The sequence below is a fragment of the Cryptotermes secundus genome, unplaced genomic scaffold (assembly GCF_002891405.2).
Source record: "Cryptotermes secundus unplaced genomic scaffold, Csec_1.0 scaffold1759, whole genome shotgun sequence".
Classification (NCBI taxonomy): domain Eukaryota; kingdom Metazoa; phylum Arthropoda; class Insecta; order Blattodea; family Kalotermitidae; genus Cryptotermes; species Cryptotermes secundus.
The window spans coordinates 81,847-153,935 of record NW_019720605.1 but is presented as its reverse complement, the minus strand read 5'-3'; the positions used below and the strand labels follow the sequence as shown (position 1 = coordinate 153,935).

Sequence of the window (72,089 nt, the reverse complement as noted above, 5' to 3'; positions counted from 1 at the left end):
AGGGTGTTCTCATCAAATATAGTCACTCCTGGAGTCTCCTTCGCGGCGGCTCTCCGAGGCAACACGTTGCAGGAGCAGCGGTCTCAGACTCTACATACACCAGTGGCAGTCCCACCAGCAGTCAAGAAACCGACCGTCCCGGTTCCTGTACTGGAACAACACACAGGTCAGTCAGTTCAGGCTTCTAATGTAAACAGTCAATCTCTCGACAATATGTTGAGAGTGGTGACTGTAGTACAGCAGATTATGACAGAGGTCAGTGGTGCAGTGTCCGAAGAGGAAAAAATAATGGCCATTACCAAAATTGTTCTGAGTCTTATGAAACAGAATGGCCACTAGAGTTCATAGGCCCCTCAAAGTCATAGCATTTAATGCGAACGGCATTGGGAGGCAGCGCTATGAGCTCAGTAAACAGCTGCAAGACCTACACGTAGATGTGGCCCTGTTTTCAGAGACACATCTGAAACCTCATGAGAGGTTCTTTATTCCAAATTACCACTTTTATAGAATCGACCGCCAGTCGGGAAGAAAGGGCGGAACTGCCGTTGCAGTAAGAAAAGGCATTCCCCACAACCATGTAGACCTACCACCCCTTGTTTCAGTAGAAGCGACAGGGGTCTGCATACCAATTGGTAATAGCGAAGTGCTGCTTGCAGCTGTTTACAAATCTCCAAGCAAAGCCTGGAGTGATGCTGACATCACTGAGCTCTTAAGCTTCAGACGTAAGTCTCTTTTGGCAGGTGATTTGAATGCTAAGAACCCATTTTGGAATAGCAGAGTTTCAAACCCCTCAGGCTTGGAACTCGTTGATTTATTTGATAGGAGTGATTTTGAAATTTCAGCACCACAGAGCCCCACTCATTATTCCCCTGCGGGAAATGGTGACGTGTTAGACATTGTGGTTCACCGAAATATCAGAGTGTCAGATGTCATCGTCTCTGATATTTTGGACTCAGATCACCTACCAATAGTATTCCACATACTGGATCATGTTAAAATTAGGAATCTTTCGGAACCCATTGAAAAATTTACAGATTGGGAGCGGTTTCAAAGCCTCGCTTCTGAATTAATATCACCTAAACTAGAAATTAATTCGGGGGTAGAAGCCGATAAAGCGGCACGCGACTTTGCAGCCTCTATTGCTTCGGCATATAGGCTGTCGACAAGTAAAGTTACCCTTTCGGACATAAACAACGATCTTCCTGGTCTAGATCGTTTGATAAAATATAAACAGAGGCTACGAAAATTGTGGCAAGAAACCAGGGATCCAGCGTGTAAAACGGCAGTCAATTGGGTCACCAAATCAATCAGGCAAATGACCCGTAAAAAGGCACTTGAACGGTGGGAAACAAAAATAAGTAACACCGAAGTCACACCTCAGTGTATATGGCCCATTGCGAAATCTCTCCTTCAGAGAGACGGACCAAGGGCACCAACTGCTATTCATGGTTCTTCTGGCCTAAAATTTTATCCTTCTGAAAAAGCCAATGAAATTGCCGACTGTTTGGAAACTCAGTTCACGCCACATGACCTGTGCGATAAAAACCATGAAGAGCGGGTGGAGGCTAGAGTTCAAGCTCTGCTGGAAGCCGTAGATGAAACCCCCCCTCTAAGGATCAGACCATGTGACGTTCATAAATTAATAAAATCTCTGAAATTAAAAAAGGCCTGTGGAATTGACGGCATTCCAAACGAATGCCTCAGGCACCTTCCAAGGAGACCATTGGTTCACCTAACTCACTTATTCAATCACTGTTTTCGGCTCTCTCACTTTCCAAATACTTGGAAGGAAGCAAAAATAATAACTTTACCTAAACCGGGTAAAGACCCGAAATTTCCTCAAAATTTACGTCCGATCAGCCTCCTGTCCACGACAGGAAAACTATTCGAAAAAGTAATTTTGAAATTCCTCCGTAAACATATTGAAGAAAGAGACCTGCTCAACGCAAGTCAGTTTGGTTTTCGTGCACGTCACAGCACGACATTGCAATGTATGAGGCTGGCGGACCACGTGACCCTTAATTTCAACAATAAAATGTCTACGGCTGCAGTGTTCTTGGACATCGAAAAAGCCTTTGATACCACGTGGCACTCAGGCTTGCTGTTTAAATTATCAAAATTGGAATTCCCCAACTCTTTGACCAAGCTTATTGGGTCCTTTCTCTCTAAACGTAAATTCAGGGTCTCTGTTGAAGGCGAAATGTCAACGCCAAGGGAAATGCAAGCAGGGGTGCCACAAGGTTCTGTTCTTTCCCCTACTCTCTTCAATTTGTATATAAATGATGCCCCCCATACACAAGGCGTTCACCTGGCCCTCTTTGCAGACGACACCTGTCTGTATGCGACAGATCGCAAAGAGGGTTTTATTGTTAGAAAACTCCAGCGCGGTCTCAGCTCAATGGAGACCTGGTGTGAGCGCTGGAATATAAAAATTAATGAAGATAAGACTCGGGGGGTCTACTTCTCTCGTGGTCGTCGACCGCCTGAGTCTTGTCTTACTCTAAATGGAAGAAACATTCCATTTGTAAATAGTGCAAAATATCTAGGTGTAATCTTCGATAAGAAAGTGACTTGGAGATTACACATAGAAATGATCGAAGCCAAGGCCTTCAGAACATTCATTAGAGTGTATTCCCTATTCAAAAGTGAGCGATTGAGCGCTAACATTAAACTGACCCTCCACAAAGCTCTTATTAGATCCGTAATGACTTATGCTAGTCCCGCCTGGGAGTTTGCGGCAGACACTCATCTAGTGAAATTGCAGCGCCTGCAAAACAAGGTTCTCCGCACGATTGGCAATTTTCCAAGGCGCACACCGGTCCGCGATTTGCACATGGCATTCAAAATCCCGTACGTATATGATTACATAACAAAATTATGCAGGCAACAAGCAGAAGTCATACAAAATCATGATAATGAGAATGTTCGCAACATCGGACAAGGCGAAGCCCGACACAGAAAGTATAAGAGGCTTAAACTTGGCGGCGGTCAGGCATACGACCGTTCAAGTGACTAGACTGCCGTGGTAGCTAATACTACTAAGATATATATATATATAAAGGGCATAATCTACTGTATCTGGACTGACAGAGGCTGTGTATACATTGTACATAGAAGTAAGGATTAAGTGTGTATTTGTAAATGTATGTAAATACAGACAATAGACTTAATACAGACTGACTGACAGATGACAGACCCGACCTCTCGTCAGAGAGGGCGCTACACATGGACAGGACGGTAACTTTCATTAAAAAGAAATATCTGGTCATGAGCCCCAGCTGGGGCTCGACACCAAGACAGACAGACTGACCGACCGTCAGTTGTAACATGACCCTCGCCCCCTCGCCCCTCGCTGGCTTTGGAAGTTCCTGATCTTCTTGATGGGGTCTGTGACCACGAAACTAGGCACACAACCTTGAGTGAGAGCATCGGCAGCTTGTCTGCATCAAGTGCCAATACTGTAACCTTCTGAATGACTGATATTTATGAGACTTGGTATGGACATGTCAAATTCCAACCCATCTTCGAAAATCGAAATTAAAAAATTACGATCTTCTATGTCTAAGAACAAAGCCTTAAATGCATATAGGGCACATTAAGGTCATTCCATATGAAGTCGTCCAGGTAGGCCGCTCGACCATTTAAATATGTTTTTAAAGTTTTTAACTTTAAAAAATATTTCTTAAAAAAATTTAATCCGCTCGGTTCTCCCGGTACAGCCGATTTTATAATGCGAAAAAAAAGCGTTTTCTGCTGAAATGGAAATTTGCGTTATCTTCTGTATCTCTATAACTATTGAAGCTAGAGACTCCGATAAAAAAAAGAACAATTTGCTCCTCATGATATGGACTACAATTTATGTTATCACAAGTTTATATTCAACTCACTTCCTCTATGTCTAATTAAGTTTGAAACTTACCTATCGATTTTGAAAAAAAAAGCTAGAGTTTACTTTCAAAAACCAGTGGGAGGGGGAAAGTATCAGATCTGTGGTTTTTACCCTTTGTTGTTGTCTACATTGGGAATATGATCACGTAGTTTTGAACCCCGTATCTATTTTCCAAAATTTTCCACTCGATGTTACAGAAATATGATACAATAATGATTTATCTGCCTCAGGACAGATACCGCTGGAAGACTCCAGTGAATACTTCAATCAACATACGGAGTCACTAAGGAAAGTGACTCGTTTGACTAGCTTAGTGACTAACTGGTACATAACAAAGAGTCAGAATTTGTTCCTTGAAAGAGAGAGACTGCAGTCAATATGTGATTCTTTTAGAATAGTCACAAAGTGACCTCGAATTCCTGAAATAGATCATTACCTTCAATATTTGGTTTTCATTTAACTGGCAAAACGCACCAATTATTCAAGCAGACAGCCACGCCGTGTCATTTCTTCAGGGGGCAGAAGCCCACGGTGTAGCTTCCACTATTAGAAATGTATAAAAAGTTGTATTTATCGCGGTCAGCTGTGACCGGTTGCCGTAACAAGCATCCTGCTTCCAGTGAAATGGAGGGCAAAACCGATTTATGCCTGTTGTTCCTTAACTGCAGCTACAGGAGTGAGCCAACGCAAGATGCTCGTGTAACAGTACAGTTGCATGGCAAATATAAAAATACGTTACATTCGTGACGTTGACCTGCTGTTTATACCAGAACCTGTGTGTTTATTCAAATACCACTTTGGCCTCCTTTCCTTTCAGAACGTAAATAAACTGCAAAGCCTGGCAGTCAGAAATACACAAAACTTAACGTTAGGCTGTGATCGGCTTATTGGTACGGTAGCCCACGTCAGCAAGGAACACTTTTCTGTCCACACGATTGCAGCTCTATCTACTGGACCTAACTGAGTAGGTTTTACCTGAGGACGGGGACAGGAGCCAGTCTCCGAAACGCTGTGTTTTGAAAAAGGAAATAGAACTTTTTTTTTTAAATAGACAAGACGATGGATAATGCCCCAAAACATAGCACTTGTATTGAGTGAGGCATTCAAAAGTTATTGAGGGGGCACACAGACAGGCAGGCATGATGCAGATCGCCTGACCCTACTTTAGGAAATTAAGCTAATGATCATAGCAAAAGTAAAAGCAACACAGCGCGCCACAACCACATGCACGACAACATCAAAGAACCCTCTTCTCGAGAAGGACAAAGGGGCACGCGTTCCGCCCCCTTCAAGAGAAGTAATAAGAGGGGCGACACGAACCCGCTTAATTTACGAATTCCAATAGAGTCTTAACAAACCAACCACAAACATTTTAATGTATTGGAACAGCCGCTGTAGTTGTAAAGACTTTAGATTTTAAACCAAATTGCATATTATTAATATTGTATGAACGAATTTTCACTTTTAGAACATGTATTGTAATAGTAGCTTCTAACTGTATTGATGTAAAGGTGTCCCACTGATGATGGTCTCTGAACACCGAAACATGTAAGGGCATAAATAATTGAAATAAGAAAAATCTTCACCTGTCACACTGAACGGAACTGTTCAGCTTTTCATGAGCTCATACCAAATTAATGAACAGTAATTGTTACGCTACTGAACATCGGCACTCGCATTGTTTTGGCAAGTACTTTGTAAGCACAAAAATGTTGGTAGTTAAAAAAGTAAAACTGTTTTTGTAACAGGTCTCGGAGACCCATAGGATTGTGAGACATTGAGGCTCCCACACTTTATAGACAATTGGCTCACAGGTGGCTGTGAGGTTTTCAGGCTTAAGCGTCGGCCGACATTTACCCCCCCCCCCCGGAAAATTCACGGTAGTCCTTTATGATGGAGGCTGAGTCGATCCCAGGGCCATACTCGTAGTAGTGAAACTGTTATTTTCAATACATTTTGCGTTGTTGGTAGAAGTTGATATAACGAGTACGTCTAGAAGGCTTCTGTGTCTCACACCTGTGTGGATAAGTTTGTTCGTTTTGAAGCAAAAGACTTGAATATGACAGCCCCGGTCAGCGGTTCTATCTGCATATCTGCACCGCACTGCCCTACTGCAGCGCTGAGCTAATCCGTTCCTGGAAACTCACCTACGCAGGATTCGGAAGCCCGGCGCAGCATGGGCGCCAACTGCACGTAGTTAAAATTGCTATGTTGTCTTCCGGCAGGTTTTAGAAGGTATGCAGGTAATGTTCAATCAAGCCGAAAATTGACTCAATGGAACTATTATTTAACGGCCTCAAACGGCCATTGTCAAGCAAACTATGGCAGTGTGACGGTTTCTGCAGAGACAAAACACCTGATGATGGCCGTTTGAGGTCGAAGCATGTCGTTAGGAGGAGAAATAAAAGCGGAAATAGTTCCATTGAGGGCTGAATTTATCGTGACATGCAAGTATAACAGGTTGCATATATATAATAACGCTTTTGACTCAGTCTGTGTTGTAGTACGAATGTTGCAATAGTAAGAAGAAGAAATGTATTAAAAGCTGAGGAAGGCCACTTCTGTCTCTCATTAGTTGCATATTCTGTACTGTGCCACTCTGGGCAATAATTTCTTTTTTCAATTTTCGTTACACCTGCAAATACGCCTTAGTCCTGTACCATGAACTGCTAACTAGCAAGGCACTAACTAGCATGCTTGTTGCTGGATTGCCGGGGCAACATGGAAGGTATTATGTACCTCGAAACACCAAATTTAGAGGGAACTTCGGGATATTTTATTATTTATCTACTTGCATGTCGAACTTTCGAAATGGTAGTCGGGTTTATCATTTTACATGAATGTGACGCAAAGAACAGGACGAAGACTTTTAAATATTAACAGTTTAAACAATCTGTTCTCTCTTAACACTTTAGTCTAGCGCAAAATGTCAGTACCGGTGTTTAGCTTACAGAACATGACGTAAGTCCAAATTATTACTCAGGGAATCCATCCTTAAAATATCCCAGACATTCTGAATGTTCTTTCTCAAATACATAAAACCCTGAATTAGTTAAAATATAACGTCCGATCACATGCACTCTGGAGTGCTGACCCCTCCTGAACCCTTCACTTCTAGTTGCAACTCGCTCCTCCAACTCAGGGCTCACTGTCACTTTCACTCTGAACTTACAAGTCATTGCGACTGACGCTCAGAGAGTCAGTCAGTCTTGGTGTCGATTTATTACTGTTTGACAGTTACTGTCTTGCTTTTGTGGGGCGCCCTCTCTGACGAGAGGACGGGTCTGTCTTTTGTGTATACTGCTGGTCCTTTCTAACGCAGTCTTTCACGGGTCCCAGTCCCTTGGGACTCGCGACCATATTTTGCTGTCTCAGATTCTGAACTTACCAGAGAGAGGGATGTATTATGAGGTCGAATATGTTACGTTGGCTATTAATTTCTTCTGTGTGTTCTTGTTCTTCTATCAATTTATTTACATTCATGATGCCTCTTTCTTTGGCTTTTTCAGTCATTTCCATGATTACTGTCATCGGCCCGTACTGATGGTGTTTATTTAGTATGTGTTGGGCAAATGCTGATTTGTCCTTGTTTAGTCTTATGTTTCTTATGTGTTCTTTGTATCTTGTTAGATTTCTAGCAGTTTGGCCGATGTATACNCGGAAGCAGCGTCATCAGTAGCGACTTGAAGCACAGAGCAAATGATGCTCGAGATGGTTCAAGTTCGTATAGCAACAGGCGTGACCAGAGTGGTTTGAACGGCTGCTGTACTGCGATGTGGAAAGCAAATGGAAAAACTACCACATTATCACTTTTCTTGGATAGTCTCTTTCCAAAAACAGAGATACTATGTATGCGAGATATTTCCTCTGGAGACAAAACNTTCGAAATGTGGTGTTGGAGAAGGATGGAGAAGATCAGTTGGACCGATTATGTGAGAAATGAAGAAGTGTTAATTAGAGTCAGTGAGCAGAGGAATATCCTACACGAAATAAGAAAACGGAAGGCCAATTGGATTGGTCATATCTTACGCAGTAACTGCCTTCTAAAAGAAACTATTGAAGGAAAGATAGAGGGGCGGATAGAAGTGACCAGAAGACGTAAGAAGATGCTGGATGACCTTGGGGACAGAAGAGGATATTCTCATTTGAAGGAGAAAGCTCTAGATCGCATTAAGTGGAGGAACTGTTTTGGAAGACACTGTGGACCTGTCGTCTGACAGATTACTGATGAATGAATGAATATCTTATTGGTTTACTATTTATTTAACGACGAAAGTCAGTGATTCAGACAATTTGGTATCGAGTGGTAAGGCAATTGGCAAATACTGAATTACGACAATGCGGAAAGAAGCTACAATGCCCTAATATGAGCTGCTACATGCATTTGCCTGAAGGGACTACGGAGAACTAACAGACGCTGTCCCGGAGGTTCGAGGCACGCACTTCCCGAATAAATTTCGGAGGCTTTGCTGCTTACTCAGTAATATCATATGGGTAGGCATGTAGTACGCATGAAAACACAATATATGGATGCAGAGATTTCGTTGGGAAAACTTCTGGGAAAAGTGTACTGGAGAATCTTAGACAAAAATAGTAGAACCATAACAAAACGGATCCCGGACACACGGCTTATGAAGCGATTACTTGTCTTCATATTCCTTGCAGCATTACACGCCCCGACTCACAAACACAGCCGTCATGTCAACACGCGTACGGGATGTAACTTCATACTCTCCCGAGGGGGCTCAAGCGTTGAAAACATGCAGCCTAGAATCTTCTGTGAAAGTTAAAAACGAGACATTGGAAAAACACTAAATAACAATCAACGTTTCTCCCGACAAAAGTTACAACTTCGATACTATTATCAGAGGAATTTCATTTTCCCGTTGTCAGTGGCATTGCTGACGTGTGTTGGTGAAATCATCAGGCAAATTAGACCCACAGTTCACATCGATAATATTGCACCAAGGAAACGCTACTGCGTATCTTCTTTTCGTGTTCCATTAGACCTACATAGAATTCCTTACCCTTGCTGACAAGAAGGTCAAGCCTTCACCTGATTAGAGAGAGACACTAATGTTACGTTATTTATTACGGTGGCTTTTGTCAGATATCCGCACGTCTGTGAGTTCCCGGAGAGTTCTTTCAGTTAGCGCTGGTGCCGTTTCTGCAGCTAAAAAGAAGAAAGCTAACAGGCCGTGGAGGCCCATAGGATTGCGAGACGTTGAGGGTCCCACATTAGCTAGACAATCGGTTCACAGATGGCGGTAAGGTTGTCAGCCTTATGCGTCGGCCGCCCTTTACCCCCATGAGTATTCTAATAATATTCCTGGTACTCATTTCTGTTAGAGGCTGAGTCGACTCCAGGGCCATAGTGCTGCTGAAAGGATTAAGTCAATTGAAGAAATCCAATGACCTTATCGGGACTTGGACCCGCGACTTTCATCTTGATGATACGTATTTAGGTACTCTCTGGTCTCGTGTTTCGATGTGGCAAGCACTGAATCTCGGCTGGCTGTGTCCGTGTAAAACCTGTGAAAGCTAAGAAGGTGTAACTGTCCCTGTGTTTCAGTAACTAAGCACCACTCCATCAAGCATATCGGAAACTGGAAATCTAGTTCAACATTCTTGACTTCGGCACTATATGGAGGCGAGTGGCCAGGTTCACGCCCCGGGCGCTTTACACATCCCACGGTACCCTTCGGATAGGAGAACGGATGGTCCCCAGTGCCTGTTTGGGCGCTGTGGAAGAGAGAAAAGTTCTTGCCAATACAGGGAATCATGTCCAGGCATTAGTTCACATCCATCGCTGTACCGACTGCATCCCGGGTCATGTAAAAATCGAAATCTTGTAAGTAATTAACTAAGTTACTGGAGCCTTTGATCTTTGTCTTCGGTTTTGAATCGGCGCTGGTTACTTACGCCAATAAGCCTAGAGCGAGAATTGTGGATTTTCGGCCTTTGAGATCCCGAAATATACTGAAAGGGCGGAACATTCTTTTCTGTCATCTACTGAAACTACAATAGATTAGCGATGTTATACAAACTTAACTACACAGATCGGTCCTTAGTATCTCAGGCCAGTCCTCTACAATTATTGAATACTAATGGATAGGTTGGAGAGGTATAGCATAGACAATGACGAAATTTCGATATTTCTTCAAAGGAGTCCGTAAAACTTTACGTTCCGAAACCCCAAAAATGATCAGTTTTGCTTGGAGGGTGAAGAAGCGGAAGGGATCTGTATCAATTTATGGGCTTCATAACAGAACTGACCGCATTAATTGAGACCTGTCACGGTTAACCACTCCATACAGAATTTCATTCATTATTCTCCTATAAATTTTAACTCCATGTGAAAACGAAATGACTGGGATGGTCACTCTGTATTTTGGCGCAACAGATCCGTTACTTCAGCAGAAACTGAGAGAACTAGCAGCGCAGTGGCACAGAACTTATCCTATGTATAGACTTCAAGAAAGCCTATGATTCGCTTATGAGAAAGCCATTGTACACTACACGTATTCGCATTGAATTTGGGGTACCCGTGATACTAGTTAGGCTTATTAACATGTGCCCTTATTGATAAACTTTTATCTGATACATTTCCTGTTGAGAACGTTTTGTAAGAACGAGGTGCCTTATCGCAACTGAGTTTCAAGTTCACTTTCGAATACGTCATTAGGAAATTCCAAGGAAATTCGAGTATAGCGCAGAAAACGAAAATACCCTGAAGAGGTACACCGAAGCTATATTAGAGTTTCGTACAGAAACAAGTGCAGAGAAGTTTAAGTGTATGTGTCAATACCCGTATGCAAGACAAAATCCTAACATAAAGAGAGTTAACAAATTCTCCGACATATCTACTTTATTTTGGAGCAAATGAAACAAATCAAAATTGTATTCTTAAGCAGATAAAGAGGATATTACATTTTGCGAATGCCTACTTGTCTTATCCAGAAACGTGAAGTTTCAAATAGATGGAGCCGTACCTTGCCTCATTCTGCATGGGTGTGAAACTTGGTTTATAATAGTAATGGATGACTATAGAGTGAGGGTGACTGAGAACAGGGTGCTGATCAGAACTTTTGGGCATGAGAAGGGGGGAGTAACAGGAAAGCAGAGAAACGTGCGATGCAGAGCTTCACAATTTGAATTCCTTACCAAACATTTTCAGGGCGATGGAATTAATGAGACCGCAATGGTGACACGGTGCAGCAGCTCGCAGAGGGAAGACAAACCCATGCAGAATTTGGGCACAAAAACCTGAAGGAAGGAGAATCTTTGGCAGAATAAGGCGTAAGTGGGGATAACATTAGAAGGGGTCTTAAGGAATTAGGATTAGGGACTTGCATTGAATTCATATGGCTCAGAGTAGGGAATATTAGCAGGGCCTTACCAACACAACGCACTCAAAGCTTCAGGTCCCACAGTGTGTGGACGTTGCAGTGTGTAGCTTAGGAAGGCCGCCAAAATTTGGTAATTTAATAGCATCTTTCTATTTATAGTTTCTTCTGTAGCTCAGAGAACATCGAAACACAAATGAGCTTCGATGACTCGTTAGCAGTCCGTACGTAAGGACACCTCATTTTTCATAAGCAGAGAAACTCACGTTACCATCTGCTGGAATCAAATTTCTGGTAGTCCTTAAATATGTGCCCATTCGAGAAGAATAAATAATTAAAATAAGCTAATTAAAATACATTGGTATATTCCCGTAATTATGCTTTTAATTATTACTATTATTGCTACTATTACAACTGATATTCTTAAATCGTTCTGGAATGTCCCATCTTCCCAAATTCTCCACCCATCAATTTTACAAGTACATTGGAACTTATAATTTACAGGAATAAAATTTGGGGAGGTGGCCCTGCCCTACTTCCTTCAGCAGATTTATTTCAAATTCAGTGGCAAACGTTGGATTGGACTTCAGAACATTTCGCTTTCAACTGTCGCTACTAAAGCGATTTATGCTTCAGTGCTTCTTGGCCTCCAACTGCCAACAGAAACTCTCTTCTGCAGACAAGAGAGGGTCACACAGACCGGTATAGCACAGAAGTTCCAGTCTTATATTCGGGAGGTGATGGATCTCAATCGCTTACCTTGTTTTCCTCAGTCATCTCAGGTAAATTCCGAGATAAACATCGATAACCCCATGGGACCTTCCTTCAAAACACTTTAGAATTCTACAAGTGCTATGTTTTGGACATTATCCATCGTCTTGGCTATTTTTTAAAAAACCGTCCTGTTTCTTTTTCAAAACACGGCGTTTCGGAGACTGGATTCTGCCCCCCGTCCTCAGGATGTGTCCAATAGACAGAGCTCAGTTCACAGAGCGTGCAATGGCAGGATGGCGAGTAATGAACTAGAAAGTATGTGGAAGTAAACAGTCGGCTACTAATTAAGTCATTCAGAAGACATTGGTTACTATGCGCACAACAAACTGTAACGAGAGCGTACGGGTATGTATGGTTTACGGTTGTTCCCTCGCCCTGTTTTAGCCAGCTAGCCTCTGTAATGGAACCACAATCTGTTTCCTGAGAGGCAGCTACTCGATTCGTTGGCATGATTTAAATTACCCTGCATTGGTGTAGGGACTGAGAAAAATTAAGCAAAACGATTCGGGGTTGAGAACTGAACACAGGACTTCGCGAATATGAAGCAGTTAATCGTTCAACCGCGGTATTCGTTCAGGTTCGTATCAGCAGTCACGTGAATCATGAACTGCCACGATACATTGGCGTCACTATGACGAAGTATTGTAGGCTTACACCGAACTATTACAACAAGAAAGCAAGAAGTTTCTGAAATATCTTATGAAATCACTCAACCAGAGCTGGAACACACGTAACCACCACCCCATCCACTAAACACACATCTCTGCAAAAAGAAAAAGGAGTGCCACGACACAAAACACGCCATTTTATGTGTTTTTAGAAGTTTCTAAACCCAATCTTAATAACATTTTACACAATAAATTTTAACAGCCACCAAAAATTGATTTATAGAACATTTTTCAGGTGAAAAATTTACTTTACGGTATAATACAGTATAACACTTTCCGCGAATCATCCATGACGATAGTGCTTTATGGCCGAAAGAGGTCAATGTATTTACAAGAGAGCATGATGCTTAAATACAATATTATGGAGTGCATTTTATTTTGTTTACGAAAAGCACAGAAATAGTTCCAGTTCCCGCAACTCTGCACGAGTCTCAGACATATGTTTGTAATTTTCACACGTTATTGGTGACATACACTGCATGCTGGCTAATCCAGTACTAAGCTGGAAAAAAGAAAAATGTCCAATTGACATTCGAATATTTATTTTTCAGTCATTGGTGACGCTATCAGAAATCAGCTTGTCACAAAATGTCTCTCTCTACTTCCCCCTGCCCACACTGAGCTTCATCTGTGTCCCCACGCGCCGTTGAGACTTCTTTGTTTTGGCCACAAATCCATTCCAGTACTGGCCATGACAATTTGAGAAGCTGAACAGACAAGATAAAATAGCTGTTATACGTTTCGGGTAGAGTTTAAGAATTGCCCCATCAGCGAAACTTCTCGTTCTCAGATTCCTGAAATTTTTAGAAATTCGTCGTTTCGGTCTTGTCTTCGCTCTCTCACTCACTCACTCATGGAGCTGAGCCCTTCTTGAGAAGCTGTCAATTGTGCAGCTACTCAAGAACTTCCCAGAATTTTATGGAACCCGAAGGTTCATCACCGTGTTCACAAGAGCCCTGCACTGGTCCCTATCCTGAGCCAAATCAATCCAATCCATACTATGCCATCCTACTTTAATATTGTCCATTTCCGTCTTTTCTTCAACTGAATTAAATCATTTTCGCAACTTTCTGCTAATTAAGCAGGTCACATTCGCCCTAATGTTCTCACTTTCTTTCCAGACGAAACACTAAACAGATTTCGACAAAATTTAAAATGAAGATCTGTATACTTCTATCAGTTCCTGGAAGAATTATGTTTTAGTTCATAACAGTGAAGTTTCAAAGCATTTCAAACCTAATATCACAAAATTTTTCAGAAATGGCACGCCATGCAAATTATTTGACACACATTTCGTTTGTGTATTTCAATACGCTGGTTACGCAAGGCTGCAAGAAGTGAAGATGTGAGCAGATCGTCTGCTTTGTCAGCAACATACCCCATGCTACCACTGCAGTTTGTGTGCTGTTGACTAGCTCCTTGTTTGAAATCAAGACGTCACATCTGCAAGTAAGATGTGTCTTTAGGAGCGCTTATGTTCCTTTCGAAATGCCCATTAAAGTCACCCTCACTGCTCGTCTGTACCGCAAAATGCATTTTAATGAAGATAACTTGAAATTATTTGACTAATTCCAGCTTTGGCTAAAATCGGACATCTGCAAAGGAAACTTTACTTAAAGCCCAACATATTTAAATAGTTTGAGCTGTACAGAGGAATAAGCAGTACGTTTTACGTCCGGTATATTTTCGTTTCATACGTATTTCAGTTTTGGAAATAATTAAGTAAAATGAGTTGCAAAAGCAAAAGTTATCCTCGTGCTTAATTATTTAAGCACCAGGCCATGAAGACTGACGGGCGAGTGGAGGTATGGTTTGACCATTCTTGACTTCGGCACTAGTTGGAGATGAGTGGTCGGCTTCAAACCCCGCCCACTCAATCCCCGGTATCCATTGGACTGCATCTGGGTGGCTCCAAATCGGTCTGAACGCTGTGGAGAACAGAAAAATATCTTAGCCCTGCTGCGAATCGAAGCCCCATTCTTCGGCGGGGCAGGCCGTCCCGTATACTCATTGACTGTGTTATCTCGGCTGCACAGATACAGCAGCAAACGCTCCAGAACTATGCGTACATTTCGTAAGCAAGACAAACTGAAGTAGTCTTGGCACGGGCATTCTACTGGGATTCGTTTCGATCCTCGTGTAAAACACAGGATTAATGCTGATCGATATGGATTATATTGAACCGCTGAAGTAATGTTGGTGTCCGTACTCCTTGGCACAGTTCACGGACAACTGCATTCACAGATCTGGAGGCCACTGAGGCGAATCTCTGTGTTCATGTTCGGAATTGAGGAAATAGAATGAATGAAGTAACTTCCCAAGAAGAGCCTAGTTCACAGCGAACCGGTTTCACCTGCTCCTTGGGCAAAGCAAAGAAACTTACCCATAGGGAGTCGAATATTGAGTGGCATGTTTGAGGTCCTCACAGCGGAGGTTATGAAAAATTTGCCGTGCAGGCCAATGAAATGAAATGAAATGTGGCACCACAAATGAGGGAGATGACGAATGCATATAGGGTTGGTGGGAAAGCCAGAAGGAACGAGACCACTGGGAAGGCCAAGGCGTAGGTGGGTGGACAATATTAAAATTGATCTTAGAGAGATAGGATGGGATGGTATGGATTGGATTGATCTGACTCAGGATAGGGACCAGTGGAGGGCTCTTGTGAACAGGGTAATGAACCTTCGGGTTCCATAAAATGCTGGAAAATTCTTGAGTAGCTGCAGATTTGGCTTCTCCTCAAGAAGGGCTCATCTCCATAAGTAAGTATTTATTTTATTGCTACTGGGGTGGGACTAAGTCCCTTGTACTGCGGCCACTTCTGGCCTATTGTACCAGCTGCAGATGATAGGTGAGGGTAATTGTGGAGCAAATGGTGATTGGCAGGGGAAACCGAAGTACTCGGAGAAAACCTGCCCCAGCGCCACTTTGTTCACCACAAATCCCACTTGACCAGTCCCGGGATCGCACCCGGGCCGCCGCGGTGGGAAGCCAGCGACTAACCGCTTGAGCTATGGCACGGCCAAGTAAGTAAATAAGCAGTCCAATGAAAATCAATTGAAGCTTTGGTGGATCATTTCGCCTCAATCTTCAGGACTAAAGTGTAACCCAACTTGCTGCGTGCTCCATGCCAGTTTCATCCTTGAGTTACACTTCAGCCCTAAAGATGGAAGCGACAAGTTCCTCCGAAACGTCAGTCGACTTTCACCGCACTGCTCAGAGTTATACCCCAGAAGAAGAAACACTTTGTGGAAGGTCAAGTTTATATTTCACTCCGACCTATGCTTTGTGTGAAGACTTTGCTGATGTCAGAAGCTGTCGCATATTCGAAACACTGTTCCTGTGAACTGCACACAGCATTAGACAGTGCGTCGGACTGATTCCCGTGCAACTGCAATATGTCCAACTGCACCGAACCACGACATCTGCCACTGTTAGTTTCTACTAGAATTTTACACTTGATAAAAGTAGATATCATCATCATCATCATCATCATCATCATTATCGGCAGTTGAGAGGGTTCAGTCAGCATAGTAATTGGATTATGGCTTGGAAGATTAAGGAATCGAGGTTCGATACCCGTCAGTAGCAACATAAATATTTTCCCCTTATTATCCAGACCAGCTCTGGGGCCAAACCTATATCATGCCTAAAGAATGCCTGGAGTAAGGCGGCCGGGGTGTGAAGCTAATGACTCATCTCCATCTACTATCGCGATAGAACGTGTCCCATTATACCCCCCCCACCCCACGTCTTCACGTCTTGACGTTTACGTGCACGGACATGTTGGTTGTTGTTGTTGTTGTTGTTACCTGTCATTCCATTAACTGAGCCTTGTAGTCACATTTCAGTCTACCTATGCGAAGTACTAATTAGCAGAAAACCCTAATTAACAAACACAGAGAACTGCGTATTCTGAATAGAACTTTTAGTGTCCTTCCTGAGGCACTCCAATTGAAAGCGGTTAACAGTCCCACAAAGTAGGCCACGCCAGTGTTTCCAAACATTTATCAATTCAGTCCATCTTCAATATTTCGCCTCATAAGAATGGCCAATAACATTTTATTCACGGGGAAATAAATAACCGAGATAGCTGGAACAGCATCTTCTACACCTACGAACCAATCAGTTGTCGAGGTGAAAAAGCCTTCATGTTAGAGAGCGATCGAACACCTACAGTTCTGGGAACCTAATCGGCTAATTAGACGATGTGCTTAACGAGGGCCAACTACAACAAAATGGAAGGCCAGCATTCTAATCCGGCACATTGTAATTGTGATGACGCGAGCTGAGACACATCCATAAATAGGCTATTCCGTGCGATCCTTTCACAATATGGACGCCAGTAACCTGGATAAGCGAAGTGCGTTCTTCCTTGTTAGACGGACTTTCATTTGGTTAGGGGAAGGGGGCAGACAGCTTGGAGGGGCGCCACGAATGCGCTGACACAAACACAGAGGCACAAAATTATTTCTTTCTTCTGAAAATGAGGCAGCCAGTCAGTCAGTGACCGGTGCGGGCAGTGCAGGGACGCTTAGGAGGACAAGTTCCTGGTAAGTAGAGTCAACCTACGTCATAGTTCTGGAAGCCACTAGAGTACTTCTGAACCGGTTGTTACAGTTTCTTCGTGGTCCATAGACGACCGAATTTTGGTGACACGATTGCCTTCCGTTGAATGAACACGGGACACTGTGTTACGGTCCATCTCAGACGAGAGTGACAATGTCTCAACACAAATAGTACGCCTCCCATTGTTACGGAATAACAGCTATTCATTTTGTGAGAAGGCGAGACACTCTATCTGTAACATCCTTTCTTTCGATGATCTGCGTTCCTGTGTTCCCGTGTGACTGCTAGGCGCGAACATTGTCACTCTGTTGTCGATCTAACTGCCTCAGAGAGAAGAATCAAACGTCTAACTGTATACAAATGTAGCGAAACGTTTACTAAGTGACTGGAGTTCGAGCCCAGGTATTTGCAAATGATATTAGACGTAACGCTTTTTGGTTCGTAATACTGTTTATCATAGGGACGTGAGACGTGTCTCCGTTCCACAAATCCAAAACGAAACTGAAAGTAGGTAAAATTTATTATAACGTCTGAGTACTTTTATAAAAAGAAATCTCTTTTTTATATTGCTAGTGGGTGGGACTAAACCCCTTGTACTGCGGCCACTTCTGGCCTATTGTACCAGCCCCAGATGATAGGTGAGGGTGATTGTGGAGCAATTGGTGGAATGAAGATTGGCAGGGGAAACCGAAGTACTCGGAGAAAACCTGCCCCAGCGCCACTTTGTCCACCACAAATCCCACTTGACCAGACCCGGGATCGAACCCGGGCCGCCGCGGTGGGAAGCCAGCGACTAACCGCTTGAGCTATGGAGCTGCCTGCAATTGTCTTGATGACGCAGCTGCTTCATGTATCCCCGAAAAGAATCATGAAGAACCTTATTTCTGGACTCCCCGTTCACAAGACGTCACCTCCCTTCACTTCTTCTGCTGGTCACAGATCACGGAGTGTATTTGTTAGGAGAAAATGTTGACAAGATGTAAACAGCGGCGAACCATGGATGAAGCTGTTCACATAGGACAATTCAGATGACATGTGGAAGGACGCAAGTTCCGTTGTGAAATGAGCATAGCTGTGTATAGACAATGTGAGATTTAATTTCGGACAGTAAGCGATATAGGTGGCCGGTCACGGTGGCTGAGCTGTCTAAGGCATGCACCGTCTTTGCTCGCTCGAAGTCGGGATCGTAGGTTCCAATCACGGTTAGGGCATGGATGTCTGTGTGCGTTGTTCTGTATTTGTGTTGTTCTGTGTGTAGGTAGCGACATATAAATAAAATAAAATAACATATAGTTAAAATGTATACTGCATTTTATATGCACTTGATGTGTACAGCAGTATTTAGATCTGATCGTTGAGTATGATTCGTCCCTCTTGAGTTCTTCCTAGTATGTTTCTATGTAGCCAGTAGCTCTCGAACGCCTCGACGTCATCTTGCCATGTGCTGTAGTGCAATTCTAGATTCAGTTGGAAAAGCAGCTTATGCGGTACATGCGTTGGTAGTCTGCTGGTTTTCGTGGGTGCTCTTCGTTGCTAGGTTTGTCTTGTATGAAGCGGTCTTGGCTAGGACTATTAAGTAATTGGCAAGTTGTTGGGGTGTGGTGTCTAGGTTGGGGTATCCATATAGTATTTGCTTCTTTTGCAATTGGTGGGGGCCCAGCAGGTCATGGAGCGTCTTGGTTAGACGGCCCCAGAAGACTGTGACTGTGGAGCAGCGGAAGAACATGTGATCCGCCGTCCCTGTTGTGCCTGGGCACACGGGGCGCTCTGATGTGTCCCTCTTGCCCCATTTGTGCAGCTGTTGCGGTGTGGCTATCTTGTGCAGTATCCTCCATGAGAAGTCGCCGTCTTTGCTCATAATTGGGTGGTGATATACTGCTTTCCACTGGGGTTTTCCCAGTTTCCAATGACATTCTCCGTTGACCATTGCATTTCTGTCTATGTTTGCACTGAATAATTGGTTGTATGCCCTGCGTTTGGGTATGGGGAGGGGAGTCCATTGGCCGTTGGGTTGTTTTATGATGTAAGAGCATTCCATGCTTCGTCAAACATAACGTTGTGGCCGGAAATATATGGGTTCAGGAGGGTGGAATCGCGCAATGGGATAGGCCTTAGGTCTTCAAGGGACTGTAGGTCTAATGTCGTGCCAGGCTTCGAGTGCGCTGGCGTAGAAGGGTGTCAGTCTGGGAAAGCGCGCTGGGTTCAGGTTCAGTTTGAGCACGGCTTCTGCGTGTAGGCCTGGGGCATACATCCTGATGCTGTTTGCTTGGAAGTACCGTTCCAGGCTTCGAGTGCGCTGGCGCAGAAGGGTGTCAGTCTGGGAAAGCGCGCTGGGTTCAGGTTCAGTTTGAGCACGGCTTCTGCGTGTAGGCCTGGGGCATACATCCTGATGTTGTTTGCTTGGAAGTAGTACCACGGATTTTCTCTGTTATTTCTGGTTATAAACTTTTGCAAGAAGTTGAAGTGAATGGTTTTAATGCGGGTTGTGAGATGGTGTACGCCCATTCCCCCGTCTTCCAGTCTCCCGTATACGAAGTTAGGATGTTTCCAGTGTTTGTCCTGCCATGTGAAATTGACTATTTGCTTGCGAATTGTGTCCAGGAATGTGGTGGTGGGTTGGAGTATGGTTAGTACGTGTGTCATTTTGGCTCCGACTAGTTGGTTAGGTATTAATTTTCTATCAAGATATGATGTGGCTTGCGGTACTGTTTCCCACTTTTGTAGTATTGCTAGTATCTTGATTTCAAGTTGTGTCCAATTTTGTTGCTGCCAATCGTATGTGTTTCCTAGGTAGATTCCCAGGTACTTTCCGCCCTGTTCACTCCATTGGAAGCCAAACGGGCGGTCTGTTCTGTTTCTCCACCGGCCTACAAACAGTCCATTTGATTTATGTATGTTTAAGGTAGCTCCTGATATGGCACCATAAACCATGAAGTTCTGCAGCAGATGTGGAAACCCTTCACCTTGAGTGATAAATACCGTGATGTCGTCTGCATATGCGCTGCTGACCAGTGTTCTGTTGACGGCAGCTGGTATTTTGAGTCCGTAATCTCGTAGCGTTTGGTTGCATAGTAAGAGAAAAGGCTCAACTGTTAAGGTGAAAAGTGGCCCGGAGAGGGGGTCGCCTTGTCGCACCCCTCTTCCATATTTGAAGGGCGCTGTGAGTGTGCCATTAGTCTTAATCAGTCCTTGCGCATTGCGGTACACAGTTCGTAGGTTCTGAAAAAATTATTTCCAAAGTCGAACTTTTCCAGTACGTAGAAGATGTAAGGGTGTTCCACGCAGTCATATGCTGAGGTTTGGTCAAGCGATATGACTGCAAGAGGCAGATCGTGCATGTTGGCATGGTCTATGGCGTCTCGGATGAGGTGCACGTTGGTATGAATGGTTTGGTTTGGTATACAATAGCTTTGGTCTGTGGTGATGAGGTTTGGGAGCACTGATATTATTCTTCCGGCTAGACATCTTGTTATTAATTTGTAGTCGGTATTTAGTAGTGTTATTGGTCTCCAGTTTGATAATAATGTGAGGTCTCCTTTCTTATGGGTAAGGGTTTTTTTTAATGTTAGAGAGGTGGGACTAAGTCCCTTGTACTGTGGCCACTCCTGACCTATTTTACCAGCCCCAGATGATAGGTGAGGGTGATTGTGGAGCAATTGGTTGAAGGAAGATTGGCAGGGGAAACCGAAGTACTGGGAGAAAACCTGCTGCAGCGCCACTTTGTCCACCATAAATCCCACTTGACCAGGCCGCCGAGGTGGGAAGCCAGCGACTAACCGCTTGAGCTATGGCGCGGCCCTAGGGGTAAGGGTTAATATACCATTAAGCATGGAAGTTTCAGTTTTCCTTCTTGCATACTGATGTTTGCAACTCGTAAGAGCAGAGGGCCAGGTTCAATCCAGAAGTTCTTGACAGTTCGTATGTGAGCCCATCCAGTCCATGTGATTTCCCTGGATTTGAATTTTTGGAGCGCTGTAGTCAGCTCCTTAATGGTGAGGGCCACGTTGCATTTTTCACGTCTTTCTTGATCAAGCGATGATAAGTTGGAGAAGACATCATCCCTTATGTCTGGTTTGTGTCCTTTCGTACCGTAGAATTCTCGGAAGTGCTTCTGTAGTTATGTTCGAATTTGATTAGGTTCGCTTAGAAGGGTGCCATGTACTTTTATGGCTTGAAGATGCTGCTGTTGGATGTGAAAGCTTTTGTGGCGGTAAATGGGTAGGGGTGTGTGGTTGTTTGTTTAGGTTGTAGTTGTCGTCGGGCATGTTGTTGAAATTTGTTTCACAGTGTGGTGCCTACTGTATTAAGGACTCTTTCTTCTGCTTCTGTAAGTCCCTTGTAGTGTCTCAAATTTGAGATTGGAAATTTAAGCCCTTACCTAAATGCGCGAGACTTGCGAAAAGTGTTTTACGACCATTACATTAGTATGACAATACCTGGACAGGCAACTAGGTTAAGAATGTTGATGATCAGCATGTATGCGTAATCACATGAGTAAGAAGCTCGCTAACGGGGCCACTGGAGTATCGTAATATTACCGCATAAACAGCGATGAGACGCCGTGGGCCCGCCCACATCCCCAGGGAATAACCAATTAGAATATAACTTTGGGAATTGAGAACAAAAGGGAGGAGTTAACTACCCTCTGTCGTCAACAGCTGAATTAGCAAATCGAAACTATAAAATACTGAATTTCGAGAGACTTGGGATCTGATCTAACACAGAATATTGAGTTGTCAGCCGGAGGCTCTCTTCAACATGGGCCTTACGAGCGGAGGCAGTGGGCCTGCATCTTGTACTACAAGTAAGTTCCTTTACTCATATCAGCCATATTGTGTAATGGTATTGTTGATAAAAGTGTTGTTGAGTGAATTCAATGTGCAAACTCCAGTGTGCCCGGCGAGCCCTAAGGGGAGGACACTAGAATCATGTACCATGTAATCGCCTAGGAGGTTAGTCAGGCAATAAGGGTTTTATAGTGTATGTGTCAAGGTTATGGTTAGCGTGCAGTGATAAATATAGTATGTGGGTTTCAATATGTATAACTAACGGTAGATTATGTTAAGAGGGAAACTTGACGAAGGATAGTGTAATCGTATCTAATGAATAGTAGGGAAACAGGATCGCTGGGAACGATTAATACTTGCCTATGGCCAGGAGTCGGAGAGAGAGAGAGAGAGAGAGAGAGAGACTCCAGTTTCACACCCCCGAAGGGGAGGTTCCTAGCGTAGCTGCAAGTCAGTTCACTATGTAGCCCCGACTGAAAGTCGGCCTTGTAATAATGTAAATATTGTAAATCATGTAAATATAAGAGTGTAAATAGACAGAGTAGATAGGATGGGATGTACACAGGGAATTGTGATTCACACCTCCAGCATCACCTTTCCACGACCCATCCAGCAGATCCTACCCAAAATGAGAGTTGCAACGGCAGCCGAATGCTTAAGGGGAGGTACTAGAAATGGACAGGGATAGGCATCTGCCACACAGGCAGCGTTAGCAGCTTGGGTATCCACACCCCTTAAGATGTAGTAATGATGTACTGCGCTGCTACCTGCAAGCTATATGGGGAGTTGTCAAGAGGGAGCTCTGACAATATGTCAGGGGGTAGTTCCCACAATAGAGAGGACAGATGGTGGCAGCTTTAAGTGAGAGAAGGAAGCCCCGAACAGGAGAACCCTAGCTGAGGGTGAGCTAGGATTATGGTGTTAACTCCTTACAGCGTAAGTTGTGGTAGCAAGGAGGGGTACCAGCACGCCCCCCCCTGCGCCACGGTGTTACAAGTGGCGACAGCGGTGAGACAGCCAATCCACCTCCGTCGTCACGGAGTTAAAAGTGGTGGCAGAGGTGGGATGCCTCCACGCCCCCCTGCCACCACGGCGTTACATTCCTGTTTCCCAGTTAGCTGAGTTGTTGTTCTAGTTCTGAATATTGTTTGCTCTTCTGTTGCCTTTGGTGGTCGTCATATCTGCGCGCCTGTAACTGAATTTCTTGCTTCATTTCATCCCACACTTCGTGTATATTCTTTCCCTCATTTGCTAGTGTGGTATCATATTTTATAATGGTTGTGATGCAGTCAACGAAGCATTTGTCGTTGAGAAGCGTGTTTCTGAATCTCGAAGAGAGCTGGACGCTGTTTTTGTGGGTGGCAGTATATCGAGGGAGAGTCCTTCATGGTCTGCAAACCAGGGGCATATCTGTGCGGAATGCATTTGGTGAAGCCATTTGTCTGAAATATATATTCGGTCTACTCTGGATTTGGGGTTAGTTGTCTGGTTCCAGCGGTATGTGAATTTGTTGCTGTCGGGGTGAAATCTTCTCCATACATCTACCATCTTGTGTGTGCGCGTCAAGTTTTCCAGATGATATGCAAGTGATGTTCTCTTTCCAAATGATGCTCTGTCACGTGTTTCTAGGGTGACGTTCCAGTCTCCTCCGATGACTACTGTCCTGTCTAGTGGAACATTCTTATGTTTCTCCAAGGTGTTAACGCCTGTCATTGCTCGGGTTGTACTTATTGGCATGTATACGTGTTATGTTTATGAGCTGGAGTTCTGTGTGATACAGCGTAATGTGGCATGTCTGTAGGTAGCCTGTTACGAGGGTGTGGTGCGAATGAATTAGTTCTGTGAGTAGGGCCTGATCCTGATTGTATTGCTGGGTTCTGTATTATAGTGTAAAGGGGAGCCCGGTAATACTGTTGTCAGAGAGGTTTGTTTCTTGCAGTAGGAGGACAGCTGCTTTTGTCTTTTGGCATACAAAACAAGTTGAATTTGTTTCGTTTCTCCTTGACGTTCCTTGTGTTAAGTGTTAGGACTTTGACCACGATGAAAAGGCCTAAAACATATCCTATGGTCCTCCAGGGGTGTAGCATGTGTTAATTTTTTATGACGCTACATTTTGAGACCATCAGTGATACGCTTCATTCTTCTTAGGTTGTAGTCTTTCATGTTGAACAGATTTTCTTCCAGCATGTTGGCAAGTCCTTGATGCTGGACGTATATTCTTTGGCTGTTGTTTTGGGGTCCTTCTGTCGCCTGCAGGCTTTGAGAAATTGTGAGAAAGTTGTAGTCGCTATGGGTTGGTTCCCTTCTTATCTTAAGTTTTCACACGGGATGTCTATGGCTTTGTCCCTTGGGGTTGCGGTCATACTTCTGGGTGTTTCTTCCAGATCACTGCAGTTATTAGAAGATAGAGACTCCGTGTCACTGGGTTCTTTTTCTTCAGCATTTTGTGGTATTCCATGTTTGTTGTGGGGTGCCTGCTTTTGTTTGTGTATTATGTTTTGTTTCTTCTTTTCAGAGGCATGGGGTGTGATGGGCTCTGCATGGTTTCCTACTGTTGCCGTGTCCATGCTCTCTGCTGCTTCACAGCCTTCTGTTTGCTGTTCACATTCGTCTGTATGCGTTTGTGATGTTGGATTTTAGGTGGAGCATTGTCGGTAACCTGGGTTTTAGGCTGCTTTTGTGCCGTTACGCTCACGCTATCTGTTGAGCTGAGTCTGTCGTGGCGGAGTTAGTACCGGGAAAATCGTTGTGTTGCCTATGGCGGGTGCTAGCGTCCGGCGGATTGTGGAGGGGGTGCGTTGCTCTTCTTCCTGCTGCGAGGCATAATCTTGACCGTTGTTGAGCGCTACTCCTTTAGACGCCATGACGTATGGCCTGCATGGGATATCTCCCGTACATGGGTTTCTGTGGCGAGGTACACGCATATTCGTCCACCACTTAGTCTGGATGCATATTTAATGTTAAGGCCTCCTATATTTTCTGCTATGGTCCGTAGGTATTGCTCTATTGTAACACCATCTATTGCTTCGAAAATAACTCCATGTTTTTTGTGTGGGGTGCAGCTTGCTTCAGTAGGGCATGTTGTTGTCTGGGTAGGGCGTTTAGTGTGAGTGGGTGCTGTTTGCTTAGGAGTGGTTAGAGAGGGTTTCGGTTGCAGTGTATTACCTGATCGTTCTCGGCCATGCTGGCTTGTAACGATTCCGTCTTCTGCAATGTTATTTGTGTTGTCTGTGCTGTGGGTCGACATTTTATCAGGCTGGTCTCACTGCTGCTGCGATGTCGTGGTTGTTGGTTTTGTGTTGTATCCCGAAGGATAGTGATGGGAAGTACTTGTAGACCGAGCGGAAGTCTTGTGGACTGGGATCGTTGGAGCACTTAAGAATTGAAATTCAAGTCTTCGGAAGTCGGTTTTCAGGTTAATAGAATGATGTATTGAATCAAATGCTTACACAAGGTTACATTAGGAATACTGATTATAGTTACTTGTTAAATGAACAGAGGATGTGAGTGCACTATGCACCAACGCGGTAGGATTCGGCAGGTAGTGAGAGGTAGCCTCCAGGGAGGTGCTGAGTGTACTACTCGATGATGCCGCGCTGAAGTTCAGTAGTAACACACAAATACGTGAAGATAGTGATTAAACTGGCGAGGAGTCCGACCGAAGTGAACAAGTCAAAAGTTTAGCGTGGTGTCCGCCGTGGCTGGCAAAGCCTGAGTTTTTAAAGGGATTCGAACCCCGAACTTGGTGCTTGGACACCCAGAGACACGCCTATTGAGGGCGTAGTCAGATTCAGGATCGACATTTGATTCGTCGTCCTTAAAGAAGAGTTTGACCATTCAGACGTATGGAGCACTGGATGGTCATAGGAATTCCAAATGAGGATTCCAATTAAAATGGTTTTTGAAATCACGAGGGGAGAACACCTGCAGGAAGTGCCCATAAGCACGTCTCTCCCCAAAAGGGTGAACCTCTTATTTTGTATTCACTCAGAATTTCGGGGTCTAGACTACCCCATACAGGAAAAGGACAACTTAGAATAAACAAGTAGGGTAGCTCGTGGTGCAGGGGACACTATCACATCTCGTAAAATAATGCGGGGGTTGAATACATATTACATTTGTTGTTGTGGGGAAGTCTGTCAGTCTGTCAGTTTATCCTCCCACCTGTCTTTGTTGACTGAAGCTACAGGCCACTGGCCTGTCTGTTGACATGGCGTGCTGTGATGCTTATGCAGGTACAGTTGCACTGCACTATTTGTGTATTGCACACTAGCACTCGGTTGTTTGGTAAATGCATGGCTTTTGTATTTATATAAGAGGTTTCTCGTTAGGTAAACAAAATAGATTTTCTGTAATACGTGTAGTATGGTTGGTTCGTAGCACTGGTTAACGTAGGCTTTTCACTATACACTCCGGGCTCGCGGAGCGATGCACAAACAGGTCCGTACTGCTTACCGTCTGTAGATAGGTAGGTAAGGGGGTAGGTAGGGAGACAGACAGACAGACAGACAGACAGTAAAACCTAATTCTTCTCCATGTTTCGGTGTCAGAACACAATCTTCAGTCGAAGATATTAACTACAAACACAATTAGATGAATGCTTTCTACAATGTGTTTCCTCAAAGTTCAATTTCCACTTTGCGTTTGTAGTTCTTAGTTGGGTCTGAAGATGGTGTACCTGTGCGAAACGTGCAGCCCAATAGTAAAGTACAGTTATAAATACTTGTGGTTGCATATATACCGGTCTGTAGATGACTGCTCTAAATGCAAACAAGATGCTCGGTTCTAGAAAACCGAAATTGACGGCCGTGGGGATCCGTTACGCTGACCACGTGACACCATCTATCCGTTAAAGTTGGAACTAACTTTGTCCACAAGAGGCGGTCGCTCGGTCGGTATAGTTCGCTTGCGGACTCAAGCCACGGAGTTTTTTTTTTTGCAAGAGTTCAGTATCCGCCAGCCAGGATAACTTCCCATTACTGTCGGTGCTGCTCAGGATCCTTTCCTTCCCAGTCCTTTTGAAATCGCTGTAATTATACCAGCTTGGAATGAAATGACATCACCACCGCACCCTTGGGTTTATGCGTTGACTTTAACTCTTTGCGACAGTGAGTCTACTACTGAGGTTATGTAGAAAAGGTAATGCAAAACTATCGCTGTAAAAGGTCGTGAAGGTCCATAGGGTTGTGGAATGTAGAGGGTCCGGCATTTTCTACATAATCGACACACAGATGGCGGTATGATTGTCAGCCTTACGCGCCGGCCGCCCTATACCCAACCAGGAAGATTCCTGGTACTCAATTCTGTGAGAGGCTGAATCGAACACAGGGCCATAGTGCGACTGGAAGGATTAGGTAAATTGAAAATATTCAATGACCTCATCGGGACCCGAACCAGCGATTTGTTGCATGGTGCCTCAGCCAACTACGCGACTGAGTTTATGTAGCGCCTGGGCAGGGTGGCTACCAGACATATCCGAGAAAGCGGTTACATTGCTGCTCCTACGTGCCCACGAAGTGAGCCCATCTGGGTGCCGCAGGAATGGTGAGCACATGCGTTGCCACACCTCGGTACTTACAGGTTCGACGGTGTTGGCCTGTGTTAATACGGGAATGTGTGTTTAAGGCATACATGAGAACGCTGTGTTTCTGTCGTGTCTTCCTTTGCTTATACTTTTTTATTTTCGAGTCCGAATTTTGTTGCAGTAGCGTAGCAGCGGAAGTACACGCCACGCAAAATATCCCCAAGCCTGATTTGCGTCACAGAGGAAGAGTGAGATGGCGGAGAATGACGGTGGGGGCAAGGGGGGAGGGGCAGTACAAGGACGGTTTGGCTCTTTTCTTATGTTTTACCTTCCCCTTGGCGGTCTTCCCCTCACCGTACCATTGCTTGCTGACCAACTTGTATTTACAAGGATCATAGAATTTCGGGGATATTTTGTTTCTGTGGAGTATGCCTGCTTTAAACAAGTGAAATCATTTCGGTTCGTTCTCAGGATAATGGGGCTCATATCAGCACTGTGAGCTTACATACATAAAGTGAGTAAAGCTATCCCTGTAACAGACCGTGGAGGCCCATAGGGTTGTGAGATGTTCAGGTTCCCACATTTTCTAGACAGTCGGCTCACAGATGGCGGCAAGGTTGTCAGCCCTACGCGCCGGCCGCCCTTTACCCCCAAGAACATTCCTGGTACTCATTTCTGTTAGAGGCTCAGTCGACCCCAGGGCCATAATGCTGCTGGAAGAATTGGGTAACTGAAAAAATCCAATAACCTCATCGGCTTGTAGCACAATGCCTCAACCTACTACGCTGCCCCGTGCCCCGCTTGCATACATACCCAGACCAATACAGAACGTAACTGTAGAATATCACTGTAGATGTCTGCACTGTGAATGCACCTATCTCTCTGGCCGTGTAATCTCTGATTCAGGTCTCACTCGGAACACTTGCACCCAAGTAAACTTACTCACTCACTCACTCATGGAGCTGAGCCCTTCTGGAGGAGCCGCCAATTCAGCAGCTACTCGAGAACTTCCCAGCATTTTATGGAACCCAACGGTTAATTACAATGTTTACAACAGCCCTCCACTGGTCCCTCTCCTGAGCCAGATCAATCCAATCCATACCATCCCAACCTATCTCTCTACGATCCATTTTACTATTGTTCACCCACCTACGCCTTGGTCTTCCCAGTGGACTCTTTCCTTTTGACTTTCCCACCAATATCCTATATGCATTCCTCGTCTCCCCCATTCGTGCTACATGCCCTGCCAACCTCATCCTCCTTGACTTCATCATTCTAATTATACTTTGAGAAGAGTACAAGTTATAAAGCTCCTCATTATGCAGTTTTCTCCAACCTCCTGTCACTTCATCTCTCTTCGGTCCAAATATTCTCCTCAACTCCCTGTTCTCAAGCACCCTCAGTCCATATTCCTCCCTTAATGTCAGAGACTAAGTTTCATACCCATAGAGAACCACAGACAAAATTATAGTTTTATATATTGTAATTGTTATGTCTTTGGACAGCAGACGAGAAGACAAAAGGTTCTGGACTGAATGGTAGCAAGCATTATCTGAATTCAGTCTACTGATTTCCTCCTCGATCAGGCTATCACCCAGTAGATTCACATCATCAGCACAGTCCAGCAGCTGATGTGTTCCATTTAATTTCAGTCCCACCTGGTTTTCCTGGATCTCTCTAATGGCACATTCTAAAGCACAGTTGAAAAGCTGTGGTGATAAAGCATCTCCTTGTTTTAGACCATCTTGAATAGGAAATGTATCAGACTTTACGTTTCATGTAATCAAATTTTAATCAGCTTAATAAGGTGTTTGTGCGGTTATGTACAGGGAGTCTCAGGAGGAAAGGCCAATATTCTGGGAGGGCATAGTCTCGGTCATACTAAGCAAAAAGGTTTATATGCACATGTGTCTTATACCGAACGGTTTCCGAGATACAGCTATGTCACTGTACACTTCCAAAACTGTTTATAAAAAAGAGATTTTACTTACTGGTTCTCATTCTTTTTCTTTTCCTTGGCACTACAGCCCCAGTGGGTTTAGGCCTACCTCCATGAACTTCTCCGTTCACTTCGGCTTTTCTAGATCTTACACATTCGGTAGGACTCCTTGGGCGGGTGATCAGCTCGTCGCAAGGCCTCTACCTGTAGACAAACAGAGAAAAACGCACACACACAAACTAAACATCCATGCCCTGGGTGGGATTCGAACCCACGATCCCGGTTTCCAAGTGAGCGAAGACAGTGCATGCCTTAGACCGCTCGGCTACCGTGACTGGCTGTTGGTGTCTTTTACTGTAGACAATTCCAGAAAAGAGGCCAGACCTAGTTCACATTACACGTGTTCACGACACTGGAACCGGAAACAGCCTGAGGACATGTGGACGTCAGGCCATAGAATTTCAACTACTGACTCTCAGTTTCCTTTGTAGTTTGGACCATTAGTCATACAGTTGGACAGCTTGTGTGTGTGTGACCTACATTTGGCATAAGTCTCACAATTGTACAGCTGTAATTGAAGCATTCTCATTATCTCATATTCCTAAATTACGAAGGACGTGCATGTCAATATGGAATCAGGTCCAGTTGATTTGCATCAGTTTAGCATACAGTGACATTGCGTGCAGCCTGTCGCTTGTCCATGACTCCTAAGGGCACGACATCCTTCAGTAGAAGAAACGTTACTACCGCCAGCTTCGTGCGCAGTTTAGAGCCTCCCTCTGTTCTCCTGTTGCTCCCACTTCGGAGCATAGAGCATCCGTGAAATCTTTTGTCTCACTTCCCTTTCTTAATTCTAAGACAGTCGGTAGGACTCCTTTGACGGGAGACCAGCCCGTCGGAAGGCCACTACATACGCAAACACAAAATAAACAGAGACATATATCCACGCCTTGAGTGGGATTCGAACCCACGATCCCAGTGTTTGAGCGAGGGAAGACAGTTCATGCCTCGGACCGCGCGGCCACTGTGATAGGTCAGTTTAGAGCCAATAGTTCAATTTTTTGAAGTTCTAGTAGCATTAGAATGTTTTCACGACACGAAGTCCATAGAAGGGTGTCAAGTTTGGGTAGGTGATAAGCGTTCAGAAGGACAAAAATTTTCCCGTCAATTTTGCAACAAAAAGGTTCGTCACCTTGATCATGACGGCCAGCCAGCGGACCCCATCCCGAGCGAACTGAATCCAGATCACGCCCTAATAACACGTCTTTAATTTTCATGTTTTCCTCCAGTCTGAGTAACATGTATCTTATATAGGATGAGAGTGTGGAATGGATTCACCTGGCTCACGACAGAGACTAGTGTACACGGCAATGACCCTATGGGTTCCACAAAATACTGGGAATTCTGTGTGGCTTAGCAACTACTGGCTTCTCAAGAAGGATGCTGTTCCATGGAGTCAGCTTCATCCCATCTGTGTCTGGGTCTTTTAAATAACGTTTTCCTTGAGGATTTTGAGACTAAAACTTATGTACTAATTTCAGCACTCCACATGCATGCTATGTTTCTTACCCTTTTTATCCTATCGAGTTTATAACCATAATAATATTTGCTGAAGTGTATAAATTATTAAGCTTTTCATTCAGCACCCCCCGGTCATGTTCTCCCTCTTGCTCTTCCTTCCCCCGCTTGAATCCAAATATATCCCTCTGCACTTTCTAACGTACACTCTTCCCTTTGGCAGAGTGCGCTAAGTTTCGGAACCATACTTAACAAGTAGATGTTCCCGTCTGAACACCACCAGCAAGCCTTAGCTGCGCCTCTCCCTGGGCATGAAGCCAGGCCGATAGGGAACGTCGAGGTGAGATGCCAGTGATCTGGAACTCTGAACCAGATGGAGACGAGTGGCCTACTTCATATTCTGGCAGCTTCAGCCGCAGAGGGAACCCCTGGTACCCACTGCATAGGCTCTCGTAGAGCCTTTTGTGAAGGACCATATCGCGGGGGCTGCAGGGAACCGCATTGCGCACACCACCTCATGTTACTGTCCTGCACTGGAAAGCAATTTACCCCGTCGGGCAGTCTCCTTGAGACACTAACACTCGCTAAGCAGGACAAGAAAATGCCTTCATTTCGTAAACCACAAAGTTCATCATCGTATACACAAAGAGTTGTCGACTGGACGCCATTTTGCGACGGAACCGTCCTGTTTCCATTGCTTGCGTTTCACAAAGAACCCAAGCGCAAATTGTGCGCAATATTGCGTGACGTATTCTTCCCGTTATCAACCCAACTTGGAATAACATTCTTTGTCGGCTGTCCACGAGTACTTGTTCAGTACTTTCGCAGATACCGCGCACACGCGTAGGCTTCTTCATGGGGAGGGCTGAGGATGAGTCCGCTTGCTACGTCAGCCGGTAATTTTCCTGCTGTGCTACGATGGTAACGAGCAGGAGCAGTTAGTGGGATGAAAACTGACAGAGGATACCGAAGTACCCGGAGAAAAACAGCCTTAGTGACCCTGTCCACCGAAAATCCTACATGATATGACCTGGGATCGAACTCGGGGAGCCACGGTGGGAAGCCCACACGGACATGCTATGTCTCGCTGTATCACAAAATATACGCTCACTGTTTGTTGTACCGATGCTTGCGCGTAACTCTGCGCATACTCGACTGAATGTTGTATCATCGCGCAACGCGTACAGAACGATGTACTTCATCTTAACTGCTGTGTACGTTTATTTGGACAGAGGCCTGTATTTACCGGAGCTTGTCCATAGTTCTATTATGGTTACCACAGAGATTTTTAAAATATGTGTATGACGTGTAATTACACAAGTCATCAGAATGCAAGAGTGTCCATACGTCCATAATTTCTATCGTAAAAGTCAACAACTTTTAATTCTTTAAATTTTATGGTTTCTGTCGTATTTCTTATGTAAAAGCAGCAGTAATTTCTTATTGTAAAAGTATGGATTGTCTGCACAGCACTATTTCCAGCAGGCAGAGTTTGTTATCTAGGATTTGCTCTTTCTTTTTTTTATTTAAATTTTTTATTGCTAGTGGGGTGGGACTAAGTCCCTTGTACTGCGGCCACTTCTGGCCTATTGTACCAGCCCCAGATGATAGGTGAGGGTGATTGTGGAGCAATTTGGTGGAATGAAGATTGGCAGGGGAAACCGAAGTACTCGGAGAAAACCTGCCCCAGCGCCACTTTGTCCACCACAAATCCCACTTGACCAGACCCGGGATCGAACCCGGGCCACAGCGGTTGGAAGCCAGCGACTAACCGCTTGAGCTATGGCGCGGCCTATTTGCTCTCTTGGTAAAAAATAAATATAATCTAGAGATTTACGCAACAAAATGCAACAAATTATGAGTAACTCATAGTCTGTTTCTAATATTATATTTTGTATTTGTAACATTTGTATAGCACTGATGTTTTCCTGAATTTACATTTTTATACCTTGGCTGTGCCTGTTTGTATTTTAATTTAGTCTGATACTCCGCGGTAGCGCAGTTGGTTAAGGCACTACGCTACAAGCCGGAAGGTCGCGGGTTCAAGTCCCGATGAGGTCATTGGATTTTTTTCAATTTACCTAATCCTTCCAGCCGCACTATGGCCCTGGGGTTGACTCAGCCTCTAACAGAAATGAGAACCAGGAATATTCTTGGGAGTAAAGGGCGGCCGGCGAGTAAGGCTGACAGCCTTGCCGCAATCTATGAGCCGATTGTCTAGACAATGTGGGGACCTCAACATCTCACAAGCCTTTGGGCCTCCACGGCCTGTTATAGGGATACCTTTACTTTTTTACTGAATTTGAATTACCTTACAAAATCTTCTTGTTGTTGACTTTGCACAGAAGGCACAATTACTGAATTTTACGAAGTTAAAAAAAGGATCGACGGAGCAAAGGCTACAAATGAAAAAAGATTTTGGGAGTGATGTACAGGCCTTGGTTTAGTCAGACAGCATTGTATGTAGACCTACAATTTAATATACAAAAACATAACACAATGTTAAAATACAACACTTTCGCACTCCATGACTTCCGATAAGTGAAAGCCAACACATGCAGATAAGAGCTCGGGGGCTTTGGCGCTTACGCCCTTGCTTAGTAGACAATGCGCAGTCTAAGTGCCGCTTCTGTTAGTTAACTTTCCTTACAACTGAGTAGCATCCTGGAAGTGTTTTGACAAGACTGACACAGTATCTGAGGCAGAGGTAAGCAGTAATACGTACTTTCAGAAAACACAACGAAATATGAATAAGTAGAAAGTTGCAGAAAATTTGCTAAAGTTTATACTGCACTCTCTTAATCTGCGACACGTTTTATTCTGTTACTGTACGGTGTATTATGCTATACTGTAAAATGATACACGAAATTTTCGAGACATGAAACGTTGTGTTCAGTTGTACGTTATTTTTGATGCATTTTTTTTTCCAGAATATCGTTAGTTCTAGAAAAAATTAATAATAATTTACAGTGGAAGTTCAGCTCACTGAAATCATCTGCCCTTTACTATACATTATCATTTAATCATTTAATTGATTATAATTTCATATAATAAGAATTTGTATGAAATCATGAAGCAATATTTTCATATAATTAATTGGCTAACAGCCTCATTTGGCACACTTCTGAAAATATTTGCTGGGCCATTCCCATGTAAGTATATCTCGTACTTCTTAACTAGCCCCAGCAGAAGCAGCAGTAGCAGATCTGTAAGATCTTCTGTGAATGATAACTTCCTAACAATCTGTAAAATATTTAAAGTTGCATCACACAAGAAGGAATTCCGGGAGAAGCTTAAGGCTCCTTTTCTTTTGTACAGACATCCACTTACATAAATTATGCGTTTTTAATATTATATTTAAGAATAAAAATTCCTAAGGCAAAATGAAATGCAATTTACCTGTAACGAGTGAGCTAGCGTGCCGTGAGTGATCATAATTGAGCAATGTGTCGAATCCGACTCACAACACAATTTTCCCTACTTTCAGTCATAAATATGTCACCTGTTGCTATTATCATTGCTATTAGTATCTTCGTTTTAAAAATTCCATATCTCATAAGTGCAGATTATGTTAACGACACATTTTTCCGCGTCGTTTCCATATTCGGAAATACTAAAACACAATAGTTCATACGTAATTTGTAGTCTACTATTCGACACGTAATTTTGTAGTCTATATTTATAACGTAGGAGCCGGAATACCGTAGTCGGTATACCGACTAGTTACGGGCTGGAAGACCGAGGGGTCGGTGTTCGAGTCCCGGTAGGGTTAAGAATTTTCTCTTCTCCACGTCGTCGAGACCGGCTCTGAGGTCCACCCAACTACCTATCCAATGCGTACTGAGGGGAAAGCTGGATTACGTTTGTGGATCCACGTATTATTGAACTATTTGAAGCGATGGTCAGCTTTCCCGAGAGAAAGAGCCCCCAGTGCAACTTTATAGGAGGCTGGGTGGGCACAAGAACAGATTTGAAAGACGTGAAGTGGAGAAGTACCTTGCCGAAATCGAACTCCCGACTCCATGGCCATCCAGTCCGTGGCCAGTCGCTACATCGACTGCACTATCCCAGCTCGAAGGGCCTTTCGTAATAAATAGAATGTGTTTACCAATTGCAGGTGTACAAGGAGAAGGGAAATTATTTATCTTCAGGTTGATAATGTTATAAGCCTTTTGCAATACACACTTGTTCGCCATTTTAGGCACGAGGGAAGACATGACGGTTTAGCGTCTGACAAGCGCGTAGTGCGTGAGTGCCCAGGTATTTACTGCCAATATTGAAATCTTCATATTCGGCAAAGAATCTCTGTAGGAAGGATGTGATTGGTTTATATAAAATCCTATACCGACCTACTTACTTTCATGAACCAATTACAGGTAGTTTCACCTCAAAGGGCGTGCCTTCTCCATCCAAAAGTGCTAAGCCTGACGGTACATGTTTTAGCCGAAGCTTCCATTTTGGATACTAGAAACTGTAACTTGGGAACGGTCATAACTTCAACGTCAAGATAAATTGTAAATTGAATACAGTGAACATTTCGGATTGGATGGAACCAGCATGAGTATCGATGCATTCATTGCAAAGCAGCGCAAGTGCAAATCCACTTCCACAACCTACTCATTATTCGGCGCCAAAGAAATAAGTATGAATAAGTTATAAGTGTCCCTCGTCCGAGCTGTGATTCTTCCAGAAATTTAGTGCTTATTCATATATGAAGAGAATGGAGATAAAAATTAACTCCGCAAGCGAAGTGTACCGACCGAGCGACCGCCGTTTGTCGTCGAAGTTAGTGCCAACTTTAGCGGGTAGAGGGTGTCGCGTGGTCAGCGCAACGGATCCCCGCGGCCGTTAAAGAAAATGGAGATAGTAATAGGCAAACCATCATTTAAATTCCATCACGTTCTGGCGCCGAAATCAACCCTTCGTCCCACAATTGATCACAGGCACTGGAGAACGCAAGCTTGTCGCCGTCTCTGGGAGCGATTTGATCGATTATGCAATCTCCACAGATAATACCGTTCGCAGTTTCAAAATACAGAAGCCTGTTAGTATAACTCCCCCAAATTCAAATTTCATACAAATCTCTTCCGCGGTTCTCAAGTGATTCATCCATGAGGAAGGACGGACGGAAGAACGGTTTCATTACGTGCTCCGTATGGTTGAGAACGCGCGTAGAAAGCGCTCGTATTGTGAAAGCAATCAAAATAAACGAATCATTTATTTGCTTCAATTTTTATAGATCTAGCCGACTTCATTCAAGTATATTGTATATTGGAGTTTCCAGATAACTTCTCAGTTTCATCGCTTCAGATGGAGATTATAATTCAGAAACTCTGTGGGGCAGACTCCTTAGTGATCAGTGATCAAGTTGCTCCTTACCATTTACTGGCATCTGAGGTTTTCGTATTTCAAGCTCCAATTGTCCCTTGGTTATCGCTGTTAAGAAGGGAGGAATGAAAATTATAGCACGGCAGCTATGCTCTTGCTTTAAACTGCAGAAGCAAAAATTCAGACTTTCGAAGATCACGATAATAAACAATATCCGGGCCTTGTGATAAACATGTTAATGCCAACGACACCTCATAAATCATGTTTCCGCCGTTATTATTGTTGATTGTTAAAAATTGAGAAATATGATTTTCGTATGATCATCATAAATATAAATAAACAGAGTGAAACTGATCAGCTGGCTCAAGTGTTGTAGGTGGGGAGTATGCGCATGCGCAGAGCATGATGCACTCATAATCCTGCCTATTTCCGTCAGAAAAAGAATTGCTTAGTAGACCATCAAGCCATCTAAGTATGTCCCCCTTTTCAACGCTTGACCGACTNTGCCAATCTTCATTCCACCAATTGCTCCACAATCACCCACACCTATCATCTGGGGCTGGTACAATAGGCCAGAAGTGGCCGCAGTACAAGGGACTTAGTCCCACCCCACTAGCAATAAAAAAAAAGTTCTTCTCATGAAGAAATAAAAATATTATATGAGGCTTGAGGTTCACGTGACGCGGAGTGGTACACTCTACCGCGCTGTTGCACTGCTGGAACCTGCTGCCTCTACCGTCACAGTATCCCGCCCTGAACAGACGAGCACCAGGTTCGTCCGAAGCGTAGGTACGAAATGGTACAGCGCCACATCCCAGAAGACTCTTAGCTAGTATATGCTATATCGCATACACTAAAAGGACAATTTACAGCTTTATACGAGTGTACTGTAGGCTTTGTATATCAGTCCACATGCCTAAAACTGAAGGAAGCCAGCTGACGTCATTTAAAGACCTGTCACATCTACTTTCGCCAAAATTTGATTAACGGTTATGACAAACTTGTGACTTTATGGAATGCTGGTCTTTGTAATAGGTAAATATTGCGGCGTATTTGCTCCATGCAAGAACGGCTGAGCCATAGAAATGGCTGTTTCTAAGTAATACACACATGCAGCAATGGAACAACGGGATTATGCAACCCGCTTCTAGGCAACGGCTCGGTAATCACACTTCCGCGCGGACACAATGACGTCACAACCCAACAGCGCTTAGCAATCACGTGAAACATTTTGAGTAAATTTAGATATTGGCCGCGCCACAGCTCAAGCGTTTAGTCGCTGGCTTCCCATCACGGCGGCCCGGGTTCGATCCCGGGTCTGGTCAAGTGGGATTTGTGGTGGACAAAGCGGCTCTGGGGCAGGTTTTATCCGAGTACTTAGGTTTCCCTTGCCAATCTTCATTCCACCAATTGCTCCACAATCACCCCCACCTATCATCTGGGGCTGGTACAGTAGGCCAGAAGTGGTTGCAGTGCAAGGGACTTAGACCCATCCCACTAACAATAAAAAAAAAATAGATACTAAGCATGTCAGGGTGCAGACCACAAATCGCCATTTTGCTTCTTTTCATGAAGTGGGTTCCATAAAATCCTGGGAATTTCTTGAGTATCTACACGATTGTCGGCTTCTCAAGAAGGGCTCAGCTCCACGAGAGTGATTACAGCTGTAATGTTCGTCCCATATTCCAGTAGCTATGAAGTTTTCCTCAGTTTCCAGTAACGCTAATGTCTGGCGTCACGTTCCAGTCGCTACAGTGTTCATTCTTGTGTTTCAGACAATCAGCCATGGCGGGCTTAATGCATCTGGTGGTGCACAATTACAATGAGATGCTGCAATCGAAGAAAGGTGAGTCACGTGTCACGCATTATGAAACGTTGCTTGCCGGAGTAAACATGTTGACGTAACTGAAGCCAGTAGAGGACGTGGTAGGAAACTAATACGCTGCTTAAATCCTGCAGACGAACAGCACCACACTGAGACTGTAGTTATCCAATTTTGTCAAAACAGTGCAGGAGGAAATGATTTTGATTATGTAATACGAGTGAGACTACAACAGACTCGATGCATTTCTCTGTTTCGTGTCATGCAATCAAAGCACCGCGAGACTTCGGCTGAAGTTGTCCTGTGCTTAAGCACTAGCGCCATGAATACTCTGGGAAACTGGAAGTAAGTACGGTTAACTATAGGCGTCAGATGGATGTGACATCAGTTTGAAGATCGGGGGCTTTCCACGGAGAAGCAACTCCCTGTGTTCAGTGGTTGGTCTTTCCCTGATGCGCTTCATTTCAACTGGAGATTTTTCATGAAATTCCCGTCTCATGCCCAATACCCACAAACCTGACTGACATCTTTCGTGAATGTCCTCAATCCCTCAACGTAAATGCGGGACATTGCTTTAAATTAAGCAAATGCCATTTCTTTCACATTTGCGTCCACTACTTAGTATTTATTTATCAGTCAAATATTCGATATTATATAATGTAAACTACTGAAACGGCATTAAATATAGTATAAATAAATAAAACTTGGAACTAGTAGAGGCATTACACGCTGTACTTTCAGACTTACGGTAACAATGGTAGCAATGGGATCGATACGAGAGCCATCTGTTGCACAGTCATCACAATTTACGTGGTGACAGTTGTTTGAAATACAGTGCAGCTTTCGGTAAGACTTCTTTCAGTTTTGTAGAGTGTAAATTAATAAGATTGTTACCGCGTGTGGTGTATAGACCTATTTACGTAATTGTAGACATAATGGCGACTGTTGGAACTAGGAACATATAGAGGCGGTTTAATCACTTGTTACAGATCTACGTTAAAAATTTTGACTGTGGCGACAGCGCGAAAAATGTACAGATCCACGTTTTCTCAACCTCGCTGCTAGTTGGAGGTGAGTGGTCAGCTTCACGCCCCGAGAGCTTGATTACCGGGGAAAGGGCCACCGGCACCCATTGGATAGGAGGCTGGGGGGGCCCCGAGATGTACGAATTGAAATTAGGTAAGAGAGATGGACACTGAGTATTTTTATCATTCGGTTCTGAAGGGTTCTGGCGGTTGTGCTTATCAGTCAGGGTTACTGAAGTTTTGGACTTTGCCCATCATCCGGTATTCCGAACAACACGACGTTTCGCGAACAGAGACTCTTTCTGTCCCCAGTTGGAAGGGCGGGAGGCACCATCTATGTTGGGCCCGTCAGAAAAGACTGACCTCAAGGAGGACCAACGAGTGCGGTTAGCTGTTTATACACACTGTCCCATTGCAGGATGGTAAGTGGAAAATGAATTGAAAAAATACAGAAGGAAGCGATCGCAGTATAATTAGAGGCACTATGACAGAATTTGTATCGACAGTCGTCAATGTCCTCATCGAGATTCGAACCGGATGCCTCCCAAAACGAATCACAAAGGTCTCGATTCGAGCGAACTTACTCTGTGGTGCTGTGCTTGTCTTGTGTTTCAGACCCAATGGTGGACTCATGGTTCCTCATGAGCAGCCCTATGCCAGTTCTGTTAATTCTGGTCTTCTACTTGTACTTCGTTCTGAAGCTAGGACCTCAGCTAATGGCCACACGGAAGGCGTTCAATCTCCAAAGGATCCTTGTCGCATACAACTTTTATCAAGTCATATTCAGCCTCTGGCTCAGTAGTATGGTACGTATACTGCGCATGCTCTTGTCCATCATGATCACGTGCTCCACAGGCCCGCAGTTTGCCTGCTAATCATGTAACTTTACATGTGCATATAGTCTGTATAGATTTGTGTGTGTGTAAGAGACGGATATTTACGTCTCCGATGTGAGATTGCTCCACTTCTGCTAGTAAAACTCGGCACAACCACTAGAAGTGGGCGTAAGTGTCCCAGTATCCTAGCGTCATCGTACCAGATACAGTAGGGGGTAATTTTTAAAATATACAGAGTGTTCCTAAAAGAATGGCGGGGCTTTAGATATATTTCGTATTTCTTACCGTGTACAATCCTAACATGTGTCAATCGGAAGCTTAACTGTCCAAATTTTATGTACATCCATCAAAGTGCCTCTATGTGCGCACCTTTCGTTACCCAGCACACATCAATGCGATAGTCGAATTCCTGCCACACCCGCTGCAGCATTTCAGGTGTGATGGTCTCCACAGTACGATTGATTCTGTTTCGGAGATCCTGGAGCGATTGGGGCAATGGGGGTACATAAACCATGTCCTTTACGTACCCCCACAAGAAGAAATCACATGGAGTTATGTCCGGGGATCGGGGTGGCCACCGGAGAAGGGGGGCATCTTCACCTGCAGTACGTCCAATCCATCGTTGCGGAAGGACCAGATTAAGCAAACCTCTCACAATGCTATGGAAATGTTGTGGAGCACCGTCCTGTTGGAAAATGTAGTCACTGGAATCATTGGACAGTTGTGGAAACAACAAATTTTCCAGCATATCTTGATAGGTTACCAGTCACTGTTGCTTCAGCGAAGAAAAAAGGCCCGTACACTTTCTGTTGAGAGACAGCACAGAAGACGTTAATTTTCGGAGAATCACCCTCGTGCTCAATCTGTGCATGTGGATTTTATGTCCCCCAGATACGTACGTTGTGTCGATTAACTATCCCACTCAGATGAAAAGTGGCTTCATCACTGAAAACGAGAAGTTCCAGGAAACCATCGTCTTCCATCTTCTCTTGAATGTCCTCAGCGAAATGAGTACTGGCTATCTTGTCTTGTGGTTTCAGAGCTTGCAACAGCTGCAACTTGTACGGTTTCATTAATATCCGCTTACGCAGCGCCCTCCACAACGTCGTTGTTGGCATTTGCAATTCTCTGCTTCCTCTACGTAATGATTTTCTAGGGCTCCTCTGATACGTCTCCCTCACTCTTTCCACGTCTGCATGTGGCACACGTGGCCGCCCAGAACTCTTGCCTTTACAGAGACATCCACTGTTCACAAACTGCCGGTACCATCTGCAATGTTGTTTTCATATGGCGCCTCCTTCTGAAACCGTACACGGCGCACTGTAACGATGGATTTAGACACCTCAAATCTCAGCACGCAATAGGCCTTCTCCTGCTGGGTCGCCATCTTACATTTCACGCCTCCTAGCTGGCGGGAATGGAACTAGGAAAGAGCGCGATATACAAAATGAAAATTTGAGAGACGCGTTATGAGTCCGTATACATTTTGCTTTTCATCACCAAAAACTGACGGAGATATACGGCAATGAAACTCCACAATTCTTTTAGGAACACGCGGTATACGTGGGTAGGCTGAAAAGTAAGGCACACATGCTTGTAGAGCGCGAACAAAAACAAATAGCAAGATCGGGCAAAAAGTGCATTAAAATACAATTCTTAAGTTTCAAAAGCATATATTTATTTTTCAACATAGTCACCGTTAAGGCTAACACATTTCTCCCAACGTGTAACAAGTTTTTTCATTCCGTCACTGAAAAATTCTTCAGACTTTTCTCGAATCCAGGACTTGACAGCTGCCTTCACCTCATTGTCCGAGGTGTAATGATTACCCTTGAGGTCTCTCTTGAGTAGTGGAAAAAAATAAAAATCGCAAGGCGCAGGATCAGGGGAATAAGGAGGGTGTGGAATTGGTTCAAACTTCAGGTTTCGCAGAGCCTCTTCAGTTGCGCGCGAGGTGTGGATGATCGTTGTCATGTTGCAAGATTATTGGCGCCAGGCTGCCTCTAACACGACAAACTCGACGCCGGAGGTGTTTTAGAGTCTGTATGTACTGAGTAGAATTTACCGTTGCCCCTCATTCCAGAAAATCGGTCATATAAACTCGGTGAGCATCCCAAATCACAGTCAAAAGAAGTTTTTTGGCGGATGGTTGTGTTTTGAACTTTTTCGCCTGAAGAGAAGACGGATGTCGATATTCAGCGCTCTGTCTCTTCTCTTCCGGGTCGTAACGATGGACCCATGACTCGTCCCCCGTCACAATATTCAAAAGAAAGTCGTCTCCTTCGTCACGGTAGCGCTGCAAAGTTGTTCGGAGCATTCCAATCGACGCTGTTTGTTCTCATCTGTGAGACGGCGTGGTACCCATCGTGCACATGTTTTACGGTATCCCAATTGTTCAATAATGAAGCCGACACGTTCCTTGGATATTCCAATATGGTTTGCGATACGCTTTTGAGTGATTCGCCCGTCATTTTGAATCAAATCGTCGACGAGTTTGCGATCATTATCGTCTGTGGCAGTGATCGGACGTCCGCTGCGTGTTTCATCAACAATTATGGCTTTTCCAGGCTCGCAACCACGAAATTTTATTACCCATCAATTTACAGTAGACCTATGAACAGCATCGTCACCATAAACAGTCTTTAAACGACGATGAATCTCAGTAGGAGTCACTTTCTCAGCAGTTAAAAATTCGATAACAGCACGCTGTTTAACTCGCGTTGACATAGCACTAGAACGCGTCTCCATACTTCCGCTTCTCGAAATACACTGGATGAACACAACGACCTCAAACCTGCGCATGCGTACTGAGGGGGAATATTACTTCCATATGCCACCTGGCGCGCTTCTGAATGTCATTTCGTTTGCGCTCTACAAGCATGTGTGCATTACTTTTGAGCCTACCTACGTATAAAATATATGAAACAACCTACTTTATTTGTTTCAGCCTTTCAGGGTTGGTGCATGGTCCTACATATTTAAAAACTTCTGTCATCCAGTAGAATATCACAGAAATCCATTCTCAGTTGCAGTAAGTATAACATGCTTTTAAGTCATATATCATATGTGAGAGTCTCTGACATTAAGGGAGGAACATAGACTGAGAGTGTTTGAGAACAGGGTGCTGAGGAGAATATTTGGACCGAAGAGAGATGAAGTGACAGGAGGTTGGAGAAAACTGCATAATGAGGAGCTTCATAACTTGTACTCTTCTCCTAGTATAATTAGAATGATCAAGTCAAGGAGGATGAGGTGGGCAGGGCATGTAGCACGAATGGGGAGAAGATGAATGCATATAGGACATTGGTGGGAAAGTCAGAATGAAAGAGACCACTGGGAAGACCAAGGCGTAGGTGGGTGAACAATAGTAAAATGGATCTTAGAGAGATAAGGTGGGATGGTATGGATTGGATTTATCTGGCTCAGGATATGGAACAATGGAGGGATCTTGTGAACACGGTAATGAAACCTCGGGTTCCATAAAATGCTGGGAAGTTCTTGAGTAGCTGCACAATTGGCAGCTTCTCAAGAAGGGCTTAGCTCCATGATGAGCGAGTGTTGATAATATGTGAGAAAAACTCCAATGCGCTGATTTTCTGCCTCACACTGGGAATTTACGTCAGTATGCACTATACACGTCTTCACAAGCTTCCACTTTGGGTTTACGGATTTTGACATTTGATTCCATTTCTAGCCGGAAATTAACCCCGCTTCACCACACTTCGCTATAGCATCTGAAACAATCTGTCATGCTCCTTTCGGATGCGTTTTTACTTTCTAAATAGGGGTGTACTTATGCGCAAACCCGTGCACCAGGATGCACAATATTCACGCTGCCATGAATAGCTACCAGCTGCTGCTCTCACAATTCACTTTTAGTCGCCGTGCTACTGGTTTCATCTGCTTCGTAGTTGCCAAGGCGCCACGAGGGAAGTGATAGGCTGCACATGTATGTGTTCTGCTCAGCACAATATAAATGCAGAAGAATGAAAGTTTGTCTCGCAGTAAAGCTCACAAAATTATACAGACATAAAAAGAAGAGTGTTCCTTCGTCACAATGCTACAGAAGCGAAATGTCAACATTTTTCTGCCACAACACGAACAGGAGACCTGCAAGACCTGTCACTGACAAAACACGGATTTCTTGACCAAGGAACCAAATCTTCACTTTTTAACGGAGAGTTACATAATCGTTCATTTATTTATTAAACTTTAGTTTTGCATTAATGTATATCAGGGTGCCTCCGTAAGGAGATGATCTCTTGAGGAATTGATTTCAGTGCTTCAAAGAACCGGTGAATAATTTAGTGAAATTACTGTATGTGACAGCGCATGTACTCGTCTGTGAAGATTCTACATTTTGGAACAACACAGAGTGAACGCTGCGGAACTCTCGGTGTGGGACCGTTCCGTGATGGAAGCGCGGATTTTGATGGGCACAGTGAGAAACTTGTTCAGAAGTGCTTTGTGGGAATATGTGGCTTGAAGTACGTTAAGGAATTTCAGAGACAAAGCCATCAAAGAAACAGGATTAAGTGAAGCAAATGCGCTTCGGTTTCACCAAAAGTTGCGAAAACGTCAGGAGGTCACGTAACACGTGCCGTACAGAAGTAACAGTACGTGTATTAGAATGGAGTACTTCATAATATAAAATATTGATATTCTGTATAATATATAAAACTATGAGCTATCTAAGCACTGAAATGATAGGCTGTATGCAATCACCTTGAAAGTGTGCTTCATGCGTATGCTTGTGTGAATGTACTTGAAAGTGTGAGCTTTGACATTCTGTCTTTATGCAAAAGGCATAGCTATCACTAGTTACAGAAAGTACCACCAGGCGGCAGTGAAACTGTAATGTAAAATATAAGCGTTGATCAACGTAGAAACTGTGACAAGAGATAGAAGTTGTTAATTTTGGGAAGATTCACTCAAATCGGTTCATTTGAGATCATTCGTAATAATTTGTGGCTGAATATTTTTATGAGGAAAGACCACAAAATATACATGGGAAAGAAGTGTGGCGTATTTGTTCATAATGTCCAAATACGGTGGATTCCGGTTAATTGGGGCAAGTACTGGAGTACAAAAACAAACCACGAATATAACCAGACTACGCTTCACTTATTCGAGACACCACGCCATTTGATTTCACCAGTAGCTCCCACATAACGCACTTCTGATTACTACGTCAATGAGTAACTGACTCAGTATAAAGGAGCACCCAGCTACAGTCACTCTCAGGCTTGCAGTGACTGCGCTTGTGGGTCTACAGTGGGGTGTGCAGGGTTGTTTAGATCACGGCCGAAGTGCCTAGGAGAGATATAACAATCACTAATAAAATTGCCTTACTTGAAAAAATTCAAACCAACCGCCTATCATGAGTCCTCGCAAACTGAGAGAGATATCTGTAGCACCGAAATCTACAACTGCAAGCGTTACACAGCGGCAAGAGTAACTGTGAGATGAGTGGACATTAGGCCTCGGATAATACGGAACTTCCCCAAAAATGGAAGATGTTGAGGAGGCCCTCAATCAGTGGTCCAATGTTGAAAAGCGAGACAGAGGCGTTGGCTCAATAGCTGTGTCATATTGATTTCAGAGCAACAGCTGGTTTTTGTCTCGATGGAAATAAAGGTTTGGGTTAAAATTCAGGAAGGCCCACGGCAAGGACAGTGCTGATACTGTAAGTGCAGAACAACAGAAACCCACAAAGGTACAAAACTTCGGGAATTTTGCACAGACAATACACAAAATGCCCATAGAACAGGTTTATTTTATCATGCATGCTGGCCGGATCCTTAAGCTACAAACAAAGAAATATACCTGGTTCAAAGAAAGGAATTGATTGTGTTACGGTCTTGTGCTGTTCAAACATGTCAGCACTGATAAACGGAAGCAGCTGGTTATTGGTAAAAGCGGTGGGCGTCGGGATTAGCATGGGCAGTGTACCAGTTCTGTACTATGCTAATAAAAAGTGTGGTTGACATCTAAAATTTTTAACAAATGGCTAATGAATTGCGACGTGGAATTACGTACAACGGAAATCAAGGAAAGTTCCACTAGTTCTAGAAAACTGTGCAGTAGATCCTCATGCAGATACAGTAAAACTTGGTTATAGCAACATCGGTTTCTGCGACACCTTGTCTATTGCGTCAAATATTCAATGGTACGAACTAATTCCTCATAAAGCAACTGTTTTTATACCTTGNTTATATGGCGCACAGTTTGTAAACTACCTCCTCGAAACAATTCAAGGAAATCTCACAGCATCTTCAACAGCTAAGGAGGCCAGTGCAAGGATTGATGCTTTACTGCCAGTACAATATGTTGCCGATAACTGGAGAAGAATAAGCACCAAGACGATTGAGAACTGCTATGCTCACCGTGGTTTGAACACTCATGACCTGAGGGTGCCGAATAGGGCCGACAGTGAAAATGGCGCCACATTTTAAATGCACCTCGTCGGGAATCTCGATAAATTTTCATATATCGACAGTACTCTTCAATATTACAATTAAAATGAAGAGTACAGGGAAGGAATTACTGAGGAAATTGCGGTGATAGACCAAAAGATACCAGAATATACTGGATGAGGAAAGCGACGAGGATCACACGACCGAGCGTCAACGAGCGACTAACCAAAGTACTGCTGTACACCAACTTCATTTCCTGCGGGAAGGCAATGAAGACAGGCCCTGCGCTCATTTTGTTCCTTTGCACTGAATCAAGAGAACTTGTCAGGGTACCCTCCATAAATTCCTCCGTCAGTTAGGGGGCCAATACACGTACGAGCCTGGCTCGCGAGTCCGACTCGGCTCGGGTTCTAATGAGCCAAACTCGTCCGTGTGTGGTGAAATTAATCCGAGCCCGGCTCCTCGCGAGCCAGACTCGTACTTGTGTGGGCCGCCTACCAGTTAAGAAGAGCATGCATGTGTAATTGGGCACGCGTAGCGTAGTTGGTTGAGGCACTATGCTGGAGGTGAGTGTTCAGAGCCCCCGGTGTCAATTGGATAGGAGGCTGGGTGGACCCCAGAGCCCGTCTGGACGACGTTGAGAAGAGAAAATTCTTGACCCTACAGAGACCCGAACTCAGACCCCTCGGTCGTCCAGCCCGTAGCCAGTCGCTTCGGCTCCAGATCCATCAAACGCGTGGCATAAATATTTGTTAGAAAGAATGTGTTTGTGCCCACAGAAACACAGTAGCCAAGGTCACATATCAGTACCAGGACCAGCACAACGGAATACTTTACGCACATAGCTATATGGCTCAGATGGTGCAAGCAGTCACCTTCTGACTTATATGGTTGAACCGTGAAACACGAAATCCTTTGGCCTCTAGGAACGTTCAATATGGCAGCGAATATCGGCTCTCGTCAGGTGAAGGTGGCGGGGCAAGAACAAAATCGCTTTACATTTGGAGGTGCAAGAGAGTCCCGCACTGTCACAGAACGAGGCTCAGGCAGTTAGGCGCCGGCTTCGAGCCCAGGTTACGTGATGTAGGATTTGTGGTGGACAGAGTGGCACTAGGGTAGCTTATTTCCTAGTATTTCCCTTTCCCCTGCCAATTCTCATTCTACCGACGTCTCCACACATCATCATCATCATCATCATCATCTATCATTTGAGGCTGGTTCAATAGGCCATTACTGGCCGACGTACTAAGCGGATTCAGTCTCACGCCACCCAAATAAAAGTAAAAAAGGGTTACCGTTCGTTTTTCTTTTTTGAATCAAACTGTAAACAGATTTGTGAACTTGCGCACGGTGAAAAATTATTTAATGCCCGAACTTGTTGAAGACTTCGAAACTACATTCGTTTTCAACAGGATGGCCCACCGCAACACTGCCGTAACGATTTCTGATCGAGAAAGTGCCTACGTTATGGATTGTTTACGAAAGTCCAAAGGCATATTTTAGCATGGGATTCACCACCTCAACAACTTCCAGTTCAGTATTCACACTGATACTACACAGAACCTATGGCACAATCAAACGTTTCTAACAAACAGCAACATAAGCGTTCTGACCATGGTCCGAGCATAGCACATGGTACTGGGTTTTTGTACTTGTCCATCGTCTGGTAATAAACTAGAGAACACAATGTTTTTAAACTGCATTTGTTTCTGTCCTCGTGTGAGGGGTCCTCTCAGGAAGTAACAGCAGCTGGTATCGGATATGAAAGGAATACGCCCATGTGGCATACTTAACCAATCCAATCAGACAATCCAGTCTCGATTCCCCTTGTCAGCAATGAGGTTACTAACTTATAGAGACGATCAGTATGATCTCATAAATTCTTCATGGGCTTCTATTGGATTTATTCCTGAGGGTTCAGATTTTATTCAACAGATGGGGCTAGCGGTAGGAAAACAAATGGGTTCATAACATTCTGCAATTAATCCTATGCTTTGGTTTTCATGGAACTGGCTTGTCGGCTAGTTTTGTTGCATAGAATTTCCACATACTTTCCTATCTTATTTTCATGTTTGTACATGCTTCATCCCAATTCTTATTTTGTATGTTTCTTGTTATCTCCCACTGACAAAGCCTGGTCTAGGTACGTATACAGCTGTAGCTATGCTAACAGCCGGGCACAATGGCCACGCAGTGTAACGCAAGATCAAGCCCTGGGATCAGGGGTTCGAGGGTTCGAATCCCATTCAAGGCATGGATGTCTGTGTGCGTTTATTCCCTGTTTGTGTTGTTCTGTGTATAGGTTGCGGCCTTGCGACGGGCTGATTCCCTTCCAAGATTCTAACGAACTGTGTATTGGATTAAGAAACTGAAAATGCGGCCAAGGTCCTACAAAGGACTATAGAGCCTTCGATAGATAGGCAGATAGCTGTATTGACATAGTTTCCCCAGTAATTAATGTTAGCTCTTTCTGAGGGACCCAACAGAAGTGTCTCACCCATCGTCTGAAGACGGAAACAGATCTAATTTCCGAAACACTGTTTTCTCTATTTTTTTAGAATACAGCACGATGGACCAAGTCCAAACCCTAGTAATTCCTATTAACCTAAATAGGCTAACAACACGCACAAACATAAGGCAAACATGCTGTGTACAAAGAATGTCTAATGAACTATACTGTGCTGTAAAATCTTTTAAGGAATCCGTTAGAAAACTTTATTACTTACAACTCTGAACAATATTTTAGTATCTACAACAAGTTTAGATTTAATTAACTCTTGTTATCAATCCCCTGAGAATAACCCCAAAGGGCCGAAACATGTAATATTATGCATCTAATTTGATTTGTTCTCTTAAATATTTTACAGTGGACGACGTGTTATTGTAACAATTCCGAAGGCATAATTTACCAGATTCCCTGGTCTGACACCTACTGATATATCCTTTAGGGTTACGTCGCAGATATGCCAGCAGATCTTCAGGAGCTCCAGAAATATAATTCGTTAGAGTGTAACAAACGTAATGCGGTCAGATATATCTGAACACGGCATAGAACTTCCTACCTTTTAACTTCCCATAATTCACTGTGTTGTATGCAGTTAGTTGGTTGGCTTGTTGGTTACTTAATTTAATTATTTTGTTAGAGTATTTAGCAGGCTAAGACCATGTTTGCAACAAACAGAATCACTCAAAGACATTTCAAGGGAGCGGGCCGTGCCGTAAGAGTTTCAAGAAGAAGAAAGCATTTCGTCCGCTGTAGACGAGATATGCGACAAAAAGTGTGGAGCTCCTGCAGGTCAGGCGAGAGTTACATAAGAACGATCCATGTACTTTCCATATTAAACAATTACTGCAGTTCGACGTCTTTGTCCCTAGGGTTCATTTCTGTCATTTGATGTATTACCTCTGTTGTGTGCCAGGATATTACTTAAAATTTTCTATGTACAGTCGCAATTCCCGTGTTTGGTTGCAACAAAATCCATAAATATCAGCAAACGCCAGAATGCATTCTTTGAGTTGAATGATTTGAAACCCCAACTTCTGAGTACATGGTCACTGTAGTTGAGCTGACTCCTTGTCCCTGAGAACATGGAAGGTTCCACCATTAGGTCTTCCTACACACACAAAAGATATTGGTGACTGAACCTTGAAGATAAAGAATGACAAAAGTTTCGACGGTTCATTATCTCTGACTTGTTATGTGAACCAACAGTAATCATGACCATGATCTCAATATCGCTAAATTTTGTTCAGGCAAACAACAACCTCCTTGCTGCAACGCGATAAAGTGACTCACATTTACACTACCTATAATAAGTGGAGTTTCCCATGGCTTTCGTCAGTGTGTCCAGTACAGTGCCCCGATAAGATAGCGTTGCTTCCCTCCACGTTTCAAATGACCCTTATTCAGACTCACTTCACCAGTTCTCAATTGACGCAGAAACTATGTACAAATTGACCAGTGTCCCAGTGTAACCGGATACATAAGGACGACGCACAACTTTCCTTTACACCTTCACATACAAACATATCTAGCTTCCAGATATTGTTCATAAAATGAAAGTTCACGTGTTAAGCCGGGTACACGCATGCGCATTCCTCTGTAACGTAAGAGGGCTTCAACTTGCATATTACGGCGTTCAGGCGAACATTTGAATGAGCAGGTTGCATGTTCGCAGCTACTGGTAGGAACATGTCTTCACAGGCAGCTGGCGCAGCGCGTATGTGCATATGCCACACCCCGCCATAGAACAAGACATCACGCGAAAGACTTCCTGTGGCAAACGCCGTTGTGTAGAGCTGTATATAACGGCGCGAGTTTATTTTAAGGGACTTTGAGTTCCAAGAAATTAGTGGACAGTACATGCATGCCACCAACAGATTTTGAATTCCTGATTGATTTAATCATTCCGAGCAATTCGAAGAAAGTTACCTTGAAAAAAGACTGGCAACTCCCCTGCGGGTTTTGGCTACTGGTGTTTCGTAGCCTGCAATACCTTTTCAAAATATAGAAACGGGCAACCCGCCGGGTTATTCCAGAAGCCAACAGCCTTCATTAATTTCTCCTAAACGTCGAATTTCGTGTGTTTATCCTAATACTTATGATGTGTCGGATCCCAGGGAACAGACTCAGCTTTGTACAGTTTTCTGAATGTTAACGTGCTTTCGTATTCCACTTCATCGAAATGCACAAAAATAGAATATAAAGAAAGAGAAGGGAAATGACCCGGACAAAATGAGGAACGGCTTTCAACAGGCGAAAGCGTGCAGAAATACGTACAACTACAGAAAAGGAGTCCGTGGCTTGAGTCCGCAAGCGAACTATACCGACTGAGGGACCGCCGCTTGTCGGCGAATTTAGTGCTAACTTTAGCGGATAGAGAGTGTCGCATGGTCAGCGCAACGGATCCCCACAGCCGTTAATTTCGGTTTTCTAGACCGGAGCCGCTATTTCCTTGAAATAGCTCCTCAATTATTCTCACGAGGCCGAGTGGACCCCGTTTCAGACCCACTACTTCTCAGAAAATCTGGTAGCGGGATTCGATCCCGGTCCTCTGGATCTGTATGCAGGAACTCTGACCACCAGACCATAGAGGAGGGCACACGTGCAACTACAATGTGCTCGCTGCAAAACCGACAGTTGCGTGTATCGACCGCGCCGCGAATGGTACAGTAACACCGAAAACACTTGTTATACTACGCTCGTAAGTTAAGGCAGTAAGCGAAAATATGTGTCCGGCTTAGAGACTTCTTGGTCATGCCCATGAATCACTGTGTCACTTGTACACGTAACACGCCTAGCGGCGCCTTCCGTGTACCACACTTAACTAGTCTCACGTTTTACTATGAATCATGTTACCGTCTCTTCCTAATTTTTTTGCTCTTGTTTCAGATTTCTAATGGTGCATGGTGGTACTTCTTTTCGAAAATGATTGAACTATTAGATACGGTAAGTTTCAAGTATAAGTGATAGCTTTCAAAAATTATGTCAAGAAATTACTTGTAGGTGGCATGAAGATGCGACCTTCATCAGAACTTCAAGTTCCTTTTTTCACTATACGGAATTTTCAGTAGAAAGTAGGTCTAGTCACGAATGCCTCGGTGTAACCTCTGACAAGAACAGTTTCAGGAATCTCCTGCTTCAGGCTGCTTGAAATGATAAGTAACAGTAATTAGAAAGGAACCCTGAGGAGGAGTGCGTTCTCGCGTTCCATTCTGACACAGATAGCGCGGTTTGTCCTCAATTGCACGCCCAGACCTCCTCCTGTCCAGGGAGCAGACCACGCACCTGCGTTTAGCGGCTAAACCCAAAGCAGGGCTGTCTGAACACCACGCCTTCGAGCCTACTGCTAGGCACAGGAGCAACCTGGCGAGTTCTGATGCCGCAGCATCGCGTCTGTCACTGTCATGTCTTCTCTCATAATTTAGTGTTCTCACTTTCATCAGCAAAATATCACTAACTGTGAAGCTGATCTGTTACGATATTACAGACGAGAACAGTGTTGTCGTTAATTTTTCCTATATTTTGTATACGGTACCCATTACCCGCCAAGCGCGATCGGCTTTTAAGTATTTTTTATTGCTAGTGGAGTTGGACTGCGGCCATTTCTGGCCTATTGTACCAGCACCAGATGATAGGTGAGGGTGATTGTGAACCAATTGGTGGAATGAAGATTGGCAGGGGAAACCGAAGTACTCGGAGAAAACCTGCCCCAAAAACCCCACTTGACCAGACCCGGGATCGAACCAGGACCGCCGATGTGAGAAGCCAACGACTAACCGCTTGCGCTATGGCGCGGCCTTTTATATAAGTAAGTAAAGCTATCCCTGTACCAGGACGAGGAGGCCCATGGGGTTGTGAGATGTTGAGGTCCCCACATTTTCTAGACAGTCGGCTCAAAGATGGCGGTAAGTTTGTCAGCCTTACGCGCCGGCCACCCTTTGCCCCCAAGAATATTCCTGGTACTCATTTCTGTTAGAGGCTGAGTCGACCCCAGGGCCATAATGCGGATGCAAAGATTAGGTCAATTGAAAAAAATCCAGTGACATCATCGGGATTCGATCCCGCGACCTTCCGGCTTGTAGAATAGTGCCTCAACCAACTACGCTACCGCGTACTTTTATAGAGCATTATCTTCCTACCTGATGTAGGAAATGGTAACAAGATATTAGATACAGTTTTTATTAAGGGGCTCTTTCCTGGGAGGAAGAGCTACACCCCTGAAATAATAAATGACAAGAAAAAGAAATAAAATAAGTCTCAACTCTCTACATTACTATCGAATGACACATGCAATTCCAAATAAATTCAATAAGTTTCTGTAAGAGCATTTGCACACAAATGTATGCATATCCAAAGTTTTTTTTTTCTTGGCACTACAGCCCCAGTGGGCTTAGGCCTACCTCCATGAACTTTTCCGTTCACTTCGGTTTTTCTACATCTTACACATTCGGTAGGACTCCTTGGGCGGGCGATCAGCTCGTCGCAAGGCCTCTACCTGTACACAGACACAGAAAAACGCTCACGCACAAACTAAACATCCATGCCCTGAGTGGGATTCGAACCCACGATTCCGGTTTCCAAGCGAGCGAAGACAGTACGATGGGGTACCCAAAAGAAACAGAACTAATTTTTTTTTGTGGGCAGAGCTTTTGTAGTACCGCGTTTTGCCGCTATGAGCGCATAGAGCTAACATTCCTGAGTCGATAAGCCGACTACCGTTGCTTCAGAAGGTAAGGACTAGTTTCGGCAGAGTTTATAGTGACAACTGTTTTGTGTGATCGTCGTTTTTGCAATGGCCCGAACACATGAAAATGTTGAAAAAATTCGTGAAATCATCAAGGAAGATCGACGACGGACCATTGAAGAAATTGTGGAGCTGTCGGGAGTGACTTGGAGCTCAGTTCAGCGAATTTTGACAGAAGATTTGGGAATGAAAAGGGTGGCTGCGAAATTCGTGCCACGACTGCTGACTGCTGAACAAAAACAAGGTCGCGTGGAAGCATGCTGTGCTTTGAAAGAAGAGTCCCGAAATGATCAAAACTTTTTTTCAGCGTTTTGCTGATGTTGCTGAGGTGAAGGGAAAAAACGACGGAGGCGCTGTCAAGCATCTCAAAAGATGAATTTGGACAATGTTTTGAAAAATGGAATAAAAGACTAGACAAGTGTATTAGTGTAAGTGGAGTGTACTTTGAAGGGGATTGAAGGTTTGTGCTTAAAATTTGAATAAATAAATTAAAAAAAAAATAAGTTCGGTTTCTTTTGGGTGCCCCCACGTACATGCCTTAGACCGCTCGGCTACCGTGACCGCCTCATATCCCAAGTATGGATCCATATTTTAGAGACTTTAATTATCGCCGTCCTACCTAGAATTTATATTCATTGCAGCCCTGTGCTCTGTGGCGTTGTGAAACTGTAATTTATTTTCCAGGGAGCTATGTTATCCCAATTGAATTGCAGTCGAAGATTGTACGTAATTAATATAATTAAGATAGCCCTGCATTAGGTAAGACGTTCACTACTGCACTCAGCTGAAGCGGAAGGAAGCGCAATCAACTGACAAAATAACAGATTTGGAATTTTTATTAGCTGCAACTCAAATGTCTCCCGCCGCGGCTACAGCGTGACTCTGTGTAAAGACGAGATGCCCACTGGCATACTTATTTATGGGACAAACAGAACCAGTTCAATGGGATCCTTACGTATTCCACGAGAAGAGATGAAAACCACGCCACGCTTCACTAAGAATGTAAAGAAGGTCAGAGGTATAAAGTCACGCGCCTTATAACACTTTGAAGTAGAGAGTGGTTATCACATTTACTCGCGTGCCGGATGGAGCCATTTCCAACCTGCCGTTAACCACAGGCCCTCGCGAGAAAAATTCTATACCGGTACTTGAAATGTAGTGAAATGCTACATTTGGAGCATAGCTCTGTGTGGGGCTGAAACATGGACACTTAGGGCAGTAGATCAGAAACATCTGGAAAGTTTCGAAATGTGGTGTTGGAGAAGAATGGAGAAGATCAGTTGGACCGATTATGTGAGAAATGAAGAAGTGTTAATTAGAGTCAGTGAGCAGAGGAATATCCTACATGAAATAAGAAAACGGAAGGCTAATTGGATTGGTCATGTTTTACGCAGAAACTGCCTTCTAAAAGAAGCTATCGAAGGAAAGATAGAGGGGCGGATAGAAGTGACAAGAAGACGAGGAAGAAGACGTAAGAAGATGCTGGATGACCTTGGGGACAGAAGAGGATACTGTCATTTGAAGGAGAAAGCACTAGATCTAATTAATTGTAGGAATTGTTTTGAAAGAGACTGTGGACCTGTCGTCTTGACAGATTACTGATGATGATGATGATGATGATGACTTGAAATGCTTACAGGATTGTCAGGTGTCTGTGTTAACTTGACATAATTATGGAGAGAGAAGACGGGGTTAATAATATTAATTACTGATTCTTACGCAATATTACTAACACTGATTCGTGCCCGGTCTGGAGTTCGTTGGACTTGACTTTCTTTTGTGCAGCTGTAAACTCCGTCCGCAGTTCAGTTCCCTGCGAATGCAACAGGGCCTATATGCGCTATATTACACACGAGTATAATATAAACTAGGCCATGCCATGGCTCAGGCGGTTTGTCCCCGGCTTCCCACCGCGGCGGCCCGGGTTCGAGCTCAGACCAGGTCATGTGGGATTTGTGGTGGACAAAGTGGCACTTGGGCATATTTTCTTCGAGTACTTCGGTTTCCCTTGCCAATTCTCATTTCACCGACTGCTTCCACTCGTCATCTGTCATCCGGGGCTGGTACAATAGGCCAAACAGTGGCGGACGTACCAAGTGGACTGTCTCACCCCACCCCAAGAAACTAATATATATATATATATATATATATATTATTTATGCCGGTCACAGTAGCCGCGCGGTCTAGGGCATGAGCTATCTTCGATCGCTCGAACAATGGGATTGTGGGTTCGAATCCCATTTAAGGCATGGATTTTATGTGTATATGCATTTATTCTGTGTTTGTGTTGTCCTGTGTTTAGGTAGAGGCCTTGCGACGAGCTGATCACTCGTCTGAGGAGTCCTACCGTCTGTGAAAAATGATTGCGGAACTGCATAAGAGGCCTGGGCCCTGAACAGGCTGGAAGAACCACTGGGGGAAAAATAACATAAAAAACAAACTCTGTGGCCTGTAGTCCGCAAGCGAACTATACCGACCGAGTGACCACCGCTACCTTTTGCGGATAAAGGCTTCCACCTGGTCAGCGGAAGCGGATCCCCACGGCGTTTAATCTCGGTTTTCTTGGCCGGAGCTGTCATTTTCTTGAAATAGCTCCTCAATTATCCTCAAGAAGCTTAGTGGATCCCGTTCCAGACACACTACTCAGAAAACCTGGTAGCGCCGGGAATCGAACCCGGGACCTCTGGATCTCTAGGTAGGAACTCTGACCACTAGACCACAGATAATAAAATATCATGTAATATCCGAAAAATATCTGCAGCCGAACTTGAATTCCTCTTTCCTGAACCTCTGCAGCAGATGCAATGAGCTCAGCATCGCCACTAGACGGAGGCGCGTCGCCACATTGACACGTGGCTACACGTACCGCAGGAGAAGAACTTTATCATCATTGTTGCGCAGCTTGAAGCCGGAGGTCTTTCGTAAAAGCCACTGAAACAACTTTCACCAGAACTAGTCCTTCACGATAAATATTTGTACGGTGATAGTGGACAGTTAAACAATAAACGCATACATTGTGTTGAATCTAGAGACAGGCTTTAGTGTGTTTTCCAAAAAAACTCGTGTCTCCTTTTAGTCCTCCAGTTTTGGACTGTCTCTGTGAAAACTGTAAAATTTATCTAATTAGGGAATTAAAAAAAATTATAAACTTGTCCCTGTGCTTAACTAATTAAGCACTACGCCATGAAGGCGTGGATTTATAGACCCATATTTTAATGACTTCGTCACTAGTTGGAGGTGAGTGGTCAGCTTCACGCCACTGCCGCTTTATTCCGGGGAAAGGTCCCCCGGTACCCATTGGAAAGGGGGCTGATTGGGCCCCAGAGCCGGTCTGGACGATATGGAGAACAGAAAATTGTGACCCTACTAGGACTCGAAACCCGACCCCTCGGTCGTCCAGTCTGTAGCCAGTCGCTATACCGACTGTGCTACGCCGGTTCACTCAACAAATTTATATATGGGCAAAGACAAATAAAAATTATGAATACACTGAGTACAATTGTCGAAAGTCACTGTGTTCGTCTGAATGACTTCCTTCCGTGCGTCACAGCAGATCCTCCTAAGGAGACGTAATTTGCTTGAAGCTACTGCAGCGCAGCGGAAACTACGGGGTGCCAGAGTACAACATCTTCTTTTCAAAATCTGACTCTTGTCACTGTTGAACTTGTCCGATAGCGACAGTCGTCAATGGAGGAGGTCAAACTGAGGGGTACTTTTTATATCATTCCAAATATGGCGGCTGTTTCACGCTTCATTAATCAAAACAACAAAAAGTAACGATCGCTTTATAATGGTATAACTGAATTTTATTTCCTGCAGGTGTTCTTCGTTCTAAGGAAGAAACAGAATCAGGTGACGTTTCTGCACGTGTATCACCACACAATCACTGCTCTGTTCTCCTGGGGATACCTCAAATTTCTGCCAGGTGAGAAGCTCTCACTTCCGGGGAGTTCCTAACACTTTGAAATGTATCACATGACATTTCTCCGAGTCTTAGATTAATTTAAGTTTATAGGAGCAACGTTTAGACTCCAAGTTGTTGCTGGCTAACATCGCACAAAGTTACACGTGAATATCGGGAGGAGCGGACAGGCTTCTATGCTTAAAGCTCGAAACGAAGACCATCGGCCCGTCGTTGGGCCATACCAATATTTCCACAACCACTTCGTGAATTTCTTTTAAATTCAGTAGCTACGGAATATGTACATTATAACAGAAGACTGGGGATAAATTTTTGTTGCGGTACAGATTAGCCTTTTGGAAGCCCCCTTATGCGCAATAGTATGAATACCGGCTTCATTTTATTCATTTGATATACAGACAAGTTAAACAAGTAAATACAGCAAAAGTATTAGACCTTAAGGACGTCTATACTCATTTTATATTCTGTTGTGTATTACTCGTAAACCGAAAACTGTAGAATTTGTAACATAAAGTCCATAAATTAAATCGTTAATCCTCAAGAGACGAATAAGTAGAAACAGGCGATAGTGGCGCCTTTAAATTACTTTCCCAACATGTAACTCATGTAAGACCTCTGTGGTCTAGTGGTCAGAGTTCCTGGCTACAGATCCAGAGGTCCCAGGTTCGATTCCCGGCGCTACCAGATTTTCTGAGTAGTAGTGGGTCTGGAACGGGGTCCACTCAGCCTCGTGAGGATAACTGAGGAGCTATGTGAATTGAAAAGTAGCGGCTCCGGTCTAGAAAACCGAGATTAACGGCAGTGGGGATTCGTTGCGCTGACCACGCGACACCCTCTCTCCGCTAAACTTGGTACTAACTTCGCCGACAAGCGGCAATCGTTCGATCGGTATAGTTCGCTTGCGGACTAAAACCACGGACTTTGTTTTTTTTGTACCTCATGTAACTAAATACTGCAAATGCGACTCGGAACACCGCCTTCTGGGACTCGAACAGGGAACCCACGGAACAAGATATGTATGTGCTACGCACTTAGACCTGTAATGATATGAAAACACCGCAGTTAGGGCTTTTGTTGTGTTTCATAACAACATTCCCATTATCTGTGACTTCGCTGAGCTATGCATGTTCTTAGTAAGAGATACTTTCGGCTTTCGATCTGTCCTTTACACTTGGACGATTGGCTTATGCAAGCAGCAGCATGGAAATTTGAGCGAGCTTGTGTGCAGGCTAGTGAACTGATTCTTGAAGAGTATTTAATTTGAATTTTCCTGAGTTCAACCGATTTCGTCGGTCTAGTACTCTAGTACTTAGAGCTGACAGTCCATGAAAAGCTGCGCAGTGGATGGGCAGGCCCATTCGTGAAAGTTGAGGGGTGTTGTGTGATTAGTCATTCGTCTGAATTCAGTGCGAGTGGACGTCAAAAGAGCATTCTTCCTTGTACAGTCAAGTTAAAAAGTTTTTACTCTTGGAGTCGTATTTGAGTGCATTATTCTCTAATTACTGTATTAATATTGTGACGCGTTACCTTACGTCCTTCGCCACACAACGGCTACGATGGAAATTGCCGAGTCCCAACAGCGACAAATCGAATACACACAGACCGTTTTTTTATCAGAGCCAAACGTCTTCAGTATTTGTGGCAAATTAAAGAATATAGGGAAGAGGGCCACCCAATCATCTACATGGATGAAACCTATATTCATTCATCGCACACCGCCCCATATGCATGGAGTGATGGATCCATCCAGGGATTATTTTCCCCTGTGTCCAAAGGCCAACGGCTCATTGTTATCCATGCAGGAGGAGAGCAAGGTTTCATCCCTAATGCCTATGTCCGCTTCAAATCCCACCAAAAAACAGGAGACTACCACAGTGACATGAACTACACCAATTATGAAAAATGGTTAAAGGAGCGGCTTATTCGTAACCTTCCCCCGAATTCTGTCCTTGTCATTGATAAATATCCCCACCATAATGTACAACTAAACAGAGCCCATAACTCAAATTCAAGAAGAGATTTTATGATATCCTGGCTAAAATATCACCTTCCATCTATTACCTTCAGTAACACTGATTTCTCATCATTGCGGAATCCAGACATATATAATATGATTCTACCACTCAAACCGAAATACCTTTCCTATAAAATAGATGGAATCTTTGCAGAACAGAATCACAATATTTTACGACTCCCTACGTATCACCCACAACTTAACCCAACTGAGTTCATATGGGCCACCGTAAAATATTGAGTTGCTCAAAACAATACCACATTTAAGATGGATGACGTCATTAAACTGGCAGAACAAAAATTGGCTTCCATAACTGTAGAAGAATGGCAACGTAGATGCCGACATGCAAGGAACATTGAGCAACAATAAATGGCACGGGAAGGCCTTTTGGACGCAGGACGGGAGTTCGTCTTCCATGTTGGCGGTGATAGTGATACAGTTCTGATGATAGCTCCGATTCATCTGGTGGTGACGAGGAGGGACAGGCATGGGGACATTGCCGGTGTTGCCCCTTTAGAATAGACCCGTGTAATATGTAAATAAACTCTTCATGTATGTAACAGTGAGAAGTGTATAATAGTGTATAGTGCATAACAGTCTGACATTCGGCACTTAAAACTTAACATCGGATGTGTGATCAACGAGACTAAACCACCAACACTATGCAACACACTGAGGTAAGAAGGTATTTCCTTTTGAGAACGCCTGTACTGCATTCCCCTCCTAACTTNGCATTCCCCGCCACACTGGAGCTCTCCCCGCCACTACCAATACTTCTCCTACTGCGCGTCGGAGGACTGTCAGCTCTAAGTACTAGAGCTTTACCAGAGTGTAAAACGCACTCCCATACACAAGACACGGGAACGCAGAGCTCAGGTACTGACCCATGCCTGTTTGCAGGTGAACAAGGACTGGTGATCGGGTTTCTCAACTCATTGGTGCATGTCGTAATGTATTTCTACTACATGATGGCAGCGATGGGGCCGAAATACCAGAAATATCTGTGGTGGAAGAAGTACATGACTTGGATACAACTGGTGAGATGCTCATCTGCTTCATGTAGATCCTTGTCAAATCAATTGATTCCAGAAGTTAAGAACTCATTATAGTAATTCTGTTCGAACTCAGTTCGGTCTAGCTCCTATCAACAGGAGCTACAACAGTAATACCTCGACCTCCGAAGTGAGGACGTAACAATAGAATTTCTAAAGTTTGTGACGAAGGTACATTAGTACAAATTTTATATTTCTGGACATTACCCATCGCTCTGTCTTTATCTAAACACCGTTCTGTTTATTTTACAAAACACATCGTTTCGGAGACTGGATTCTGTCTCCGTCTTCAGGTAAAACCTACTCAGTTGGGCCGATTGGATAGAGCTAATCTTGGTCCGCAGACAGGGAGTAACTCTATCGATTAGGCCCAAATTAGTAGGTTTTACCTGAAGACGGAGACAGAATCCAGTCTCCGAAACGCTGTGTTTTGTAAAATAAACAGGAAGGTGTTTAGATGAAGACAGGGCGATGGGTAATGTCCAGAAGCATAAAATTTGTACAGACGAATTTCTCTTCAACATTTTCTATCAATGTTTCTCCAGTTAGATTGAGACCTCTAGCTCCAATAGCAGTACACAAGTATTCTCATGCACCTTACTGTTCTCCTCTGTCACTTAATTCATCTTGAATTATTATTCAACATGTTCTGGTTCGGAACACGCGGTAGCGTAGTTGGTTGAGGCACTATGCTACAAGCCAGAAGATCGCTGGTTCGAGTCCTGATGAGGGGGATTTTTCAATTGACCTAATCTTTCCAGCCGTATTATGGCCCTGGGGTCGACTTAGCCTCTAACAGAAATGAGTACCAGAAATATTCCTGGGGGTAAAGGGCGGCCGGCGCGTAGGGCTGACAACCTCACCGCCATCTGTGAGCCGACTATCTACAAAATGTGGGAACCTCAACATCTCACAACCCTATGGGCCTTCACGGCCTGGTACAGGGATAGCTTTACTTTACTTACGGGTTCAGATACCTTTAAATGTATTGTTACTCATCATTCTGTACTTTACTTTTGGTATTCGCAGCAGTTCTTGCTCATATTAATATCATATTATGAACTTTAATATTTTATTATCTAATTCTGACCGTAAAATCCACAAGGATTCCTCATTATCAAGAGTCATTTACCCCCGGCTTCGTAACAAAGTTCGTGTTTTCAGAAATGTAACGTAAACTGAAAATCTTATGTATTAATTATCTTTCGACAAATTCCAATATCTAAGAGAAACACAAGAGTCTGTCTACAAGCATTGTTTTGCATCTTACTGTACAGGTAACCCAGCTATGAGTTTGCTATGGCTCAGATTTGAATTGAATTATTCTGTTATTTGATGGCCTGGAAGCGAAGTGTGAAGACTGTTTCTGAAATTCTAAAGACTCGTCATGAATTTTGTACAGGCGCAGTTCTGCATCATGCTCACGTACCTGCTCTGCCTTCTGGCCTACGACTGCAAGTTCCCAAAGGCCTTGACCTTCTTCTTCATCAGCAACGTAATCATCTTCCTCTACCTCTTCTCAGACTTCTATCGAAAAGCCTACAAGAAGAAAGAAAAGCTAGGATGAAATATTCCGGAAAGAAGTCAAACACTCGCAGCCACACAGTGCTCGGCTTTCCATACTCGAACACCAGGCCCAGGCCCAGGCCCGTGTCTGTAACGTCTCTCCCTCTCGGCTTCTCGCTATCTTTACCTTGCAGCTTATACCCCAGGAATCATCAGCGGACAGCGTCATATCTTTCTCACCACTTACATGGAGTTTCAATGATCCTTTTTTTTTTTTCGTGGTCATTTCAGAGAATGTGAGGACCATCTGTAGTGACAGAGAAAAGTTTTGGTCTCCTAGAAATGTCATCTAGGATCGTTAAGGACTGTAGCAACAGTATCTGCACTAAGGAAAGGCATTCCATCCAAAGGTTCGCCCACACAGAGCGCTACGTACGCTATGTTCCCTATGTTACCTACGTCGCAGACTGTACACAGCGTACGTAGCGAACATAGCGTAGCGCTCTGTGTGGCCGAACCTTAAAGGGTTCTGACGGTGTTGGGTTTTCTTACGTTATCGATCGTACGGTATTGTAAACAACTCAGTGTTTCGAAGACTCAAACACTTTCCGAAACGCTCGGCTATTTATAATACCGGCAGACAGAGAAAGTTCGAAAACCCAGTAATCTCGAATAATACATTTATTTACTCGTATTATGACAAGGAGATGAATATATATTTCCCGTCGACCAAAATGAAGACTGTAGCAAGACTGTAGCAATATTCTCAGGACAAGAAGTTGGCTAGAGGGTTGCTCGTGAGCTGTACCGATATATTGAAATCTTATTATAATAGTATTATGAATATTTTCTTACGCATTCTAGTCAGCCACATGAAGACGGTACATATTCCCTTTAGCCGAAACGTTATCGAAAGTGCCCCTAAACTGCATTCAAATAAACAAATGTATTCACTACGACACTCAGAGGCTTACACACATATATAACCAGTGTCCTGCTGCTTTACAGCGTGGTTCTAGGTACCGATCTATTGCAAGAGAAGGCAAACGTGCTCATAGTTCGCTTTTGCATTATAATACTGATTATGATCATTTAACAAGCTGACAAGGAGAGGAAGTGACGGGAAAACGAAGACCAATAGATGAAATTATCTTATATATAATAAGAACTGATTTTCTTTTTCAAAATAGCAATTATTTGCGTATGTAATGTTTCAGGCATGCCTGTACTGTCGAGAATCAGTCATAACGCCGGAAGTTTCTGTGAAATACTGGTAACTCTGTAAGCGGAAGTGGAGTCCGTAATGTACGCGTAGAAAGCAGTTTTCTGAAAAGCACTTTAATGAAAACTTATTTGAATTTGAAAAATGCCGTCTTCTTGGATGTGACGCCGTGTAAATCTTGTGTTAACCGACGTTAAGGAGGAACTTATCGCCTCCATCTTCAGGATAACAAAATCCGCGCTCGAGGAAGCAGCGTGAGCAGGTGGCTGCAGACTGCTGGTTCCTCGCTCGCGGATCTTTCTACTCTGAAGACTGAGGCGAAATGTTCCTCCTAAACGTCGGTTCATGCAGGATTTACACGGCGCCACATTCCGGAAGACGGCATTTTTCATAGTCACGGCCGTGAAAACCTCAAATCTTACTTATTTTCAGTATCATATTTAAGCATCCTGCTACACTCTACACAATATATGACACAAACTCCGTCTTAAGTGCAACAATTTACTGTAGTTCTTTCGTCTTCCTTTCTTCTACACTACATGTTTCGGCCGTAAATGGCCATCATCAGGTGTATACTCTCACGTAGCTGTTACACTGCACTTAGTTTAAAATTCAGAAAACACTAGTCTTCCCAATTGTTCATTTCTTTGTTGCTAACAGGTTTCCATACATCAGAATCCTCCCCGCTCATATCTGTCAGATATGTACAAAATCTTTGTTACCTACACACGTCAATTTGATTTTCAAAAACTGGCACTTTTAAAATCTTCAATTCCAATTTAAAAATTTCTTTAAAATTTGTATTCAAATTTTAAAATTTAAAATTTTCAGGGGTTCTCGCCCTATGTCTATAGTACTGCAGCGGCTACTTCTTGTTTTCAGCACTGTTCAGGTGTTATTCTGTGTAGGCTCCCTGTGTGCGTGCCGCTGCGTATCTTTAATACGTGTGCTCAGCACGTGCACGTGCACTACGTGCAGTGTAGCAGCTACGTGAGAGTATACACCTGATCATGGCCATTTACGGCCGAAACATGTAGTGTAAAAGAAAGGAAGACGAAAGAACTACAATAAATTGTTGCACTTAGGGCGGAGTTTGTGTCATATATTACTTACTTATTTTATTTCCCTAAGTACAGCTGCAGGAAGAGCCGGGTCGGTGGAACACTAAAACATGAATAAATGGAGGCTCACAAACAAAATGTGACGCTATACACCGAGGCAGAAGTACAGGGCGGCCGAGGGATCACAACAGACAGTCCGCTTATGTCTGAATAACAGGTAAAGAAATCTTTCGGAACGTCTTCAGAAAATGCACAGTATTTATGGAAGTTATGACGTATAGGTTCTGACACGTCTATTTGGCCTCGTTGCAAACGAATAGGCAGGCAGACATTTTTCTAAATAATGTTTCTCGGCTCTCCAATAAGTCCATTAAAAGTGTTAACAGTGTCCAGTTTACACAGGTTTTCTAAGAAGGGGCCCTTTGATTCGTTTATCGGAAGTTGAGCACTTACAAATAAATAAGAATATTTATTCACCCAGTACCTTCAGTTTAGGAAGTAACAGTGTCTTGTTCGAACAACTGGCTGTGTACACACACGTTCTGCATTGACCGACCAATCGTCTGAGAACAAGCAACATGATGAATTATGATCACAGCAGTAATGAAATGCAGCTGAGTGCCTCATCTCTCACTTGTCACTTTCATTTCTCATGAGAATAATTGCACGCTTATATTATGAGTTATTAACAGAAAGAATAAATGCAATACTTTAAACATCTTAGAGTAAAGGTTTATATAACTTCAAGGACGCTAGTAAGGTTCCATAACGTTGGCTTTAGCACGGATTGTTATATGTGAATCCTACGGCTAAAGCCAGACTAACGCCATCTTGCTGTTCTTGCGCGGACGGCAAAATGGCGGATATAAGGCGAAGTGACACGGTGGCCATAAAGACGAATTATTCACGCTCTTTCGTGGTTAATTTCCTACCAGAAAAATAAACATACGTCACACAGATAGAGATGAAAGTCACAGATATTTATTTCATGTACAACTAAAGTGTCACTCTACGAAATATTTCGAGTTCTACCGAATGCCATTCAGCTCGCTTATGAGTACCTTCCTGACTTTAAAATTCTCCACCTCAAAACAAATTGTCCAAGCTGCCTATAGATTTTAAAATTCCAAATAGTATTGGCACACTGCAAGTTGTCTCCAAGCCAGACCGAGAAGGAAACAACGCAACTGAAAAGAAGAACTGGAGGCACTACTGTGGGCGACCTTGAAGCACCACGGTTGCATCCACGTCCGAGCTTTCCACTCCCGTCTGACTGCCGACGCTGATCTCTGTTTGAGATGCTTTCTCCGCATCATCGCCGCGAATGGCGGACAAAAGGAAACATTCCTGTGGCCCTAGTCTAGACATTTTGATTCGTGAAAATCGAGCAGCTACACTGAATTGCCGATACACGCGTCGGAACTCATCGAGCCAGCCTAGGCGTCAGTCGATATCCGACGAAAAGGCAGTCTGAACTCTATGTCAGAGATCTCAGGCAAAGCTTTACTTCCAGCACCCTTAGCCCCTGCAGTACACGAAACTTGTATATACAAATTAATGCGTACTTTTTCTCAATCACAAGTTTGAATTTCCCAGCACCGACTACGTGGTCTCAATATTTTATTCGGCTTGTATGAAAACGTAATAATTATGAATGCCTCGAGGTCGATAAGCCCGTTCGCAGCGGAACAGTACAATAGCATAGCAGTCTGTTGCGCAGGCGAAAATGGCAAGAGTATGCTCAGCCTGTATAGCGGGGTTCCGCTCCTGGTAGGGGCAGGAGGTATTTGTCTAATCCACAGGGTCAAGACCGACCCTGAGGCTCACCAAGCCTCCTATTCAGTAGGTATCGGGATTTCTTTCCGCGGGAGAAAAGCGGCCCCGAGCGTGAATGTGACCACTCAACTAGACTTCTGCTCCCCACACATCTTCATGGAGCGTTACTTAGTTGCTTAATTAATTAAGCACAGGGACAACTCTACCTTTACACACATCTGTGTGTTCATGTATTCTCTGTAGCTCAAGGATATGCAGCTTTTCTCGTACCATTTGTCGAAATCTGGAAATATAGCGCTCCTTAAGTACACGTATAACGTTAAGACGTACCTAAAACTGCCTACTGATGGTAACCGGGTTTTATCAACTTATCGTACGAGGTGTACGAATCCCACAGAAATACTTACTTACATCTATACAGGACCGCGCTATAGCTCAAGCGGTTGGTCGCTGGCTTCCCACCGCGGCGGCCCGGGTTTGATCCCGGGTCTGGTCAAGTGGGATTTGTGGTGGACAAAGTGGCGCTGGGGCAGGTTTTCTCCGAGTACTTTGGTTTCCCCTGCCAATCTTCATTCCACCAATTGCTCCACAATCACCCTCACCTATCATCTGGGGCTGGTACAATAGGCCAGAAGTGGCCGCAGTACAAGGGACTTAGTCCCACCGCACTAGCAACAAGAAAAATACAGTAGAACTCTGTTATAACGTCATCAAATGGACCTAAAAATAGTGTCGTTATAAACGAATGTCGTTGTAACCGAATTGGGCACTTCCACAGTAGCCTTATGTTAGTCACGTAAAAATCTACCAAAACCGAGTTAAAATGTTGCATTTTTTAGGGAAATACGTAGTTAAGTACAGACTAACGTAACATTAACGTGGAATTGCCCAGATGTGTAATATCAAAGACATATTACAGCGCTTTTCACTGACAATACACACCACACTAACACTGTATATTAAAGGTAGGCCTACTCACCAAATTACAGTAGATTACATCAATTGTTGTGCCTTACTGTACCTAGATACGAGTACAGTAATCAGTTATCTTCATCTGTTTCCTGTTACTTGCCCAATACACACTTTCTAAATTACGTTCAATGTCCATATCAGAGAAATTCAGGAATGAAAATGACGTTACATACGAGGTTGATGCATTTGTGCATGTCGTACTAAGCAAGGTATAAAAACAGTTGCTTTATGAGGAATTAGTTCGTACCATTGAATATTTGACGCAATAGACAAGGTGTCGCAGAAACCGATGTTGCTATAACCAAGTTTTACTGATACACAAAACCCGACCCGGCTGCAACTCGCACTATGCCCATGCTTAGATTGGACACAGGCACTTCAAACTGTGATACGATTCACATGTTTTCTTTTCGTAGAATATTGCATTGCAAAACATATCTTTGATGTTCCAAATATATTATGATTTTATAGCTTAGCTCCCTTATAAAATCCTGTTTTGTACCAGTGCCCTTCTGGGGAGAACAGAAATTGGATGCGCGGTTTCCATTTTTAGAAGCAATAAACCTGCACGTACGTGCAACATGTAATGGAACCTTCATACTGAATGAACTTACATCTCACCGAACTACGAGTATAGTAGCATTTCCACGTAAGCAATAACACATCTTCCTCGTAGAAAAATGTTCGCGGAGAAGGAACATGAATGTTTGGAAATGAACGAGGCATTGGTTCAGGAGTCATGAAAATTTACAGAAATCTATCCCAATTTTATGAAGTGGTAAACACATTTCTAACAATGTTTTAAAACAGAAATATAAAAATCATTCTGTAATTAAAGCACTATCATCTAGTGTGTGACTCCGTATAGCTCGGTAGACACCAAATTAATAGAGCTGATAACTGACCCATTGCTGACAGATCATAAACAAATTCCTAACCATGAACAGCACTGCTCACTGTGAAACATAATGCCGTCAAGCGATTCACAAAATTAATAACTTCCTTACTTCAAACATTATCGGGCATCAGGCATACTGATTCATCGGCAAAATTCGTATTCACCTCACAACTAGCGGTGCATTGATCGCCATGAAGAGCAGAGCCGTGAACCGGCCAACAAATGTAAGAACGACCCCAGAAGACCGTAACCTTGATATCGCCTCTTAAACCCCGCAAAATTTAAAAAATACTTGAAAATGTTTTACCTATTTTCTCGTTTAATGTATTTGACATAAAATACAACTTGCTTGAAATGTTTCTGCGACATCCTGTGGAATCTCTAGACTTCATGAAGCGTTTGCCACTTGTTACAGCATTAACTATAGTAGTAGTACTTATTGCTGACAGTCCTCCGACGCGCAGTAGGGGAAGTATTGGTAGTGGCGGGGAGAGCTCCAGTGTGGCGGGGAATGCAGTACAGGCGTTCTCTAAAGGAAATAACTTCTTACCTCAGTGTGTTATTCTCGTTGATGTTCACACATCCGAAGTTCAGTTTTATAAATGTGTGTATGTATGTATTGTCAAGTGTACGGGGTACGCGTGACGAAATGACGGATTCTAGTTAGGATGATTGGATTTATTAGCAGCTGGGTTACACACTCTCTATTAATTACCCTCTAATTACAGCGATATCGTTGATTTACATAAAATAAGTAAGTAAAGGTAACCTTGTAACAGGCCGTGGACGCCCATAGGGTTGTGAGACGTTGAGGTTCTCACATTTTCTAGACGATCGGCTCACAGATGGCGGTAAGGTTGTCAGCCTTATGCGCCGGGCCTTTTGCCCAACCTGGTACTCATTTCTGTTAGAGGATGAATCGATCCCAGGGCCATAGCGCGGCTGGAAGGATTAGGTCAATTGAAAAAATCTCTGAGTTACATACACCTCATAATCCACTGTTACACGCAAACTAGCCCTCTCTTGGTAATGGATCTCTACACAGAAACTAACGCTTCAAATCACTCCAAGTATTACATATAATTAAAGTCTTCGAATCACACGACGAACTTTCCGTGGCTGTCCCTTAAACACTTAAACATACTCAAATACTTCCCGATACTCCTTGGTCAAGTCAAAGTCACACTGCGACTGGCGGACAGTCAGTCAGTAAGTCTTGGCGTGGAGCACAATCTGCGGCTCATGACCAGATATTTATTACTGTTTATCAGTATAGGTCTTGTTATTGTGGGGAGGGTCTGTCTTTTGTCAGAGAAGCCGGAAGGTCACGGATTCAATTCCCGATGAGGTCAGTGGATTTTTTTTCAGTTAACCTAATCCTTCCAGCTGCACTATGGCCCTGGGGTTCACTCAGCCTCTAACAGAAATGAGTACCAGGAATTAATTAAATAATTTTCCTGGGGAGTAAAGCGCAGCCGACGCGTAAGGCTGACAACCTTACCGCCATCTTTGAGCCGATTGTCTAGATCAGTGTTTCCCAACCTTTTTGATGCCGCGGACCCCCTGTACCGAATAAAATTGACAATTTTTACTGCCTCGTCTAGAACGATTTTCATTTTGGAGGGCATACGGCGTGCAGCTAATACTTCGCGGTGTATGCAACAATGTGTCCATTTAACAAGAGTTGCGACTTTCTGGATACGTGCGACCAAACCATTATGTATTCCCGACATTGCCTGAGCACCATCTCTGCTGATACCTACACATTTTTTCCCATTGAAGTGTATTTGTAGTTATGAAGTCATTGACAACTTTGAAAAGGGCTTCAGCAGTTGTATTAAGAGGCAACGATTCACAGAACAAAAAATCTTCACAAACTTTATTTTCGTGTTCATATCGCACCAAAGCTACCAAATTAGCATTATTTGAAATATCGTGGCTTTCATCTAACTGCAACGCAAAATATTCACTATGACGTAACCGTTCTAGCAAAATATCTTTCACATTTTGAGCCATCTCGTCGATACTTCTTTTCACAGTATTGTCAGATAACGATATTAGAGACACCTCGTTGGCATGTTTTTCACTAAACAAGTTCTTTGTTATCGTTTTTGTAGCAGGCAAAATTAAATCTTCCCCGATTGTATGGCGTTGTCCATTTCTAGCGATCAGAAGGGCGACTTCGTAAGAGGCAAGAACAGCCTTTTCATTTTTCGTTCCACATACAATGTCCTTAACTAAATTCTGTGAACCGCAAAATTGCAGTTTCTTATTTTGAAAATATTCTATTGGCTTATTAACTGATTCGCCATGTTTCGTTTCAAGGTGGCGTCTCAACTTCGACGGCTTCATAGATTCATTCGATAACACTTCGCAACAAAGAACACACTGTGGTCTGTCTTCGCCGTCTTTATTCAGAACGGAAAATCCCATTTGCAAATAAGATGGACAATATTTGCGTGATTTTTTGAGGGAAGGAACTTTATCTGCCCTGGTACTATTTTCGACAACACTAGATCCACTCGGATTATCGTCTGTCTTACGTTTCAATGATCCACACTTTAACCACCGATCCATATCTAAATAAGATCGTGAACAAACTGAAAATCAGAAGTTTCGTTGTGAACTCAATTATTTGAACAAAAGCAGAAAAACTGAATATTACACCGAGAAAAACACACTTGTATAATATTATAAAAATTCACTGCACAAAAACTAAAGAAACACGGGTTGTTCGCTCTGCCACTGAAATGAATAAGAAACGTGGTCAATGGTCCCAGGTTTATTCCCAACCAAAGAGGGATGGATTTGGTGGGGGAGGAGGGGAGAATGGTCGGACAGCAGGTACTAGGACAGCAGTCCACCCTGAAACACGGGTCTGAGATGCAATGGGCCGACCAAAAGAAAATGTCCTTGGAAAAAGCTACACAAATCGTTGGTTATTCACCTCTGCTTTACAAAGGGAAGAAGTAACGGTACCAACAGTCCCGTTAAATTTTACTTCAACCATGGGCCTCAAGAGCCAGAGATATACATTGCAAATATCCCAGGTGTGAGGAACATGATAAGATAAAGTTTAATGAAAATAAACTATCCCGCGGACCCCATTTGAATTACTCGCGGACCCCCAGGGGTCCGCGGACCACAAGTTGGGAAACACTGGTCTAGATAATGTGGGACCCTCAACGTCTCACAACCCTATGGGCCTTCACGGCCTGGTACAGGTATAGCTTTACTTTTTACTTTTACATTGTCTATAGTAGGGAGTCATTTGTCATAATGCAAAGGATATTTACATTTTACATGTTAAACATGATAATAAATGTATACAGGGCCTCTTGTCAGTCCAGGCTCAGTACAGCAGTACAGCCCTATTTCTAGTAGCTTCCGCTACAACGGCAATCTAGTCACTTGAACGGGCGTATACCTGACCGCCGCCAAGTTTAAGCATCTTATACTTTCTGTGTCGGGCTTCTTCTTGTCCGATATTGTGAACATTTTCGTTATCATGATTTTGTATGACTTCCGCTTGTTGCCTGCATCATTTTGTTATATAATTATATACGTACGGAATTTTGAACGCCATGTTTAAATCGCGAACCGGTGTGTGCCTGGGAAAATTGCCAATGGTGCGGAGAACCTTGTTTTGCAGGCGCTGCAATTTCACCAGATGAGTGTCTGCCACAAACTCCCAGGCGGGACTAGCATAAGTCATTACTAGGGACCGGATTTTAATGCAAATGCATATTTCTTTCTTGGAACCAGAAAGTATGCTCGTTTGGATATATGTATGAATTACTTCATTCCTTAAATTTTGGACATGGTGTGATGGAGCATATAAATGCATATTTTGCCTATTTATGAATAAGCATCATATTTTCGAAGATCTCTATTTATACTGCATATTTCCTTTTTAAAACGTTTGTCATATATATTTTTAATTTTATGTTCAAAATTTTAACCATGGTCGTGTGTATA

General features: G+C 43.7%; 2 protein-coding genes and 1 long non-coding RNA gene across 4 annotated transcripts in view; 2 read left to right on the top strand and 1 right to left on the bottom strand.

Moving 5' to 3' along the window:
- LOC117282809 overlaps nucleotides 1-2,666 on the top strand; it is a 2,859-nt gene extending 193 nt beyond the window's left edge. Inside the window, exons 1-2 of the mRNA XM_033753951.1 lie at nucleotides 1-166; nucleotides 2,644-2,666. The exon at nucleotides 1-166 is cut by the window's left edge and continues 193 nt beyond it. Coding sequence (XP_033609842.1) covers nucleotides 1-166; nucleotides 2,644-2,657 — 180 coding nt within the window. The 3' untranslated portion in view covers nucleotides 2,658-2,666. The remainder of the gene's footprint in view (nucleotides 167-2,643) is intronic.
- A 14,462-nt stretch (nucleotides 2,667-17,128) lies between these two features.
- LOC111870590 (elongation of very long chain fatty acids protein AAEL008004) lies at nucleotides 17,129-63,314 on the top strand. 2 transcript variants are annotated; one of them, XM_023863021.2, is made up of 8 exons: nucleotides 17,129-17,230; nucleotides 38,118-38,188; nucleotides 39,805-39,995; nucleotides 42,973-43,056; nucleotides 51,834-51,890; nucleotides 57,508-57,613; nucleotides 60,525-60,661; nucleotides 62,079-63,314. In XM_023863021.2, exons 2-8 carry the CDS (start codon nucleotides 38,128-38,130, stop codon nucleotides 62,241-62,243), a joined length of 801 nt encoding a protein of 266 aa, XP_023718789.1. In that variant the 5' UTR covers nucleotides 17,129-17,230; nucleotides 38,118-38,127; the 3' UTR covers nucleotides 62,244-63,314. The 2 variants fall into 2 exon arrangements, with proteins under 2 accessions (XP_023718789.1, XP_033609854.1); XM_033753963.1 differs by lacking the exon at nucleotides 17,129-17,230 and adding an exon at nucleotides 33,577-33,721.
- LOC117282813 lies at nucleotides 49,844-50,854 on the bottom strand. Its single transcript, XR_004513697.1, has 2 exons — nucleotides 50,249-50,854; nucleotides 49,844-50,021 (listed from the first exon to the last, which is right to left on the bottom strand). It is a non-coding gene; the product is annotated as an uncharacterized LOC117282813 (long non-coding RNA).
- Nucleotides 63,315-72,089: the final 8,775 nt, after the last annotated feature.

Bases quoted from the DNA above. Each gene is read 5' to 3' on its own strand.
- LOC111870590 (XM_023863021.2), top strand. From the start codon at position 38,128: ATGGCGGGCTTAATGCATCTGGTGGTGCACAATTACAATGAGATGCTG. The intron at 39,996-42,972 runs GTACGTATACTG...TATTTGTTTCAG, and splicing joins GCCTCTGGCTCAGTAGTATG to CCTTTCAGGGTTGGTGCATG. The intron at 60,662-62,078 runs GTGAGATGCTCA...AATTTTGTACAG, and splicing joins ACATGACTTGGATACAACTG to GCGCAGTTCTGCATCATGCT.